Raw genomic sequence first — 72,089 nt, forward strand, 5'->3', positions numbered from 1 at the left:
TGTCTGGTTTCTGTGTCTTTGAGCCTATCTCAAACCAGCGAGGATATGTTGGTGCAGAAGCAGCCTCCTTCTTGGAGGAAGGCACAAACCCCGTCTTCAGCAGTCACAGCTAGCTGTAGAATACTACAGCAACCAAAGGATCCAGCTGGTCCTGGAGGACGTTAAGCTGACCCGAGACTTCTCTAAGGCTTTTGAGCCTTGGTGAGACAGAAATTGATGATGTAGAAAGGCTGTAGTCCAGTTGCTTTGTTTTATGTTCCAAAAACAACATCCAGAGGGGCAAAAAGAGAGATGAGTTGGATAGAGTTGGATTCCCCAAATTATAGACTATTAAAAGATGCTGTAGGAAACTCACATCAGGATTGAAACATTTTACAACCACTAGCAGTTTTTAATTTTTTGTGGCACTATAAAGACATAAAAACAGAAAAATACACAAATGTACAGTTTGGTGCATTTTTAATTTTAATTTTTTATATATTGATGTTTTGCTGTATATATGTGCACTACACACATGCCAGGAGGCCAGAGAAGGCATCGGATCCCCTGGGACCAGAGTTACAGATGGCTGTGAGCCGCCTTATAGATCCAGGGGATCGAACCTGGGTCTTCCGGAAAAGCAGCCGGTGCTCTTAACTGCTAAGCCATCGTCCCAACGCTATATTTTTCTTTAAAATGTTTTTGGATTTTAATTTTATTTCGTGTGTAGGAGTGTTTTGTCTGCTTGTATAACTATGCATCAGGTGCCTGCCCAGTGCCCATGGGGGTCAGATGGGCATCAGAGCCCCTAGAATTGGAGTTAAGGGTAGTTGTATGCCACCATGTGGGTCCTGGGAATTGGACACAGGCCCTATCAAAAAGCAACAAGTGCTCTTAGCCATCAAGCCATCTCTCCAGCCCCCCAGCCTGTATTTTTTAATAAAATGGATGCATCAATGTCACAAGCATCTGTGGTGAACAACAGAAACATTACCACCTAACACCTGCCCTGAGGCATGCCCCATGCTAGGTGACATCTGAAATGAGATGACAAGGACTCCCAGAGCACACTTAAGTCAAGAATGGCATCTAGACAGAAGACAGACCCTGAAGGCGACGACATCCTACATAGATGAAGCATCTCCTGCAAAGCCTGACTGACTTACCAAACTCTGCGCTCTAAACAAGGAGTTTTGTGTCTGCCCTCTCTCATTCAGGATTTTGCCTGTAGCTGTAAATCTTTCAATGTCATCGTTACGCTCCTGCTGTGAGCATCTTCCCACACCTTATTTACCATCCTTTCCATGATATTTTTCCCAGGAGAGCTGCACCGTATGTTTTAGCAAAAGATTACATTTGGCATGCCAAGATGTTTGCCCAGTGGTTTTGAAGATAAATCAGCAAACTAGAGCCATAGTCCTCAAATGTGAGTGTGTGCTGAAAGCCAGTGGAAGGCATGCTAGAACAGAGATTTTTATACTCACCCCAAGACTGCTTGGTTCAGCGGGTCTGTATGGGCTTGAGAACCTTCATTTCTAACAAGTTCCCTGAGTACCATCGAAACTGCTTGTTCAGTGGCCACAGTTTTTTCCTTCTTTGGGTGCTTATCAGTGTTTATTAATGTATAAAATGGTAGGTTTTATTATATTTTCACACATATAATGAAAGCATATTGATCATATTTATCTCCCATACGGCCCATGGTTATCTTTTTATTCTCTGATCTCCTTCCTGCCTTCCTGTTCCCTAATAATCTCCCTTCCACCTTCATGTCATTGTTCTAGTTTATATTCTACAAGAGAAGAATCGTGCAATATTAGTCCTTCTGCATCTGTTTTCACACACACAAGCCACATGTTCTCTATTGTTCATTCATTGGTGGGCGTGCAGACTTGACTTCAAGGCTTGGGCATTGTGAATAAATACAGTAACAATGAGCGTGCACACTTCTCTGAGACTGGCTGAACTAGAAAGATTTACAAAGCACTGCTTCTGAAGAGCTAACGACTACTGAAGTATGCTGGCCGTCATGCATGGCCCCCGAGGGCCTCCAGCAGCCTTCAGTGCCCAAATGCGGTCTCAAAAGCTCTGCATATCTTAAGATCTCTTAAAGGGGGACGGAGCTTTTCAGGGCAGAGATTTCCAGTCTTGAGCTTGGGGAGCTCAGAGATGTGTAGATTTCCTGTTCAGAGACTGATGGCTTTTCATGCTCAGATATTAGTGGGGTTTTGTGGGAAGCTTGGGGAGGTTGGGAAGCTTGGAGGGTCTTCTTCACCTACTTTTTCCTGCATCATACTCATGGGTTGGAATGAGAAGACCTTCCAGGCTGCAGGTGGCTTTGGCTGAGGCGCCATCTCTGTGGAGCTGCTTGGGGAGACTGGAGAGGAGATGCCGCCACTGTGGACAGCTCCTGCAGTGGCATTCCACTACTGCCGAGGGGTGAGGAGGCATCGTTGTCCTGACAGGTGCCTCCATTCTGACGGCTCCTGAGGTGGCACCCCACAGCGGAGCAGGCTGGGGCGGGAGGGAGGGGTCGCAGCTTTGATAGCTCCCATGGTGCACAGCTCAGAGACTGCACACACAATCTCTCCTCCAGCAATCCCTGTCTGCTTTGTAGTTAGCATCGGTGGAGGTGGCCAGCAGGAGGACATCCAGGTTCCAGTTACACCCTCATCTTAGCCTTGACTGTGTTCTAAAGTTCTGTATACAGTTAAGGTTGCAAAGAGGAATGGGAGAAGGGAGTTACGACTAAGCATGTTTGAGTGTTCATAATGTGGCATTGTCCAGACTGTCAGCTTGAATGACCTTCCTGTTTCCCTCCTTAAAATGAAGGCACTTTGGAAACTTGTAGGCTTAGATTTTTTCACCAAATCTACTTTATTTAGGGTTCTTAAGCACCTTTACCTCCCTTCCAACCCCACCACATCCTTAGGTAGGAGGTTAGGTACAGAAAAGGGCTGTAGCCATCTTTTATACGCTTCCTGCTGATCAGGGTGGATGGGTTGTTAGGGGAATGCCGGACTCAGTCGACAGGATACCAGCAACCCAGTCCAAAGGGCAACAACAAGCAGCAACCTGAAGCAGCAAAAGCCAAAGACTCAGCTGGATTGCCCGGAGAAGTTCCCTCAACCCAAAGATCAGCGCAGCGATGTGGATCCGAAAATCGATGTCTCACTGTGCATGGGCCTCTCTATATGTCCTCTCCTCAGAGTCCACCCACAGATGTCCTCAGCTGGCCAAAGTCACGCCCCTCACACATGAAGGATCACCAAAGCATCACGTGCCCTCTCACAAGCCAGTCTGAGCAAAACACCACATGCCCAGCTTGCAACAAAACATCACATGACAAAACTCGGTCTTCAAAAAAACCAGAAGTTTCCACTTCAGAAACTGGCGATCTCGGTTTCCCCACTTGACTTTGAGAAAGCCACTTATCTGGCCCCCTCTAAACTCAGTGTTCAAGAAAGTAAAAAAAGTGTTGGCTCCATGTTGGAAAGTGGTCACTCCCACCACCCTAATTTATCTCAAGACATAAAATTGCCAAGAGAGAACATTTGGATGCTATCATCTAACTATTGCCACATAGTTTGTATGGAAATTCTAACTTTTTGAAATGCCAGGAAAAGTAAATCAAGCCAAAGCAAAAATGTTTATGATAAGAAAAACCTGGCAAAGGTTTTTGGGTTTTATCCCATAAATAATGAGGCATTATGATTTTGGAAGGAACTGTGGCTCCTTTCTAAAGTACAAGCATGATTGAAGTCTTTGTTTTTGCTGAGGCTTTTGCACACTAACAGTTGAGACATTTGTGAATTGTCTGAGCAGAACTTGAATGTTCCAGAACCCTCAGAGAGCTGTCTGAGTAATACTTCAAATGTGAAAACATCCAGCACCCACACTTGTAAGGGATCCGTCGTTCAAGTAATAACAGAGAGCTCTTCCAAACGCCTCTGACTTGGGTTTAGAGCTGACCACAGAAATCAATGTGTACAAGAGAAGAAGCAAGCTTTAGCCAGGGCACTTGCTCAACAGCCCATTCTAAATGTTTAGTGGTTGCTAAGCAACCAGGCCCTTAGATATAGCGCTATTGCTTTTGGGAAGCGTTTTTAGTATGGTGGTTACTGAGAACATGTTGAAGTCAGACCACTCCAGCACAGCTGTCTGCTGCTGCATGGTCTTGGGAACATCATTTGCTGCCCGAACCTCAATGTCACACCATATCCTTCAAAGAACTTTTCTGAGCATGAACTGAAATGTTTAGCACAGAGGTTATCACACAATAGGCAAAAAAAATAAGCTATTCTTAAGGACCCCCATCCAAATTCATGTTTAGAGCTGGTTACAGAGACACACACCTGTAATCCTAGCACTCAGGTCACTGAAGCAATAGAATTGCCAGTTTGGGGTTAGCGTGTGTGCTACGGGGGAGGGAGAGAGGAAGAAAGGGATGGAGGGAGAGTCGTGCACCCTCAGTGCAATGGTGTCAGATGGAGGGCCTCTAAAGATAGCATCAGGCCTTTATGTGGTGGGTGGGGGATCTGAACTCAGGTCTTCCCACTTGCACAGCAAACACTTTACTGGCTGAGCCATCTTTTCAGCCCTACGTATGTACCTGTCAATAGCATTCATAAGTGGAAAACAGTTAAGACACTAAATATATAGTCCATATTTAAATGATGTATTTCCCAAATATCACCAACTTATATCCTTAAACTTTTTTTTTTTTTAATCTGGAAACATCATTCACCCAGTGCATTTGATCCTGGAACTCGCTCTGCTGACCAGGCTGGCTTCTGCCTCCCAAATGCTGGCATTAAAGGTGTGCACCACCACCATCCGGCTGCCTTTGTGTCTCTATAATCTTCTCTCATCCACAATAATTCTCCCACCACTTCTTGTCTTGTGGCACAAAGTACACATGAGGATCAGGGGCAGCCTCTGGGATTGGTTCTTACGGACCCATAGGATGGCAAAGCAGAGATAAAAAAAAAAAAAAAAAAAAGAACCTTTGTGCATTGGACATGCCTTCTTGAAACCCTAAATGTGTGTATAATGTGAGTGAGGCCAGATTCTGACCTGCTGGGGGATGAGTTCACATGAACCCTCCCTGTTACCTCTACAGCTGGAAAAATAACAGGCGTGTAACAAAGCCATCCCAGACTCTGCCCACACCCAACTCACACATTGATCTGAGGAGTCTGAGCCAGTGCAGCCAAGATCCCCCAAACCCTCTCACATAAGCTCACTAGGTCAATTCACTCATAGACTGATGAAGAGTAATGGGTAGTGTTGTAAGAGATTATTGACATTTACTATGGGTTGTAAGAAGTTATTAATATTTACTATTGGTTTATCTTCTAGTAATGCTGCTGTTAATCCTCAGCAGCTGTATAACCAAATCACCACACAGAGACTGGGTTTTTAGTTAACCTAGAACACAATGCTGGGCAATATTTACTCTCTCCTAAACCTCCAAGCCCTCGGTTTCCTAACATTTAGATTTCCCACATTATACTTGCTTTTTGTGAAATCTTAGGTCTGGTTCATGCTCCACATCCTCCAAACTCTCTCCTCCAGCTCTCCTCTCCCAGCTCTCTCCTCACCTCTTCTCCTCCCACTCCTTTCCTGCTCTCTAGCTCCTCCCCTCTTTCCTGTCCTCTGGCTCCTCCCATTGCACAACATAGTATCTAGTTGCTTTATTTGTGTCCTGTTTATACAAGAGTTGAGACAGGATGCTTATAATGAATATCACAATGCAATATCCGGATTGAAACCAGAGAGTTGGGGGTGGGGAAATCAGCATTTGAATTAACAAGGGTAAGGCGTATACATTTTAAAAGAACATTATACCAACAGGGTAGTTACCCTTTGAAAACACTAAGTTTGGGGACAATTTGTTATGCATCAAAATCTAACCAATAGGAACTATTCTACCTCACTAAATTTCATCCACAATGTGAACTGTTGCCTGGTTTGCTTGTTTTTAATTACAGATTATATAACCTTAGTCAAGACAAAATATATACTTAGCCCTTTTCAGCATTGACAAAAACCCCTATGGTTTTAATTTATTTCAGAAAATTACATTCAATCAAATTGAGGACCAATGTTTTATGAATTTCTATACACATAGCTCCTTTCTCACACGCTGGAATTGCGAAGCTGAAGAATTGCTCGGAGCATTCTAATGTGCTTTAGTTGGGTTGTTTACATGGACATGATGTTCAATACCAACACCAGTTCTCAGTGATCAGCCCAACCTCAAAGAACAGCTTTGTTTTTAAAAGTTTAAAGTAGTAAGAAAATCCACAAGGCGGGTTCTCGGACTTTTCTGCGGTTTAGAACCATCTGGAGCTTTTAAAAACTCCCGAACCTAGGCCCCGCTCCAGACCTCTAAGTTCGAACCTGTGAGCTTAATCCCTGGTATCATTTTCTCCATTTACAGCGAAGCCAAAGCCCAACGGGCACTGTGTGCTGGCTCACGGCTGCACCAGGGGATAGAATAGCTTTGTTTCCCTGGTCACCGAGAGAAACTAAATGCAGCGTGTGGCTTCCTCACTGATCTATATGGTGCAGCAAGTGTCCTCATTCACCCCCAATTTCTACTCGTAACAACTTTATGTCCTACGGAGGGCAATGCAAAATGATTTGACGACTGAGCGTCACAATTCCCCAATGATGTTGAAAGTCTTTCTTTCTTTCTTTCTTTCTTTCTTTCTTTCTTTTTTCTTTCTTTCTTTTTCTTTCTTTTCTTCTTTCTTCTTCTCTGTCATGTCTTTTCTTTTATATGTGTGTTTTTTTTAAATCCTGGACTCTTACCAACACCCCAAAAGTTTCCAGCTTAATCAGAGACATAAATAACATCATTTTCTCAGGAGCGCAGTCCACTCAGGCCTCCCCACTTCCAGCCGGACTGGAAGCACTTTTAAACCCCTTTGCTCAGATTGCTCTTGGCTTGCTGTCCTGAGTTCCCCAGCCCCCTTAGGCCCTTAGTTTTATAGCTTATCAAAGAGATTCCTAACTGCACACAAAATCATTGCCTCTACGATGACCTTCCATGAGGGTCTTTGTTCTCTATGGGTTTTTATATGCATTTAACAACCTGGCCCCACAAATCACCAGTAGCTTCTCTAACCAAAGGTCTTCCAAAGGAGACAAACTATTTTTCTTTCTAGATTTAAGTCTTCCCAAGATACCACCAAATAGTTGCCTAAATCACATCACATACACACACCAAAGAAACCAGTAATTTCTGAGGAAAAGAAAAAAAGAGGTTAACACCTTGAAGTTGGAAGTGGCTAGAAGAATTCAGAGTTCTCACCGCAGAGGAGACGTCAAGCATCCGTGCCCAGCTTGGCTCAGGCCACTGCTAAGGAGGCACATCCAATTTGAGCCTTGGATGAATGAAGCTGGAATCATTTCCTGTCAGAAAATAGATAACAAAATATGAAACAGAAAACCCACCCAATGTCTCCAAAAACATCCTAAGGTCAGTTACAAACATTTACCTCCAGCTGTAAGAGGAGAAAATGCCTTGTCACCCCTACCAGAGTGATAATTGAGATTTGTGCCCAGCTATGCATGAAGTGCTGGAAAGAGCAGTCGGGGGAGCTGGGTCAAAGGAGCTCTGGGAAGGAAGAGAAGCCAGGGGCAACAAAGGTCCATCAGGCGAGCTGCAGGGAAAGATGGGACGCAGGGGGCCTGGAGTATCCTCTCCTCCAGAGAGGGGAGACCCGAGGTGTTGCAGAAATGCAGAGGGAGTTTTATGTCTCACTCGGGAACGAAGCCGACAATTGCAAACAGATTTCAGAAAAGCCTCAGACCGGTTTATGGAGAGGGGTTCACGCCGAGTTCAAAGGGGAAAACTGTGATGGCCTTTTTAAGCAGACATACCCCTGCCAGCCAGACTATTTCCAAGTGCCTAAAGTGAAAACTCCACGAGGAAAAGCTCTTCCGTCCTGTGGGCTGTCTGCATGTGCGCATGGAGGGAAATGAGAGCGAGCAAGAGAAGCCGGAGCTGTGCCCTGGCTTGGGGTTACACCTAACTGGAAGGAGGACACTTTACCAAATATCGCACACGCTCACTGTGGGCCGGTGGCCGTCAGGGCAGATGCTTGGCCCAGGCTGGGCCAGTTAAAATCTTTTTCTCTCCGAGGCATGAAGCAGGGGTGGGGGCCGCGGGGAAGGGGGAACCCAAAAGGGGAAGAGGGACATGAACAAACCAGGCGGAGCCCCCAACGGAGCGACCCCACAGCTGCACTGAAGCCTTCTCGCTGTGGGTCCGCCCTCTGGAGCCCTGGCCTGGGAATCTGAGACACAGCTGGCAGTGTCCAGAGGCCCTTCTGATTGTCTGGATCAAGCGAGTTTCTCGGGGCTGCGCCCAGGGATGCGGCCTCTGCTCTCAGGGGGTGAGGGGGTGCCCAGAGGAAGCATGCTGGCGGTTCAGAGGAAGACTTCAGGTCCCAGTACCCACATCAGGCCGCTGGAACTCCCGCTCTGGGGAAAACAGGCTTTTCCGGCCTCTGCAGCCACCCGCCCTCTGCACACACCCACACACAGGTACACGCACATATACACAACTTAAAATGCTTTCTTTAAAAAGTTGCTCCCAGGAGCCTTTTAGGTGGGTCCTCCAAGTGTTGTCCTGGTCAGCCAGCATGTCTTCCCCTCAGGTTCCTTCATGACGGGGACTCCAGACATGAGGGAGTTATCAGCAAGCCCTCCAATTAATTCGATCAAGCGGCTTTTCCGGCCTGGCGGATCAGCTCTAGCCTAATGTGTGCAAAACGACACTGGGTTCCACCCTCGGCCCACAGAGCAATGCAAGGAAGAAAGCACTTGGACAAAGCCCTTTTATTGGCTTAGTTCATACCCCAATTAGCTTTTCCAAAGCATTGAGTGTGTCAAAACAAAGTGATGTTTTTTTCTATGTTGTCAAATAGCTGTACAAATTCTAGTTCACACGTGTGTGCCCGGGTCCTTTGTTACACAGGTAATCTATGTGTACTACGCCAACTTCAAAATATACACACTTAAGATTCCTCCGTGATGCCAGCACCTGGGGATCATTGCTCCAACACATGGTAATTTCTACTTCTGGCTTTTTTATTCACACGTCCAAAAAAAATCTGGATGTTAACCAGGTTTCTGCAACAAGAATTGCCGTCTTGCCGAGCGTGCCACTCATGTTAATAACAGTATTTAAAGTGAGGCTAAACGCACTAAGGAGGAAATCATAACTCGGGTAACAGACTTGAGTGACTGTCGCCACTAGGGAGACATTGCTGTGGCCCTGGTGGTGAGGGTATGACATTTCAGCCTAGTCACCTATGACCCCTGGTAACTTTCTTTTCCTTCAGGCAAAAAAGAGAAAGAAAGGAAGGAAAGGAAAGGAAGGAAGGAAGGAAGGAAGGAAGGAAGGAAGGAAGGAAGGAAGGGAAAGAAAGAGAAGAAAGAAGGAAAGGAAGGAAGGAAGGAAGGAAGGAAGGAAGGAAGGAAGAAAGAAAGAAAGAAAGAAAGAAAGAAAGAAAGAAAGAAAGAAAGAAAGAAAGAAAGAAAGAAAGAAAGAAAGAAAAAGAAAAAGAAGACAGGATTAGTCCTTTGCCTGGAAACCCACCAAATGGCCTCAGACAGATCAGTGTTAACCACCCTGGGAAGTAAACAGGAAAGGCCCACTTCAGAACCCTGAGCAACTCACCCGCAAACGCAAATGGAATTCACTGGCCTTAAATAGCACGAAGTTCCTGTTTGGGAGCCAGCTTTGTAGGTTACAAAGCAAAAAGGCTTTATATAAATGGACGCACCATAGGAAAAGCTACTACAAGGGGGACTTTTGCCGTTGGGGGTTGGGAAGGCTAGCACAGGGGGTACCACACGAGTGAATTAAGACATCGCTTGGCGGTCTGCCTTACCACGCGCCCGGAAACGGGACCAGCTGACTGAGGACTGGAGGCTCTGAAGCCTGGGGCAAAATAAGTCTCTGCTCTTGTAAGTTCTTTCTGTTCGGTGCTTTTTCCAACACGGAAATGAACACCTGGTGTTCATTTGTGCTTTGTGCTTTCTCTAAGCAGAAGATTCTGATCTGTAGTTGCCGCTTTGGGACTTGACTGACACCTTCGAAGGTCTCAGTCGAGGGCTCGATTTCGCCCTCTGCTGGCAGAACCGGAAACTCCTGTTCTGTGCTGTGAGTTTCCCAGAGAGCCTGAGCGCCGATTACCTCTTTATCTGATTACCCGCTTTATCTCTTTCTCCATCTTATCCTTCCGTTCTGCACAGCTCTTCCTATGATAAGCTCCCTAGCAAGCACAGTGCACCCAAATCTTTGTTTCCAGCTGTGGTAAGTAAGCCAAGCAAAGGCTGGGTTTCACTTTGGGAAAGCAAACCAAGTTCATATTCTTTTAATACTCAAGTTTACACAGTGCCTTAAGCCAGCCACCGTGGAAATGGCTTGCACGCCCACCTAAAATGAGCCCAACTATCCTTATTCTCGATTCACTGGCATTTGCACACAGCTAAGAAAGCCCAGGCAAAAGGAGTCACCCCTCGGGATCCAAATTATGGAGAGGGGGTAGGGAAGGAGTTCAGGGCGGCCACATGTCTACATTATGTGAATTTTTCCTCAAGTGTGTGCACAACCCCAGAACTCAAGTGACGTGTGGCGTGTCTGCACCCTTTCCTGAGCTCGGGGAAGGATGACGTGAGCACTAGGTCTTTCTCGGAGGAGGAAGAGCCAGAGATACAGAGGCACAAAGCAAACCAAAGCTGAAGTGTCTCTTTATAAGAAAGAAATCCTTCCCAAAGTCAGTCAATGGGACTGGAAAGTATTTGATGTTTTTCTGTAGCTGGAACACTGTCCTTTCATCCCAGCAGAAATAGAGAGAGAGGAGGAGAGAGGGAGAGATAGATTTCATTAGCTAAGAGGGGGGGAGGGAGAGGGAGAGAGAAATTGCATTAGCTAAGCTCTGCTACAGAGTCCAGCTTTTCTCTTCTCTTCTCTTCTCTTCTCTTCTCTTCTCTTCTCTTCTCTTCTCTTCTCTTCTCTTCTCTTCTCTTCTCTTCTCTTCTCTTTTCTTTTTCAAGTACTGGACACCAAACCAGAGTCTTGTCCATACTAGGAAAGTGTTCTGCCACTGAGCTGCATGCCTAGTCCTTTGGGTTTTGTTTGCTTGTTTGGTTGGTTGGTTTTACTTTGGGTTTTTTAACAGACTCTCACTATGTGACACAGGCTGGACTTGAACTCCTTATCCTCTGACCTCAACCTCCCAGAGTGCTGGGATTACAGGTGAGCCAGCCTATGCCCGGCTGGAACTCAGCTTTGAGTCTGGCGACCAGCTCCATCCTTCAAGGATTCCACTCACTCATACCACCCCTCTCTACTACCGCCTCCCCGGCGGCTTCAAAACTTCTGAAACACTTTCAATGGCAACCCCAAATTCTGATCAAAAATCCTCTAGGGCTTTCACACACGTGTGGGAAGTATGGCTAGTGGCCATAATATCTGACACTCTCCACTTCAAGGCAGATGAAGCCAGAGAGACAGCCTGAGTTCTGCCTAGTCAGGCGGCCCAGCAGTGTCTTAGCCAGCTACTCCCTGGAAAAGCAGTTGTGTGGTGTCAAAGGTGGAAGCAAGGGCACCTTTCCAACTACAGTAATTCACGGAGCTAAGTTACATTTCATTTCAACAGCCTGGCAGAGTTTACCTACCAATGTGTCTGTAGTCAGTAACAACAGCACGTTCTTAATCTGATTTCTAGCTATTCCACAAGACAGAAAAATCATGTGAAGAGATTTTTTTTCTTTTTAGAACAGAGCCATTTCCTCCCATACTTTGAAAGATGGAAGAAGCGCCATGTTTTCAGGACTGAGGGCAGGAAGCATTGCTGAGAATCTTGTTCTGGAACCCTGCAACAGGCATGTCCCTCAGTCTCGTGTGGGGCCCTGACTTCTGCCCAGCGGACTGCTTCATGGAGCCCTGCAGAGCTTTCTGTGACAGGATCTACCACAAAGCCTCGTGCTAATGCCTTTTATGCGTTATGGAACTTCTAAGGATTTGTCATGCAATACCTTTGCTCATGCCACAAATGATGATATGTGTACTTGTTCACTGGTGAATGGTAATATTTACGTCATTCCGTACCACAGCACTACAAGAACAAGAAATTGGAAATAACTTAATTTGTAGTTTTACAAACATTTTGAGCCTGTTAAACCAAATGCCAGCAATGTGGGTTTTAAAAGATAACAACAGTGTATCCCCGCAATAGACTGTGTTACAGCAGAAAGATGAAGAAGCCGTATATGTACATGTATATGGATGTGTGTGTATGTGTGTGTGTGTGAGAGAGAGAGAGAGAGAGAGAAGAGAGAGAGAGATGGACATGTCATGTCATGGAGGAGTAAATGAAAACACACTATTATATTTGCAAAAGAAAAAAAAAGTAGAAAAAAGTAAAAATACCCCTAGGCAAAGAAGCCAAAACCATACAATGGAAAAAAGAAAACATCTTCAACAAACAGTGCTGGTCTAACTGCATGTCCACATGTAGAAAAAAATGCAAATAGATTCATATCTATCACCCTGCACAATACTCAAACCCAAGTGGATCAAAGACCTTAACATAAAAACAGAAACAGTAAATTTATTAGAAGAGAAAGTGGAGAAGAGCTTTGAACTCATTGGCACAGAAGACACCAATAGAACACTAATAGCTCAGGCTCTAAGATCAACAATTAATAAATGGGACCTCATGAAACTGAAAAGCTTCTGTAAGGCAAAAGACGCTGTCAGTAGAACAAAATGGCTGCCTACAGATTGGGGAAAGATCTTCACCAACCCTACATCTGACAATGGGCTAATATGTAAGATATATAAAGAACTCAAGAAGTTAAACACCAATAAACCAAATAACCCAATTATAAATGGGGTACATAGCTAAACAGAGAATTCTCAACAGAGGAATATCAAATGGCAGACAAGCACTTAAAGAAATGCTCACATCCTTAGTCATCAGGGAAATGTAAATCAATGGACTCTGAGATTCCATTTTACACTGGTCCAAATGTCTAAGACCAAAAACTCAAGTGACCTTGACAGGGTAGGATATGAGGGTGACTCTAGCTGAGACTCCTAGTAACAGAGGTCATGGAGACGGAAGAGGCCCCTCTAACCAGACAGGACTCCTAGTGGAAAGGGGAACACCAACCCACCCACAAAAACTTCATCCCAAAATTTACCCTGCCTATAAGATGGGCAGGGACAAAAATAAAACAGAGATTGAGGGAATGTCCGACCAATGCCTGACCCAATCTGACACTCAGCCCCTGACACGATTAATGATGGTCTGCTATACTTACAGACAGGAGCCTAGCATAGCTGTCCTCTGAGTTTCTCTACCCAGCAGCTGATGGAAACACAGGCAGAGATGCACAACCATTGGATGGAGTGCAGGGAGCCTTGTGGAAGAGTGGGGTAAGGACAGAAGGACCCAGAGAGGACAGGAGCTCCACAAGAAGACCAACATAACAAACTAACCAGGGCCCGGCGGGGGGGGGGAGGAATGGACTATGGAGACTGAAATACCAACCAAGAATCATACAAACACGGACCTAGGCCCCTACACAGCTGTAGCCAATGGGCAGCTTGGTCTTCGTGTGGGTTCCCTAGTAAGGGGAATGGGGGCTGGGGCTGGCTCTGCCATGGACTTTGTTGCCTGCTTTTCAATCACTTTCCCCTGGAAGGGCTGCCTTGCCAGGCCACAGGGGAAGAGCATGCGCTCAGTCCTGATGCGACTTGATACGATGGAGTGGGGAGCTCCCCTTCTCTGAGGAGTAAAGAAGGGGGGATAGGGAAACAGGGAGAAAGGGTGAGACTGAGAGGATAGGAGGGAGGAGGCTATGACTGGGATGCATATTGAATAAACAAAAATTAAAATTGAAAAAGAAAGAAAATACTAGAAGAATGTAAAGATCCCCCTGAGGAAAACGGGGGCGCACAAGGCAGAGGGGGAGGAACGAGAGTGCCCCTCTACAAGGTATCCTTTTATGTGCTTGAATTTTTTAATTGTGTGAGTTTACTATTGGCTTTAAAAACTGTCCTGAAGCATGACAGTTCATAAGGGCATTGGTATCACAACCAAGGAAGCTGTGTGTTCCAATTCCTCGTAACTGTAACTTTGTAGTGGAATCCTTACCTCTACCATCATTTCCAGGGGATGCGGGGGAGGGAAACCTTGTTCCAGAAAAGAATCACTTTCAAGAAGGTTAGTAACGTAAGGGGCTGGCTGCAGAGTTGATGTGCTCACGAGCCCTATCCTGCCAGAACTGCCTCCATCATAGCGGCCTATGGCCGTGTCTCTGAGAGACTGCCTGAATTGATGATGGCTGTGGGAGGGCCCACTCCAACTCCCTGGGTAATAATGGAGTGCCTTCCGGGGAAATGCTTTGTGGTGATAGTGAGGAGTCGCTATGGTTCACGTCCTAGGACTTCTTGTGTTTGAAATTTCGTCCTCTGTGGTGATAAGAGCTGACGGGACCTTTAAGAAGTGGAACCTTTTGTGAGGTGGAACATGCCATTGAAGAGATAAACAGGATTTCTCTGGGACCTCAGTCTTGCTCTGGCTTCTTGTCTTGTCATGTGACCTCTGCCTCTCACACAAGAGCTCCCATCATGACGTGAACTTCCAAATCTGTACCTGAAAATGAACACTCTTTTCCTTTAAAGTACCTGTCTCGGGTATTTTGTTATAGTCAAGAAAACTGACTGAGGGGGACAGGCCATTCCAGGTATGTTCTCAGAATGTTACAAGTGCTGAGTTTTTATTACTTATGTCCCTCAAGTAGATTCAAACACACAGCCTCCTGGCCCCAAATTAAAAGTCTCCTTTTCTCATCTCATCTATCCATTTTCTCCAAACCCATTTCAGCTACAGAGACCTCTCTCTACTCAGGGATATGCATTGAGGTCAGCCTGCAAATGTTTCACATTCCTTTTTGCCTTTCTGTCCCCTTAGAACCATACTACAGAGCTCAGCTAAGCCTCTCCCACCTAGGAAGACTTCAGAGAGATCATTTTAACCGACAGTTTGAGAAGCTGCTCTGGCAAGAGGAGGCCAGTTAATAATTAGCATCTTATCTGATTAAGGAATCTCCTCTTCCAGACTTGTAAGCTTATGAGCCAAAGTCAGGACACAGAGTTATCTTCAGTTGTATACTGGGAACCCTCCAACCCTCCAACCCCCTATTCATCAAGGATTTATGGTTTCACCCCACCTCCATAGGAATGTCACGTCAAGGCTACTCATCCAGGGGATCTGCCCCCTGGTAGCCTTGTCACCCTTGTGATCAGCCCCACATCCCCCTGTGTGCCTGATCTCACCAGTGGTGTGGCTCTCCACAGCTGACACCTCCTACCCAAGTCCTGAAGCTCTCTCCTGTTCAGCCTTAGGCTTTCTCCAGCACGTGAAGAGTTCCATGGCTCTCCATCCAAAAGAGAAAACTGTCCATCAGTACTGGGACTTGGGGCCGATGGTTCCAGCTGCCCTGTGCTGCCACGGACATCCAGGAGGCAAGCTCTCCATGTCTTTACAGATGATGCGAGCTCCCAATGGCTGCAGCGTCCCTTGCTCGTTAACACAGACTGTATTGGCTCTCTCCCACCCCACATCACTCTCTCTGTACCCCATTCTTAGTTTCCATAAACTGCCTGCACTCAGATTTGTTTGGGGGTCTTTTTGAGGATTCTGAGTTAAGACAACTCCTTCAACACCCCAAAGCACTGTCCTCATTGTCTCCTTGGGGACTCACGCTGGTCCCATGACAATTTTATTATGCTGGGGTCAGGACGTCAAGTTGCTAGGATGTTAACTATGAGTTTCCAGGTCTGTGTGAGTGTGGTCCTCCCCTAAATCTATCTTGTGGAAGGCTGTGCGCATGCCAGAGGGTCCTAAGGGTCTGCTTGTCCCATGTAAGGGCTGAGCTGGTGGACACGGCCCAGGAGGGATGAAGCCTTTAGCTCCAGATGATGAACAAGCACCAACCGTTTGTAAGAATGATATAAAGAACATGTTCAGGTATCTGGCCACAGCGTCAGTCCACTCCTTCCACAAAACCAAAGCAGGACAACAAGGACCTTCCACCAGTCTGGAACTTACGCTGACCAGCCTCAGCGCCAGCCAAGCCACAGCCTCTGCCTGTGAGGAAAGCAGGAAACTGGCTCCTGTCTCCAGCAAGGAAGAGGATAGGAGGGCAGGACAGTGGGTTAGTTCCCCATAAGGTAGGACCAGACAGCACCACAGCAGGCCCACTCCCAAATACGTTTCCAAGTCCTCCATATGGAAAGTTTAAATTGACAGCCTGTTGGTCGTGCCCCGTCTAGAAAACGCTCTCTGCGGCCAATACACAGCTCTTGCTTTAATGGGGTAATTTATAAAGCCTTCTGTTTCTGGGGGAAATAAAACAGCTCCTCAGGAATGGGCAGGTAGGCCGGAAGTTGGACTGGGATTATCTTTGAATAGACAAGGAGTATTACAGGAAAGGTCATGCCAGAGTTTGGACAAGGACCTCAGAATCGAAGCTTGGTGCAGGGCAAGCCAAAGTATGGGGGCCGCCCCTGCACCACCTCTGAGGCAAAACTAGGCTTCAGCCCTGGCTTGCAGAGGGCAAGAATGCTGACACTGGGAACTTGTACACACACCACACACACACACACACACACACACACACACACACACACACACACGCCGGTAGGAACCATAGCTGCTTGCAGAGCACAGTGCTCAGTCTCCGGCTGCTGAGGTCTCTCCAGGTTCAGGAGCTTAGAAAGCCCACGGAGGGACCCAATCGTCGGAGGCTGGCTGTGTCCCAGGGGGCGGAGTCGGGCGCCCGCAGGGGCGGGCCACCAAGGCTTGGGTCCCAGGCTCTGGGACGAGCTGCGGGGAGCAGCGGCAACTCCAGAAAGACGGAGGAGCCTCAGAAGGGCGCGCGGGAGAGCAGGACAGAGCGACACGCGCGCCCCAGCTGGCGCTTGCCAGGGTGTTCCCCGGGCCTGGGCCGCGCCCACCTGCGGCAGCGCGGCGTCCAGGGGCGAGCCCCTGGAAGGCACCGAGGCAGGTGAGTGCCGGGTGGCGGCGGGCGGCCCCTGGGGGTGGGGACCGCGGGGAGCCCGGGAACCGGACGCAGGAAGGCGAGCCGAGGAGGGGTGTGTGCCAGCCGTTCCCGCGCCCCGCGGGCAGCTCGGGTGCCCGGCTCCGCCTCATGGGCTTGACTTCCCGCTGGATTCCCAGCGCCCGCCTGGCGTCCGGGGCTAGTGGGAGACGCGGGGCCCCGCGGGCGGGCTCCCTCTCCCCGCAGCCCGTGGGCTGGTGACCCCGGGGACAGTCTGCGGGGGACCAATAGACGTCCCAGAGGGAGGACACCGGGGTGCAGACTCCGCCGGAACCCCACCTGTCAGGTAGGGTGGAGCGCGCAGCTGACCCCAGCTAGAGTGATGACCTCTGTCCCGCCAGCGCTCCCCCGGCCGCACGAGGCTGGACAGACCTCGCTATCCACTTTGATAGCGTCTTGCTACCCCTAACCGTAGCTCCCACAGGGGCGGGTGTGCTGAGGTGGGAGAGGAGGGCGCTTCGTGGATGGTGAGACTGACCAAGTCAGGTCGGAGTCCGCGGCCACTCCCTGGGGACTAGCATTTTAGAGACTATCCCTCTCCCTCTCCCTCTCCCTCCTGTGTACGTCTCAAGACAGCAAGACTAGAAAGGGGTTCTCAAGCGATGAAGGGCAGCCCTGGACTCTCCGGCCTTCCCCACCCGCCCTTGGGAAGCTGTTAGCAATCCAGTCTGCTCTCAGCTACCACCACCCTAGGAGCCACAGACCTCGACAAGGCTCGGTAACTCCTTCGTCGGGGTTGGCCCATCCCCGAGGGTGGGAATCGGGAAGCCCAGAAATAGGGTCCTGGAGCCAATCCAGAGTAGCAGGACCAACGAGGAGAGAACGGATTTATTCTAGAACAGGCTTCTTAATTTTTCCAGTCCGGAGGGCCTCATTCACCTGAGAATTTCTTCCATGTCCCTGGGTTTATAAGTGTACGAAGTGGGCATATAAGTCAAACATTTACTGATCATAAATCATTAACGTGTTTTAAAGCAACTCTTTGATATGCATATAATTTTATCATTTATTAATGAGTAAAGTAAATTCGCATAGTAATGAGATGGATTGTGTATTTTTATATAAAGAATTAATCTTGGCCGAATATTTGATATAGCATCTTCAACGTTTTTCAGAGTCGAATGATAACTTTGATTTTATAGTCATCAATGCTGAGAATGCCACTTTATATAAACAAATGGCAGCGGTGTTTCAGAATCTGTTGGTAATTCTTTCCTAATTCCAAGCCAAATTTCATGTAATAATTTTTAAAAGTGAAACTCCGGCCAACTGCCCAAACAGCAATTTTTTGAATCTATTTTATGTTATGGGGGAGGGACACCCTCTGAGTCCAGAAGTGGGTATCAGTCCCCCCAGGCCGGAAATTACAGGCCATCGTGAGCAACACAATGTTGGTGCTGAAAGCTGAACCCTGGCTCCGTTTAAGAGAGCCCTCTGCAAGAGCAGCAAGCTCCTGTGACCACCAAGCCTTCTCTCAGGCCTTCAAGTAGAAATCTTTAAATCAAAACATTTTGGCACAATAAAATCCAGGATACACGAATTTGTAGCTGAATGCAATAGTATGTAGCATATAATTCCAACTATTAGGGAGATTGAAGCAAAGCGTCAGGAGTTCAAGCTCAGCCTAAGTGGTATGATGCTGCCTCAGACATAAAACCAACAAAAAGGATAAACCAACCAGATACTTACATACTGAGAAATGGTGACACTAAAACCGTTATGTTTTATGAGAGCAGAAAGCTTTGCTTGTACAGTAATTGGACATGTGCAGTTCATAGCACGTGGGTCTGAAGCGAGGTGTTTCAGGTCCTGTTCATAGGCATTGCTAAGCTAGATAGCGCCCAGGGCAAAGTGTGTGTGTGTGTGTGTGTGTGTGTGTGTGTTCAGAAACAAGGTGACAATGAAGGCTCCCAAAGCAACTTGGTTGAGGGATGCCAGAGGCTTGGATTCATTATGTTTGATTTGGCTTTAATTGATTTTTGGTCATTCTGAAACCACTTACAGTCATTCAGTTTTTTTTGCAACCCCCTCATTCAGTTATGCCAGCCCCCCAGTGTAAGAGACTGGCTTCGAGGGCAGCAGGAAAGCCTCTCCCAGCCACCAAGAGATTCCTCTTCATCCCCGGCCTTGTCCCGCTGTCTAATAAGGGGTTGGGTCAAACCAGCACTGTGTGCTGGGAGAAGGGCAAGGGAGCACATTCTTCTTGGGTTTCTGTGGAGAGTCCAGTTCATTCTGCGGCTAGCAGGCAGAGGGCCTCCCATCTCCTGGTCCCTGGGTGAGTCTAGCTGGGCTGTGCCCAGGGAGCTGTTGGGGAACCCTGCCACATCTGAGGCTCACTGTCCATGGTTGCATCTCCCCCCAGGTCCTGGATGGTATCTGTTCTCCCAAGGAGTCCAGCAGGGAACTACACACGGTGACCCCAGCTGCAAGGGCTGGACTCCAGGCGGGCACACCCCCCTGATTCCATCCCAGCCGCAGGCATCAAAATGGCAGCCCGGCACACAAACACTAGCTTTGCACCCCGGGGACATGTCTCCTTGTTCCCCGCAAACTTCAGTTATGGTGATTATGACCTCCCCCTGGATGAGGATGAGGATGTGACCAAGACACAGACCTTCTTTGCGGCCAGAATCGTCATCGGCGTGGCCCTGGCCGGCATCATGCTCGTCTGCGGCGTTGGCAACTTCGTCTTCATCGCTGCCCTCGCGCGCTACAGGAAGCTGCGCAACCTCACCAACCTCCTCATAGCTAACCTGGCCATCTCTGACTTCCTGGTGGCGATTGTCTGCTGCCCCTTTGAGATGGACTATTACGTGGTACGTCAGCTTTCCTGGGAGCATGGTCACGTGCTGTGTGCCTCCGTCAACTACCTTCGGACCGTCTCCCTCTACGTCTCCACCAATGCTCTGCTGGCCATCGCTATTGACAGGTGAGGTTCACTTCAGCCCTCCCGGGCTGGCATCAACCCACATGTGTTCTGTTCATCAACATTCGAGCAAGCCTGAAGCGTCTGAGTCTCATAGCTCTGGTTTCTGCTTAAAATATAGGTAGTGCATGGCCTCCAACACAGAAGCAAAAACAAAGCAGGAAATCTGGGCAGTAACTACTTAAAATCCATGGAAGAGTTAACTGGAGCAGCTTCCAGTCAAAAGAACGGGTACCAAGTTTTTTGATGTTGCCAGATCCGGATACAAAGCATTCCATTGCTTAGGAAGCCTCCTGTGCCCCTGATGAGTTTCCCTGCCAGTCTTAGTAATCAGTCTGTCATCACAGTGCAGGTCTGTCTGTTCTTTAATCACTTCCTTAGAATCATGCAGCACGTAGCTTCCCTTCTGGTGGCTTTACTGCAGAGCTGATCTGAAAATAAGATAGCAGAGTCTGCTTACAAGAAAGAGGGAAGGACTTGTTTGTTTTTGCTGTTTTGCATGCATCTGCATGCTTATTTACATACATTTGCATGAGACGTCCCAGAAGTCCTTACTCTGCTATAAATTGTACGTAAATTTATAGCATCAGTGAATGAGAAATCTTGTATGTTTCAGTTGTGCACAGTTTCAGGCCGGCATTGTTGCCAGTGGCTGGGTGGGAAAGAGGCCCTCTGACAGTCCACGCTTTGGAGCTGCTCTGAAATGCATTCTGAAGGTGTGCTTCATGACCTTCCCCTTTGTCTCCGTCAGCTCTTCACTCTCCCTTGCTCTGAGTGCTGTTTAGTGCCTCTTAACATACCGGTTGGTTATTTTTCATTTATATTAATAAACAAAACAAAGGTACATGATGCCTCTTCCTTTTTATAGCAAGATACCTGTGGGAAAAGCAGCTCTCAGGCTCTGCAGTCTGGAAACCAGCTGATGAAATGCACACTTGACAGCCACCTGTACAGAATTCCTCAGGAAAATCCCACTCTTTTACTCTGCTCGATCACTTCTTTTAGTGATAGAGTCTAGTTCCTGGGCTCCACCCGCCCAAGTCGCCCAAATGGTGATCCCTTGTGCTGGGAGTTGCAAAATCCTGCCCTTTTATTCACTTTCACCAGTGGCTCTGATGCTGAAAAGAGATCTATTGCTGTCCTTGCCCCCATCCACTTGTAAGCGTTGTGTCTGTGATGACAGTCTTGCTCTGTCTTGTGGTTTGTGGTTCTGGAGCTGCTTGGGAAGCATTCTCCCTGGCACAGACAATAACTTTTCCCAGCACAGCCTCAACACCACGCCAGCCATACCACCACTCCTACCACTCCCCGAGACCCAAGTAGGAAAGTGACCATCATCCTCTACCTTCCTTCCTGTCTGTCACCCACTAATCCTGTCCCTTTGTTTAGCTCTATGTGAGTCCAGTATATGTCCCCCCAGCTTTGCCATGATGGACAGCCCTGATGCTCTGCTAACCTGCCTCCTGTTCCCCAGGAGCATCTAACTGCCTCCTAAAATCCACCTGCATCTGCTCCAAGCATCTGAGCATCAGTCACTGTTGCCAGCTCTTCCTAAGATGTTCCCCTTGCTCATGGGATCTCCAGAAGTCCCAGTGTCACAGGATATAAACCCTGAGTCTAGCACTGTGGGCTGTGCCAGCCTGGCCTTCCAATGCATATTGCGTATGGAGCTATAGATGCCCTCCTCTGTATGTCTCAAGGCAATCATCGTGTCTTTGGTCTTCTGTTGCCACACCAGGATACCTATATCTTAGTCTGCGTTATTCCTCCCAGACCTTCTGACACAGAGATTCATGAGCAGGCGACTGACGTACTGAAGGGAGGAGCAGTAAGGACAGTACTTTGCTAAAGCCCTGCTAAGAAATCCTTGCAGTAGGTGTGGCTCACAGCTCGAAGTTCGGGAGGAGGGAACTGGGGTGTTTATACGCAGCTCTGGCAAGTCATTGCAGAAGGCTTCTCTGAAAATACTGCTCAGGCAGCCACGAGGACTCTGAAAGCCAGAGGAAACCCTCGGACAAATAGACAGAAAGGCGGGTATTGGCATGCTGGAGTACTCACACAGATGCTGAAGGGGCAAAGAGGAGCAAGAGCGTGCATACCACAGTAGTGACAGATAGGGGTATGGGGAGTATAGGCGAGGGTAACTGTAGAGGGGCAGAGGGGAGGAGACGCTGAAGGGGTAAGAGCAGGGGCATACGGAGGAGGTGCTGGCAGCGTCTGCCGTGAAATGCACATTTGACTGCAGTAGGTTTGTGGGCTCTGCTGTCCTCAGGCTGTGTACATAAAAACACAAGCAGTAGAAGATGGAGTTTTTTGAACTCGAGTTTTTTTTTTTTTCCATGCAAAAGCTAGGAATTCTCAAACACTAAGAATAACTAAAGATACACTGATTTGTAAGTGCTAACTTTTCAAGAGAGGCAAGGGTCTCACCTATGTACTCCAGAATGACTTTGAACTGCCTGAGACCACTGGGCACTGGGCTAGACTTAGCTCCTCAGGAAGCTTATGCTCACCTTGACTTGGTAAAGGAACTAGATGGAGAGGAGGCCCCATGGGCAGGAGCAATCTGACAGCACAGGGGAGCCTGTGAGTTCTGCGTAGGTGCTGGGAGTTCTGTGAGGCTCAAACATGTAAAGCCTCATACGGAGCCCTGGTCCTTAGGACAGAGCCCTAATAGATAAATAATATGAGCCCTTCTCCCATCATCAGGCTCTAAAATGATCAGAAAGACAGACAAGACAGCCCCACCTTTCCCTGATAGTGCTATTTTCAAAAGCAGGTCTTTTTACTAGGGCCATGTTGAGTGGTTTTTCAGAGGGCTGTTTATATTAGCCTCAGAGAGAGAACAATTTAAGTTTGCTGTAAGTTAGAAGAGACTTGAGAGCCTCTGCCGTCCCTCCACACAGGTCATTTCCTGAGAGCCTCAAAAAGGAATGCCACCAGCTGGGCCCCAGGTTCACCCAGTGAGAACCCTGTCAGAGTTCTGACCTCCAGACCTGCACTATCACAATGCGTGCTATTTCAAGCTGGGGCATTTATTAGAAAGGCAACAGGAAACCCGGAGGGACTGAAGCACCCACTCAGCCCGGGCCCCTTGCCCACGCACCAGTCTCCCGGTGCACGTTGATTCCCTGTCTTCAAATGTGCCTGCTCTGCTGTGTCGAGTCTCCAGAAGGCCATGGCATGCTGTTTTTGGGAGCTGAGCCCAGACTCCATGCTCAAGCGGAGGAGGTGCTGTTTCCAGTTGTAGAAAGCTGAGGGAATACACCAACCTCAAGAGCACACAAGCAGTACAGTCAAGCAGACAGCTGGCAGCAGAGACTTTGCAGATGTCTCTCTTGCCAAGCGGTGAGTCATGGGAAATGATCAGCAGAAGCAAAGTGCCATAACTCCATCATCCATTATGAATGTTTACTTTCTTGGAAGCTGACACAAATCCTGATAGCTTGTCAATTAAGTCCTTATTAGCTCCACTTCACAGATGCAGAGACTAAGTCTCAGGGGCATAAGTTATTTATTCAAGTGCTAACTCAGAAACGGGCCTGCCTAGTACCCCTTAAGTCCGTGGTCTTTTCTTTCTTACCAACTTGAACTTTGGAATGTCCTTCAGAGTAAGAAAGGTGTCGTGAATGACAAATTATTTGGGTGTAAGAGTTAATGATAGCCAGACATAATAGCACAAACATTTAAGAGGCAGATTATCAGTCTCTGTGTGTGTGTGAGACTAGCCTGATCTACAGTTATGTTCCAGGCTGCCCTGGACCACACCAAACCGTGTCTTTAAAATAAAGAAAGGTGGGGGTGACAACAGAATAAGCAGAGATGTGACCTTCTCTTTGCGTTGGTTATCGGCATGCTGTGCGTGGCAACAGGGCCAGGCTGAGAGTAGTATTAAGTCCTACCTTTGTTTTACAGTCTCTAAAGACTTTGGATTTGGTACAGCGCACAGAATAATAGCTGCCCAACAAACATAACTGCATCCAAATCCTCCAAACCCATGACGGTGCGGTACCAAATGCTGAGAGGGAACGAGGTCAGCTAAGGAACTGTGGTTGCCGATCTTTTATAATAGAGTCTATAAAAGAATAATCTGGGTGGAGCTGACGGATGGCAGAGGTTCTCACCTGAAGGAAGCAGGCAGAGCGCCTTGGTGGGCCAACGTGAGAAAGACTCCACTGGCCATTGCTGGCTCTGATGAAAGAAGAGGTTATGAACCACGACATACAGGCAGTTCTTGAAATGCTGGAAACCCAGACGACAGCAACAAAAACCAAACAAAAGCCGCCCCCCCAACCAGGTTCTGTCCTGAGAACCCCTAAAAAGTACCATCCAAGATTACCCAATGAAAACGAGGTCAGACCTCTAACCTCCAAAACTGCACTATCACAACGTCTGCCGTTTCAAGTATCACGTTTATTAAAAAGGCAACAGGAAACAGTTTGTCCAGTATCACAGGGAGACAGTGGCTGGGATGGACCCAGCTTTCTCAGTATTCAGAAGCTTCAACTATGGAATTTTGCTGGAGAGCCACCAGCAAGCAGAGACAAATGGGACAAAATGACAGAAATACTGCAAGGGACAGAGAGGGGCTTCTAAGTCAAGTCAGGGGTTTGGAAGGGTGATCAAAGAGTCCGGTTAGGAGGAGAAGGCAGGTGAGACAGAATTTTCCACTGGTGGCCTTCTGCCCTTGGTCCACACACATTGCCTGGATGGACTGTTCTTACCTGCCTCGCACGCCTCTTCTCCTCCTCCACCCTTCCCTACCATCCTTCCTGCCCCTGCCCCACAATGCACAGAAATCATTCCAGGACCCACATACCTAAAATATCACTCCGTCTCCGGAAGGAAGGCGGGCAACCCACACAAACGTGGCTCACTGAAAAGCACGGGGGTAAAGATTCAAGGTACCACAGTGAGGTGCCTTGCTATGCACTCCCCAGCTGGGTGTGCAAGCTCTGTATCAGGAGGCTCCATTCCGGTACCTGCCGGCCATGAAGCCGGGCATGGTGCTCATTTCCTAGTAGAGTCCTGACTCCCACCTAATGCCGCTGCCTCCATAACACAGGCTGAGGAGGAGGAGGAGGAGTAGGAAGAGGAGGAGGAAGCCGTGCAGTGCCCACCCCTCGCTCTGAGGTACAGAGCTCTTCTTTACCTTGCATCATGAGGTATTTGAAATAAGAACTTTAAGCGTCCAATGTTCGTAGGTAGGATGGCAAGACTGAAAACTCAAAAGGAATAATGGTCCCCTGAACGGATGAGCATGTGTGTCTACCGAAAAATACTCGCATAGCACATCCTTACCGTGTCTAATGCCCACAGACATCCTGCGGGTCTGTGGGCATTAGACACGGTAAGGTTGTACTCAGAGAAGCAAATCTCAGAGAGAAAGGCGATTCCCAGATCCCTACGCCAGGCGAGGGAGAAAAACCAGGCTAGTTAAACCTATTTCTTGTTTCCATTAAATCCCGACTGTAAATGCCACGTGGGGCTGTTCACCAGCTAACGCCGCTTAAACCTGGGTAGAAGGGACCTGGGGATTCATCCCGGGCCCTGGGCTGGTTCAGAACAACCGTGCGTCCAAGAGTAACCTCACGGCTGGCTTCTCTCTCCCTTCAGATACCTCGCCATTGTCCACCCCTTGAGACCGCGGATGAATTATCAGACCGCCTCCTCCCTGATCGCTCTGGTCTGGATGGTCTCCCTCCTCATCGCCATCCCGTCCGCCTACTTCACCACGGAAACCATCCTCGGCACCGTCAAGAGTCAGGAGAAGATCTTCTGCGGCCAGATCTGGCCGGTGGACCAGCAGCTCTACTACAAATCCTACTTCCTCTTCGTCTTCGGCCTCGAGTTCGTGGGGCCCGTCGTCACCATGACCCTGTGCTACGCCAGGATCTCCCAGGAGCTCTGGTTCAAGGCCGTGCCGGGCTTCCAGACGGAGCAGATACGCAAGCGGCTGCGCTGCCGCCGCAAGACGGTGCTGTTGCTCATGGGCGTCCTCACGGCCTACGTGCTGTGCTGGGCGCCTTTCTACGGCTTCACGGTCGTGAGAGACTTCTTCCCCACCGTGTTTGTGAAGGAGAAGCACTACCTCACCGCCTTCTATGTCGTTGAGTGCATCGCCATGAGCAACAGCGTCATCAACACCGTATGCTTCGTGACAGTCCAGAACAACACCGTGAAGTACTTCAAGAAGATGCTGCTGCTGCACTGGCGGCCCTCTCTCCACGGGAGCAAGTCCAGCGCCGACCTCGACCTCAGAACCAGCGGGCCTGCCACCGAAGAGGTGGACTGTATCAGGCTGAAGTAGCCTGCCCGTGGAAATTATTCAGGCATCACACCCCACCAACCACTCGTGAGCTGCCTGGGAAGAGGCCGCTGTGCTTATTCTCTCCTGCCCTAATGTATCCGGATGCTTCTATGCCATAACAGACAGCACCGCCGATATCTGTGGAACACCCTAACAGACTAGACACAAATGCAGCAAGCGGTGTGGCCTGAATGCCTTCTGTCCGCAAACCCCACCAAGAGATTATTCAAGGACCCCAGCTGACATTTGCGGATTACCTGCTTTGTGCAGAAACAGTTGCCAGAAAAACGGTAGAAGCTATTTGGAGTTATTAAGCTCTATCTATCTACCTGTCTGTCTGTCTATCTATCCATCCATTCCATCCATCTAGGTCACTAGAAAGAGATCACAAATGATTAGTCAGAATCGTGCCCTGTATTCTTTCATTCTGTATCTGATGAGCACAGAACTGTCAAAGGCAATAGAATAAAGCCATTAGACACAGTAGAAATGTAAGGACGACTCCATCAATGTGGAGCCCGCCCGCGGCTTCATAGGAAGACAGTCCATACAGCATCCTTACTGTCCCCATTCCAGCTCTCTCCTTAGAGATTCTGTACTTATCTACAAATGGTGTCATTTCAAAGGAGAAAAGAAAGTCTTTACCACTGATGTGTCAATCTCCTCAGCCTGTGGGATGAAGATGGGAAATCCTGAGACAAGAAATGCATCCAGTTCCTGACACTTCAACGCTGAGGATTTCAGGGCTGTGAGATCACAGAAGAGGAGGACACAGAAAGAGCAGAGGCTGCCCTTGGTAATGAATATAATCTGGCCATTTGCCGTGGTTTGGATGATTTTTCTAGAACAATAAAAGCAGCTCTACTTGAAATCCAAGGCCGTGGGTAAAAGCCCCCACTCCAGGGCTCATCTCTGTGTGCCCCACTTTCATGAAATGGGACTAATGAAAACAGATCATTAGGAAAGCCTACCGAACTCATGGTGTGTGGATGTGATTTTCAGCTCTACCCTGGTTAAGAGTGTGATACTGAAGAGCTCATTAGAGGGCCTTTAGAATCCCCTTCACCCTGGCTTGTTATGTATGGAGGAACAGCTCCACATTTTCATCCCTGCTCATCGGACCAGAGACCACTGAACTTATTTTAACATAGCACATCTGTCATGGGTCATAAAGGCCTCCCTGTTCCAGGATGTAATAAAAAAAAGATACAGTCAGTGTCCCAACTCTCAGCATCCCTGTGGTCTTAGACAGTCCTCCCAGCATAACGTTGGTGACCCCAGAACTGAATCCATTAGTATTATATCTACTGAACCAGGCTGACCTGGCTGTCTAGGTGTGTGTCTCCTTCCTCTTTCATGGCCCCATATGCATCTCCCTTAAACTGCACAGTTACTAAGGAAGACCTCCCTCAACCCAGGAGGACCACTATTCTGTCCAGGGCATAGAGTGCTATGCTTCCCTGATAAGCCTCTCCAGTAGACCCTGTCTTCTTTGGGCGTCAACAGAATTTACCTCCCCCTTATATCCAAACATATCATCCTCCTCTCATTTAGATTTAACTTGAAAGCAATCCTGTAAATATCAATGCGTGTTTGTATATACTCCAGTGAATAAAGTGTATGTTGTTATCCTATGGAATAATCAGCATAATTAACATACATAATTATAATCACAGTGTACCAAGCATTCGCTGCTAATGTTTTATATCATGTTTATCTGTTTAGATGTAAATGCAGTAATAGCTGTCCCTAAGAAGTTCAACCCTGAAATGAGGGAACTTCCAAAGGTGTTCTTAAAGCAGGCCATACCACTGTCTTACATGTCCTTCTTATTTGTAAATGATTTCCAAAATGCAGACTTTTTTCACATGGAGAATGTTTATGCCTCCAGTCAGAGCTAAGGGAACAAGTGAATTGCATTGTGTTCCCTCCCCTCCAGACTAGTTAAAGGCAAGCTTACAATACTTCTAACATGTATAAGTACATATGTATGCCTACAATTTCATATTGGAAGTTAATTTCATTTAGTAAAGTCAGATTCATTTTTTTTTCTTGGCCACAATATGAGAAAAGATATTTACACAATGAAGCTGTTACAGATGTTTGTTAAGCTTCCAACATTTAAAATAAGTTACTTCTAAAATTGGAGAAGCCAAAAAATGCTTCATGCCCTCAGGTGTGACAAAGTTTCAGACTTCACAAGGAAGGATGTGACATGTGGGAGATAACCAGAAATTTTAACACGAGTTCTGTTTCTACTCAAAAATGGTGGCTCCAAAACACATCCTCTGTATCCAATCATATACTCCCTTGTCCTCAGACAAACACACACAAACATACACACACACACGCACACGCACACACATACACATCAGTAGGACACCAGACCAGGAAACACCTTGAGAACGTAAAATTCCGTTCCTTTCTTTGGTGGTTTGGGATTCCAAAGAAGAAAATGACCTCTAAAGGGTACAGAGTTAATTCTTGCTAGAGCTAACGCCTTGCCCCAGAAATTTAACTCTGAGCCAATGAGCAGCTTTCAGAGACTATGCACACCTGCGTCTGGAGGACCCGGCAAACCTTGGTGGCAGGTTCCAGAATATGTAGAACCTTAACTCCCTAGGTTCTTTTTCTTGTTCTTTAAGAGAAGGTTAGTTCCCCGTCCTGGATTAAGCCTTGTGGTGTAGGCTTTAGATCAAGAGACAAAGTGTTGGTTGTCCATGGAGCTTCCTTGTAGATAGCTGTTGGGAGCTCATGGCACCCAACTCTATCCAAAAGATGTTTAAGGAATAAAATCCAGTTCTAGTAAATAAGCATTTACCTAAAAGGTTTCCCATAGTGCATTTTAATTAATACTTATTTTAACATATCTTCCTTTTCTAGGTAGAGCTGAGAATATTAAGTATGTGTATCCTCATGGGTTGTTATGCTAACTATGCATGCAATGATCTCGTTATTGTAGAACCGCATGACTGTGAATTTGTTTACAAACTAAAATTTATTTGTAATCCTCAAATTGGTGCTCATGATGCTTTTATAGTGATTTGTATGGTCACAAAACGGTGACTTTTGACTGATCCCGTGTACATGTCCAGGAGGGGCTGAACAAGCCAAGACTCGGCCTTCTTATTTCAGCTGCAAACAAGTATTTGGAGCAGGACAGGAGGGACGTTTCCGTTCCACAGCGCAGGATCTCCACCTGTGCTTCACACTGTGGGAACGGGCCTGCATATGCACGCAGATAACAGTGTGTGTTCTGAGCTAACCTTTAGCCCAGGTGTGATCTAAATGGTGGCTTGGGGGAAATGTGAGGCCCATTCACCAAGACACCCCCTTCTCCACTCCCCCTTCAATCCTCATCCCTTGGCTCCATAAAAGAACTAGAGGAGGAGACAAGGAGAGAGCCACCATACCTAGGATCCCAGAGACCAGGCTGCCACCTGACCAGAGGCGCAACACCAAATACAAAATGATTTGGTCACCATAAAATCACGCTAACTAGGGTGGACCAAGACAGACAGACCCTCTGGCTTCTCAGATGCTGACTCTCTGGATACAACACAGGCTATAGATTGTGTTCCTGTCTCTACTCACTGGTTTCTGGGGTGGCTCCAGTATCCCATCACGCATGCTTTCAAAGTCTGTTTTGCTTGTGTCTTGCTTTTGAGAGCTTTTTCTTGTTTGTCTTGTATTTATAGGGGCCCCAAATGGTGCTTATGTGACATATCTTTTACATAGAAATAGATAATTTACTTGTGGAAGTGTTAGGGGAAGGATAGAAGGACCCGGAGGGAACAAGAACTCCACAAAAAGACCAACAGAGTCAATTAACCTAGGCCCATGAGGGCTCACAGAGACTGAAGTACCCACCAAAGAGCACGCATGGTCTGTACCAACAGATATGTAAGCGCTGGGCAGCTTGGTCTTCATGTGGGTCCCCTGGCAAGTGGAGCAGGGGCTGTCTCTGACACGGACCCTGTTACCTGCTTTTGAATCACATCCCCATAGTGGGGCTGCTTTGCCTGACCACAGTGGAAGAGGATGAGCTTAGTCATGCTGAGACTTGATATGCCAGCGTAGGGGTGCTTAGTATGGGGGGTCCTCTTTTATGAGAAGGGGAAGGGGGAGATGGGAAGAGAGAGGAAGGGTGGAACCAGGAGGAGAGGAAAGAGGGGGCTGCATTCGGGATATAAAGTGAATAATTAAATAAACTTAATCTTAAAAAAGAAAATATATATGTTAGAGAGTTGTAGTGGCCTTGGCCATGAACTCAATGTCAAAGAGTCAAGTGTGTGTTAAATAAAGCAGCTTTATGATGAAAGCATGGATGCACTTAAAAGGTTATATGATGACCAGTGACAAAATGTGACCAGTGGCCTCAGTGGTGACCGAGCTTTCCGTGTGAGAAACGGGTCCGTATTTTCTAATTCTTTTACATGTATAATATTTTCTAATTCTGTTTAATCACTTTACTGGACATTTTTGTAAAGAATGAGGACTCAGTCCTGTCTCTTGAGTTCAAACCTTGTTTATCACAACACATTACTTGGGATACTGGCTAAATGAAACCTAAAGGTCTAGGATTTTAATTAGACAAACTGTCATTTCTTGCAGCATCCCTGCCCCACCTCTTTCCAAGACTGCCTTTGGTGCAAATTAAAATTTTTGAAGAGGGAGCCCTGTAACGGAAATGCACACACTTGCCCAAGCCATGGCCCACACTTTCTGCAGACCACAAGTCTTAGGAAAAAGCTTACTTCCCATTAAAAATCTGGGAACTACAGGCCACAGCTCTAGTGCTGTTACAGAGAACACACACACTTCCTCATCCCATGGTGGGAAGAAGGACAGCTCTGGTAAATACTTTACCTGAGTGTTTATGAGGCATTTCAAGAGCAAGATGATGATCTTTGCAAAGGCACGGTGAGGGACTGCTAATAGGAAATGCTATTTCTTTTCTGTTCTTTTTGTTGTTTTGTTTTATTGTTCCGTTTATTTTTTATTTTTGAGACAGAGTCTTTCTATGTAGCTCTGACTGTCCTAGGTCCTTGTAGGTAGGCCAGGTTGGCTTCTAACTCACAGAGATCCACCTGCCTCCTGAGTGCTGAGATTAAAGGCGTGCGCCACCAGTTGGCTGGGAATGCTATTTCTCCCAACAGATCCAGGAACCAACATGTAGAAGACCGGGACAAAAGAGAATCCCATCAACACAAATGAAGTTTAGCTCCCCTAGGAGGAGATGTGGTCTCAAAGATCGTGGTGCCAATTATGAAGGAAAACCTTATTCTGTCTCTGTGTGTTTCAGCTGTCTCTGACAATTACACTGTTCTTGATACTGTTCTTGAATAGAGGGATATGGCAGTCAAATGGCATTCCACCCAATTCAACGTCCCTTCCTGAGGAATATAAAGGAGGAAGAGGCTTGCGTGAAAATACACAGATACACAGACCTGGGGGAAATGTACTTGACTGGGCTGTGGAGTTGAGAATGGCAGAAGCCACCTCTTACCTGCTGGCGCCACCTTAAAAAAAAAAATGTATACCTTCCTACTTACCCATACTGTACGCACTGAAAGGGACAAGACATGGCAGGTAAAGACGCTGGGGCCTGTCCCACTCCAGCCCACTAACAAACACTGGAGATGGGCAGTAATGTCCAGGGAATGGAGAGAACTGTGTCCAGGCACCCCTAGATCACCAGCAGCAAGGGAACACAGAATTGAGCTGGGAGCCACAACACCTTGGTTCCTGGTGCTATCACAGGCGTAAAGTACTTTAAAAGAAGCTATTGGGTCCAGTGGCCAAGAGGCTGGCCCGTCGCCTGTCTGGACAAAGTGGAAGACCTGGTGGGCCGACCAACTCAGCTTTCCCCCAGGCTCAGATCTAGAGCTTTGAGTTGGTGCACCCCAACATCTACCCCATCTATGAACTGCTAGAGTGCATGAAGGGGCCGGTCCTGCAGAGTCAAGGCTGCAGGATCTCCATGACACAGGGCAACAACAGGATGTCTGAGAGGAATCCCGTGAGGATCCCATATTGATGGTGTAGCAGAAGCCAGAGGCCTTGAACCAGCCGAATGACTCATGAGTATTTGCAAGGAAAGCTTTTCCGGCAAAAGGATCCACTGTGACACGCTGTGACATTGCAGCTTCCACAGAAAGATTTTTTTCCTTTTTTCATTCTTATTTTTTTGTTTTCCTTTTGTGGGGGCTACAAGGGCAGATATAAAGGAACAGGGCTCTGAGTAGGATTGAAGTGTATGATGTGAAATTCACAATCAAAAAGCAAAAAAAAAAAAAAAAAAAAAGGAATATTCAAACACACATTCTTTTCAATATCCCATGGACCATTCTTGAAAAGAAATCACATATTGAGACATAAAGCAAGTCTTCACAAATACAGAGAAATTGAAATATCTTTTTGTATTCTGACTACAATAAATAGAGCTGGAAATCAACAACAGGAGAATCTACAAAAAATACACAAAAATCATGAAGGTTAAGCAACACACTACTGAATGATGAATGAGTCGCTGAAGAAATTAAGAAAAATTGAAAAATTCCTAGAACTGAATGAAAATGAAACACAATATATCAAAATGTATGATTGTACAATTGAGGAAGTCCTAAGAGGGGAGTTTATAGCTCTAAGGACCCATATTAAAAAATCATACAGGCAAGGTATAGTGACACATGCCTATAGTTCCATCACTCCTAAGGCAGAGGCAGGTGGACCTCTGTGAGTTTAAGGCCAGCCTAGTCTATAAAACAAGTTTCAGGACAGTCAGCACTAAACAGTGCGTCCCTGACTCAATACAAAATGGAAAGAAAAAAGAAAAGCAGAGAAAACAACAACAAAAACCCTAATAAAGTACTTAATGAAGGTTTTGAAAAAACAGGAACAAACCAGACCCAAATTATTTATTCAGGCAGCAATAAATAATTAGGAATGGGAAGAAGTAATGAAACACAAACAGACAAAAGAAAAACAATATAAAGACTCAGTGAAACAAAGAATTTGTTCTTTGATAGAACAAATAAGATTAGCAAACTCCTAAAGAAATTAACAAAAATTTAAAAAGAGCTAAATTAATAAAATTAGAAAGGGGGAAACATTTCAATAGGTAAGAATAAAATTTAGAAAATTGTAAAAATATGCTTTTAAAACATGTATTTCTCTGACTCATAAAATTTTAAAGAAATGGATGAATTTCTTGATTCATCTGGTCTACCAAAGTTAAACCAAGATGAGATCAATATTTTAAATAGAACTGCAACAAGGAAGAGAAACAGTAATTTTAAAACATTACTTCAAAGCCCCGTTGGACTCAGTGGAGAACATTTTGAGATCTTCAAAGAATTCAGTCAAAGTTTCTCAGGTTAGTCCATTAAGTATAAAAGCACACTTCTATTACCAAATCAATATTACTCTACAACCAAAACTAGATAGGATACAACAGAAAAAAAAAAAAACTATAGATGAATATGCCCAATGAACATATATACAGACATTCTTAACAAAATACTTGTAAGCTGAATACAGAAACACATTAAAAAAAGATCATTCACCATCATCAAGTTTGCTTTAGTCCAGGGATTCAAGGACGGTTCAGCATTGGGAAAGAGAAAAATATAACACATCAGATAAATGGACACAAAGCAAAACATCATGTGGTCATCTCTAGAACTGCAGGATGGGCCACTGACAAAATACAACATCTCTCCTTTATAAAAGCTCTGGAGAGAATAGGGATAAAGGAAATATATTTGAGATGTTATTTTGAGAATAATAACAGCTATATACAACAAACCTATAAACCTATAGTCAACACCAAAATAAATGGACTAATCGTGAAGTGTTCCATTAAAGTCAGGACCAAAACTAGGGTGTCTGATCTCTCTGCTCCTGTTCACAGGGCAAAAAGTCTTATCTAAAGTAACAAAAAATAAATAAAAATGAGTAAATAAAAGAAATGTAAGTAGAAAGTGAAGATATCAAAGTACCTCTATTTGCACATATTCTAAAAAGTGATGCTTAAGACATAACCAGAAAATTTCTGACACTTTCGACAAAGTGGGGGAATACAAAATTAATACATGTAAATCAGTAGCATTTCTATATACCAATGACAGATATACTATAAAAGTCAGAAATAATATCCTACACAGTCGAAAAAATAAATCTTGGAATAAATAAATAATAAAATATCGGAGACAAGAAAGATCTTTAAAATGAAAAAAAAACAAAACAAAACAAAAAAACAAACCTTAAAACACTGAAGAAAGAAATCAAGGAAGACAGGAAGAAAATGGAAAACTTCCCTCACTCATGGATTAGAACTAATGTTGTAAAAGTGACCATCTTACCAAAAACAATCTACAGACTCAGTAAAATCCCACTGAAAGTCTCTGTGCTATTGTTTACAGAAATAGAAAGAATAATCTTAAAATTCACACGGAAACACCGAAGACCTGAGTAGTCGAGAAAGAGCAGTGCTGAAGGCATCACCATGCCTGATTTCCCTTTGTACTGCAGAAGCAGTAACAAAAACAGCATGGCACTGTCACACAACAGGCGTGCAGATCAATGGCACAGAACAGAAAATCCAGACATAAGTCCTGGTAACTATAGGGACCGGATTTGTTACAAAGATGTCAAAAGTAGACAATGGGATAAAAACATCTTCAACAAACAGTGCTGGAAGAGCTCAATGTGCATGTAGAAGAATGAAACCAGGGCCCTTTCTCTGTCACCCCACACGAAAAGCAGCTCCAAAATGAATCGAGCGCCTCAAGACAAGACATGAAACTCTGAAACTGTTAATTTTATTAATTTGCTACATTGTCATTTACTAAATATACTACATGATATTGTGGGAGTGTCCTGTGCAAGCTTTAATACTATACAAGTATGGGTGGGGCTGAAGGGATAGATTAGTGGTTAAGAGCACTTGCTGCTCTTCCAGAAAACCCAAGGTCAGTACTTAGCACCCACATTGGACCTCACAGTGGCCCGTATCTCCTCTCCAGGGAACCCAACACTCTGCATCTGCAGAGAACGGCACATCCTTGTCCACAGCTGCGCTAGTCACAATAACTAGGAAGTAGAAACATCCCAGATGTCCACCAGCTGAGGAACGGATGATGAAAATAGGGCATATTTATACAATTCAATTCTGTTCAGCACGAAGATAAAAGGAAATTCTGAACTTTTCATGAAATCGGGCGGAATTGGAAAATATTATAGTAAGATAACCTAGAACCATGAGGAGGAACACTTTGTGTGGCCTCGTGTGTGGACCCAGATGTTTAGATTTCTGTATTTAAGTAGGAGAGTCCACAAGGGCCATGAAGCAAACAGAGGAGCCATTAGAGGTGGGGAGAAACGTCTAAAGGGGGTGGACGGTAAACACATCTAACATGACCAGAAGGGGAGTAGGGAATGACGGTAGGATGTGTAGCCAGGACAGACAAGTAACTCAGAGACCCACCTGCCTGACTCCTGAGTGCTGGGATTAAATGTGTACACCACCACAAATCCACTTTCTTCCGCCTCCTGAGTGTTGGCGTACTTTTTAAAAACTTTTTAATTTACATTTCTTTTATTTTTTTTCTCCATACTCTACCCCAACCCCTTCCATCATCCCAACATGAGGTAGGAGAGAGAGAAAGGGTTAGTGGGCGAGGGGGCGCAGTTCTTTCTTAGCTGCTTCCTGCTGGTCAGGGTCGTCAGGCTCCTTGGAGCCAGTCCAGTCCTTGTTTCAGGAAATGTCCGACTTCTTGTGTAGCAACAGCAACCAGGAGCAGCAAAGGGGAAGCAGCAGCAGCCTTCTTCCTCTTCACACTCCCTGGGCTCTGGCATTTATTCTCTCTCCAGAGTCCTCAGATTTAAACTATCTGTAGCTGGCAAAGAGCTCCTCTCAGCGCCCATATGAGGCAAACAGTCTGCTATTGTGGACCATCTAAATCAGTCCCACATCCCATACCTGGGTCCAAAGCGACACCTGAGTGTTTATAGCCACACCTGAGTGCTTGGATTAAAGGCATTCCACCACCTCTGGAATGACATGCTCTTTTAAAGGAGCATTAGTGGAGCTACTCCATGTGAGTGGACAACTCTGCTCATGTAAGTCAAGTTACTAAACCAAAATCTCAGGCTGACGTGCACGATTCGTGCCTCTGAGCTTTTGGCCAAGGATGTGCCAGAGGTTCCCGACACGATGCAAGCTATTGCCACATCTCAGAACTAGACAGCTAGACTTCTTGCTGCAGGCAATAAGTTTGAGCACAAGACAAGGAGAAATTGGGCTGTAACTGAGCTGGAAGCTTCCTCTTTGCTGACTAGTGCCCAAAGTGCCAGAAAGAATTGTGTGGGTGGTTCGGAGAGAAAAGTTATCAGCAATCTCACCCAGATGTGGCCCCTGTGTGCTGTAAGACTGAACTGCCTGGCAAAGCACGCCCACCAGCAGATCCATTGCATGAATGTTCCAGGAACAACCAATTGCTTCTTGGTTGCATTTCAAGCCTGCTGCACAGGAAGAAAACATGGCTGGTACTGTAGACCTGATCAAAAGGCTATAGCTGACCATAGTGAGATCACAGGTCCCATGGGGGAATCTACTACTTGTGTTTTTGTTTACAAAATATAATAAATATTTATGTTTAAGGCCATAGATTAGTGCTGCTCTCAGCCTTGGTTGGAAAGTCTATTTTTGGCAGTTGGCAATCGTCAAAGTAGGGATTCACAACTGGTCAAAGTTTGGAGAAGAGACTATGAGTGCTTGTCCCTAAACAGGACACACACGTATGCCACCCCTTGTGAAACTCAGGGAACACCTAGAGAAGGGGTGGAAGTGTGTGGGAGGCAGAGGATGAGGAGGAAGTACTGTGAAAGTGCTGTCTTCTGGGTATAAATAACACGGCCTTTACAGTCATGAACACATAGCAGCCATTCCTGCGTGCACAACAAAGGAAGGAAAGAAGGCAAGTAGGAAGGAAGGTAAGGTGGAAAGAAGGAAGAAAGGAAGAAAAGGAAAGATGTAAGGAAGGAAGGCAAATAAAGAAAAAACTGAAGGAAGGAAGGAGAGAAGGAAGGAAGGAAAGAAATATGAGGTAGGAGGCCAGTAACTGGGAGGGGAGTTGGTAGGAATGGAAACAGATGGGAGGAGAGTGAAGGTTGAGTGTGACTACAGTACTTGGTAAACAACATGAAACTCAAATGATTGCAGTAAATTATATATGTGTTGGCCACTTCTACTCTTCTGAGAGCTCTTCCGTTCGCAGGCCCATTCACTGACCGGCAGCTCTGTTTTCATTTTGGTGTTTAACTTTTGCAGGCCTGGAATATTGCGGATATTAACCCCTCTTCTGAAGCCTGGCAGCTGGCAAAGGTTTTTCCCAGTCTGTAGGGTTTTTATACATCTGATTGATTGACTGTTTCCTTTTCATGTGGAAGTTTATTAATTTTGTATAATCCTATTTGCTGATTCTCAGTGCTATTTCCTGTGCTTGGTACTATTCGTGTCTATTCAGAAAGTGCTTAGTCTATGCAATGGTCGGTCCCCGCTGTTGGCTTCCTACCAGAAGTAGATAGTATGACGCTATTGCAGAAGACTGATGGAAGAATGGCAAGTCTGCTATGGAGTAACCAGTGTCTTCTGGTTGCATTTGTTATGGGTAACCAATGTCTTCCTTCCACAAGAAGGAAGTCATGCCTGGTGCCATAGATCTACTCAGTAGGGTGTCTCAGAGACCCTAGCGTGGAAACTACTGCTGTTTCACTAAATAAGAATGATATACCCATGAAACTGCCTTCTAAATAACTTTTTTATACCTGCGGATTATTGCTGCTGTCGCCTTTGGCCAGAGAAGCCTCTGTTAGCGGTCATCAGCTGTGAGTGCAAAGACTCCATAGCTGATCCAAGTAGAGAGCATGTGACTGCTGAATACTCAGCAATAAAGGGGACATTTATATGCCGCCCACCCCAAGGCTCCGGGAACATCACAGAAGAAGAGCAGAAAGAATAGAAGAGCCAGAGGAAGGCAAGGAATGTTTGGAACACCGATTTTGGGGAATGCCTCTTGCACTCTTCTATTTACTTATTTATTTATTTATTTATGCACTTTACATCCTGCTTGTAGCCCCATCCCTCCTCCCCTCCCAGACTCACCCTTTCTCCCTTCTTCCTCCCCTGTCACCTATTCCTCAAAAAAGGGGAGCTCCCTTTCCCATCCACCCTAGCTCATCAAGTTGGATCAGGACTGAGCCTGTCCTCTTCCCCTGTGGCCTGGCAAGGCAGTCCCACCAGGGGAAAGTGATCCAAAAGCTGGCAAGTGAGTCTGTGTCCAATCCAGTCCGCGCTTCCCTTACTAGAGGACCACATGAAGCCTAAGATGCCCATCTATGACACCTATTGCAGTCTTTAACTCAACAGCTGTGATTCTCGGCACAAGATCTGCAGATCTGTATCCTGTCATGAACACGGAGGGGCTACCGGGGCCCCGACCCTCCCAGAATATCTCTACATGGTTATAGGTGGTAATGGTTGGTATGGGAGAGAAAAAGACATTTTCTTCAGTGGCGTAGCTGCTGTTAAGGGTCCATGCTCCTGTGGGCAAGCCTGATGAAGTGTGTTCAGTCATCAGTCAGTCAATGCACAAGTGGGGCTGGTGGGGAAGAGGAGGGGCATCAGGAAGCATGGGAGGGGAACAAGTGAGGCTAACGAGGAGTGACTATGATGGAAATATATTATACGCTCTCATAATGGAGCCCAATATTCTGCAAAATTAATATATGCTAATAAAAACAGCTGAGAAAAAGAAACTTGTGAGGTGCCTTTTTTTTTTGGCAGCTTCAGTGTTTCTGGTTCTAAATTGAGGTCTTTAGTCCATTTTGAACTCATGGTTGAAAAGCCTTTTCCCAGCATAAGGTTTTTTTTTTTTTTTTAATTCTTTATTAATTACACTTTACTCTTTACTCACTTTGTATCCCCCCTATGGTTCTCTCCCTCCTCCCGTCCCAATCCCTCCCTTCCTCCACCCTCTGCATGCATGTCCCTCCCCAAGTCCACTGATAGGGGAGGTCTTCCTCCCCTTCCTTCTGATCCTAGTCAATTAGGTCTCATCAGGAGTGGCTGCACTGTCTTCTTCTGTGGCCTGGTAAGGCTGCTTCCCCCTCCGGGGGAGGTGATCAAAGAGCAGGCCAATCAGTTCATGTCAGAGACAGTCCCTGTTCCCATTACTATGGAACCCACTTGGATACTGAACTGCCATGGGCTACATCTGTGCAGGGGTCTTAGGTTATCTCCACACATGGTCCTTGGTTAGAGTATGAGTCTCGGGAAAGACCCCTGTGCTCAGATTTTTTGGTTCTGTCCAGCATAAGTGTTTTACATGTTTGGATTTACGGTTTGCTTTCGTCTGTGACTACACAGGTTGATGTAACCACTTCCACGTCTGAACGTGTTATTCACGTAATCTGAACCCGTGTTCTTGGGACATACCCTCTCAAATTTGGTTCAGATTAAATTGCTCTATTCCCTTTGAAATGAGGGCTGTTTTTGCCAACAGTTTTAGGGTCTGAAGTGTGGCCCTGAGGCTGCTCCACTTGCACAGAGTGATACCATGTCAGCGTGGGTCCTTTCTGCTCAACTGTGTTGTCACCTCAGATAGAAGTCACTGAGCGTTTTCTGGGGCTGCTTTATTTCGATGTGGTCAATAGTTTGATTTGGTTTATTTTGAGTTATTGGAAACTCCCTCTGTGTGTGTGTGTGTGTGTGTGTGTGTGTGTGTGTGTGTGCATACGTGTGTTGCATGCATACTTATTTGCTAGCATTTGGCTTTTCTCTCCCGCAACTCCTTTAACATCTAACTCTGCGTTTCTGTCTGGGTCCTTTCCTGCTTACTGTAAGTTTATTCCTTTAGCCTAGAAATGCTGTGAGTGTGAGAGCCTGATCATAAGTATGCTGAAGAGGCATCTGTGTCCTCCAGCCCAACAGGGTGGGGAGTCCAACAGGGTGGGGATGTCAGAGGGGACTTCCCAGGGTGTGCAATGGCCTCATGGGAAAGCCTGAGACAGCATACTTAGACTACAAGGAATCTTATTGGCTCAGTCAGCTAGATACTCAGAGGAGGTTGTTGCCTGGTATCAAAAACTGCTCACGTTCTTGCAAACATGCAGGATAAACCAGAGCTGAAGTGAGAGGAATTGCCCTGGAGATCAGAGTTGAGGAGGCCTGCTGTCATACGCAGCACCTGAATCGGATCCAAGCAAACTCCTCCAGCTGACAAAAGGAGGCTGCAACTTCCAGGAAAAAAGAAAAAGACACTAAATGGGAAACAGAATAACAGGTAAGAAGGATATCTTTGGGAAACAGACCACCATTTGGTACTCCAGCTCACATTATGTTTGATAATTATGACAATTTAACTTGCAGATGTCTTTAAATGAGCAATATTCCCAAATTGGTTTTGTTTTATATTTCACACACCAAACTGAAATCCCAGGCAATGGATCATAATGGGAAGCCTACTTTAGTTGAAAACTGTAAGCATCTAAGAAAAGAAGAAAATAAAATTGTTAATTTACTTTAAAAAGAAAATGAAGAGTTTTGAAAACTGGAGGAAAGAGAGGGGTGAGAGAGATTGAGTTTAAGGAACAGGAAATGAATAAGAATTTTTTTATAGGTGTGTCAGAGCTAAAATAGGTAATTCTTGGGACTAGCTCTTCAGCTCAACACTCCTCTCTGCTTCGCTGATCTTTGTATCATTCTCTCCCTCTGTTCTCTTCTCCAGTAACCTCTAAGAAGAACATATTTCTGTACCAATTACTTCTTACAGCATTTTGGGCCCTACTTACTACAAAACAGGATTTTCTGACTTTTATTAGGACTTCACTTGTTCTGATTAGCTCCTAAAACAAGAACAACATCAGAGTTTAGCCAATGTCTCTGTGAGAAGCTTTGTCCTTAGGTCTCTCACTGGACCCTGTTAAAGCTTAAAGACAGAGACACTTGGTTGAGGCCTTCGTCTTACTGAGGCTGGACTCTGATTAGTGGAATCTTTAATTCTTTAGTTTGTTTTCATCAGAATTGTTGATTCCACATATTCATTGTGCCATGTTGTCTGTTAGTCTGTTAGCCCATGACTATGATTTTATGTTCCTATTTGAAGCTATAATACAGAGGTTTTTACTTAACTACAAATGAGAAATTTATAACTTTGACCACCTTAGCAGGTCATCTTTATTTTGTCATAATTATTTTGATGAAATATTAACGTAAGAGTTATTTCACCTTGGTATGTCAGTGTACATGTGTGTTATTGTGAGATATATGTCTGTGGTATGCTTACGTAGTAATGCCTCCCATTCTTGAGTGGTTTACTAAAACTGGCTTATAAGTAAGAATGCATATAAAGTTAATTCAGTTCCTTTTTGTTCAGAATGTAAAACGAATTTGAGGAAAAAGTTCTCAGCTCCACCAAAAGACTAGGTTTGGCTACCTGTCTCCATACACCAACCAAAAAGACAATAAATGGCAAGAGTAAATAAATAAATAAATTTGGCTGATGTGGCCATATCAGGAAGAGCAGATAAGGGGGCCCAGGGACCCACATCTGTCCTCAGAGTGTGACGTAACTTTAAATTTAAAAGGGGAGCTAAGAAAATGGGTAAGCGATACATACAGTTTATTAAGCAGCTGTGGTCGGGGTGTGGTCTGTTGGTCACGTTCTGAGTCTTGGTTCTGCGTGATAATCTAGAGAAGTCCTCATTGCTTGAGAGGGCAGGCTCCTCTTAGGGCAATGGCTGCTGCCCAGGGGGTGGCCGTGATGCTCTTTCAGATAATGGCTCTGCTATGGAAGACGGCATCTTTATTTGCTTCCCGTTGCTGTGATAAATACCATCACCAAAAGCAACTGAGGTAAGAAAGGGTTTATATCATCCTACACATCAGCGCTCATCTTCAAGGAAAGCCAAGGCAGGGACTCGAGGTAAAAGCTGACGCAAAAACCACAAGGGAGTGCTGCTTATGGGCTTGCTCCTGGGGCTTGCTCAGCTACCTTTCTTCTACAGCCCAGACCCCTGCATAAGGGTGACACCATCTACCGTGGATGGGCCTTCCTCCATCAATTAGCAAGCCTATCTGATGGACGCAACTTCTCAATTGATATTCCTTCTTCTCAGGTATGTCTACCTTCGGGTCAAGTTGACAGAAACTAACCAGCAAAGGTGGTCTGTCCTGGGAGGCCTTGCCATTCCTGGAATCCAAAGTGACTTCAGGTTTGGAACAATAGTTTACCACTTGCCTTTATCTTTGAACCGGAGGAAATATTTTGGGTAAACATTGCTTAAATAACAAACACACCTATAGAAAATCAAGCAGGCACTTGGCCCTAAGCAATGGAGACAGGAAAGGAGGCTGAGTTGACAAACTTCTTTTTTTCAATTTATAATTGTTTTTATTTTTTAATTTTTTATTTATTATAATTTATTCACTTCGTATCTCAGCTATAGCCCCCTCCTCCCTCGTTCTCTCCCAATCCCACCCTCCCTCTTCTCCTCCCTGCCCCTTCCCCAGTCCACTGATGGGGGGGTCAGCTTAATCCTGCCCTTTGTTGGCTTGTGGGCGGGCCCAATCAGAAGTTGGTGCTTTTTAGACAGGGCAGCTATGTCTTTAATGACTAGCTAACTTAAATTTGATAGTAAGAGAGAATGGAAAGGTCTCTGGGACAGTTGACATATTCTGCATATGTTTCAAACACAATTTCCTGGGTTTCCATTGGAAAACAAAGAGTTATTAAGTATTTATAAAATGTATTAAGACCGAAAGAACCTTCAGGTAAGAAAGACATAAAAAGATGTAAGTATGAAAATACATTTTGGTAAAATGAAAATGAGAAAGATTTTGCATAGGGAAATATAGTTTGGATCTAGAAAATGAAGGATTGTCTCCCAAATTGACATATGAAGATGCTGTGAACAGGGAACCTTGTATCTGAGCCTACCACCAAGCTGCTATGGCACCTGCATGCCAGTTCAATCAGTCATGCTCTTTACCTTGGCTTACAGCTCTTCCTCTTAGCAAAAGCTAGTTCCAGGGTTCACACCTAACCATCCATGTTCCCTTACTGAAGGAACACGCCAGATACTCTGGCATCAAACTCAAACCTTGGAAAGTTGTTCGGATTATCCAAGTGGTGTCTCTGGAACTTTGCCAGATAATCCTATATGAATGAGTCAATGGGATTCTACTCCTCTTTTAAACTGTCAGGTAGGTGTGGATTTGCCTGACTTCTTTTACGAAGCGTCCAGGTGTTTGTTCCTTACGCAGGAGTCTGATGTAAAGAAACAGCTAATCAGTTGCCCCGCCCTCTGCAGAGCTCTGGTCACGGTCCAGCAGTTGTGTGGTTGCATTTAACTTCATGTTAACTCTATACTTAACCTTTCATTCTGTTATCCTTGGTGTAGTTTCTTTCCTGCTGTCTCTTAATGCTCCTCAGAGGTTGTACAGTTATAACCTCCTGACTTATGTTCTGGATCTTTGCCATCTGTTAAGTTTGATTGCGGCCCTCGCATGGTCCCTCACAAAGCAAGGCTCACTATCTGCTCGTGACTGACCTCTCTGCCGCACACCTGACCTATGAAACAATGCAAAAGCACACTTTTAGGCAATACATTTTTTTTTCCTAATCTTCTGCTCCCTCCCAAATCAAAGCCAAAGATTCTTGTTAATCACGGGGGATTTTATTTTGGTATTTTTTATCAGATACTGTTTTTCTTCCAAAGGAGATTGCTACTGAGAGTTTATCATGTTCAGGTGGGCTTTCCCTCATGACTAATGAAAGCTCCCTTATTACTCTTTCACCTTATTACTGACACTGCATCCAGAGAACCGTTACCCAAGATGTGTCCGCACATCCTTTAACAAGCCATCTGCGTACTTTCTGTATTTTCCCAACCTCCAGCATGGCTGCCTATGTAAAGTCCACATGCTTACCCACCAAGGACAGCTTTTTGATTTTGCTTCCTGCTAGTCTTGGAATTACTTTTGTTCTATCAGAATGAGAAAACCATTAACATGGTCTTGTATAGGTTTGTACCATTTTCTCTTAAGTGGGACAACCCAGAAAAGATTTTATATGGATTATGAAATTTTGGTCTAAATCATGCTTTCAATGACTTTAAAAACAAAACAATGAGGGTTAAGGGCAGAGCTCAGTTGTAGAACATTTGCTAGCATGTATAAGATACTCAATTCTCAGCACTACAAAATGAAAATTTCATAAAATTAAACCCAATGAGAAAGCATAAATCCTGGGTCCTTTCCTCATTTTGTTTTGTTTTTTGTTTTTGTTTGTTTGTTGGTTTGTTTAGATATTGCCTAGACTAGCTATGAACTTATAATCTCTCTGCCACCATGCCTGGCTTAATTTTGACTTTTAAAAACTAGCTCCTGAACAAATATAATTAGATTCTCATTGTTTTTGCTTTAAATTTATAATTACTGGAAATGGAGAATATCAGCCTACATTTTCTTCTACCCTTCTTTTTAAAATTTATTTTGTTAGTATTTTATGTGTATAAGTGTTTTGCCTGAATGCACCACATTCGTGCCTGATGCCTAGAGAGGTGAGAAAGAGCTTTGGGTCATTGGGAATGGAGTTACAGACAGTTGTAAGCCACCCTGTGGGTGCTGAGACTTGAACCCAGGTCCTCTGAAAGAGCAGCAAGTTCCCTTAACCATTGAGCCATCTTTCCAGCCTGCTTTTAGGCTTCTTGACTTGTCACATAACTATCTGTGACTTCTTTACTGAGACCTTTCAATAAACATTGGTTTACTGGGAGTGTGTAATGAATCAATACTCTTGGAGGCATGTAGAAACCACAGACGGGCTGTTGGATGCCACAGGCACCCCCTCTGTGTTGGAAGCACCCTCGCCCATAGGGCCTCATGCACAGGCCTAGTCAGGATGTCAGTTTCTGTTGAACCAGTCAATAGTAGAACTAATAGAAATGAAATAACATCAGGCATCCTCCTTTTGTTTTGGCCTGGGCTGGGTCAGCATAGGCTGTTCTAAAGGTTATGACCATTAGCCTAGCCCCTCCCACAGGCCACCCATCACTCTCCAACCCCACAACCAGTAGCCAGTCAGAGCAGGCCTGTGAATGACAGCCCAGCCCCTCCCCAGAGCCACATTAGCAAGATTTCACTCTCTCCCTCAACTTTTGCTTGTCTGCCTGCACACTGTATTTGTTCTTAACCCAGCACATTCTCAGGCATCCCAGCTAGGTATGAGGCTAATGAAGCTGGCCTTCAGTCTGACAGGCATTTGTAAGCTGCATCACACTGCCATTTGAGCAATGCTGTCCCCAGTCCCCACCCAGAGCCAGAGAATCTGAAGTCTCTGGGTACTCATTACCATGGCTGTGCACTCAAATCAGAACCTCAGTATTACACAGTATATTTCTGGCTAGCTCGTATTTTAGGAAAATTCTATAACAATTCATGATGTCAAAGTTTACATGGTTCATTAGAGTGGACTTTGAGCCATAGCAGGGGCCTTGCACTTGGTGAATGAATAATTCCTCTGGACTTCTAGGAAGAAGATAAGTTTTGTGCTAGCTGCTTAGGAAGAAATCTACTTGGGATCTCACTGAGAGACTGAAAGGCAGACTTGTAGCTGAGTGTCATCACTGGAAGGACGAAGGAGCAAAAGATGGAACACCAGCAAGATTTGTTTTCTTGTTCTTTCAAATACCTGGAAGAATCCTGTTTTTAAAGCCACAGTTATTAAGAAAACCTCAAAACTATGGATTTATGTCCATTTTCACTAGCTTGAATCTTGCCTTGTGTGAATATGCTTTGTTGAATTAAGTAAAGATTGTAGCCAGGAGTTGGGGTGCACACTTTGAACCCTAGCACTCCAGAGACAGAAGCAGGCCTATGTCTGTGAGTTTGAGGCCAGTCTCGTCTACATAATCAGTTCCAAAGTAGCTGGGGCTCCACAGTGAAGAGACTCAGGAAAAACAAAATAAAACAAAACAGGAAAGACTGTATTATATTGACTCACATGAGTCCACAAAGAAAGCTTTGTGCAGTTGTGTGTTTGGCCCTGGAAATGGTTCTAAGTGAGATAACCATGTGGGCTCTGAACCAGAGGAAGGATGAAGGGTCTAATGCAAATGTGGGACCCACAAAGGGTGATCAAATGGTGGACATGTGGATTGCGGAGGGGCCAGGCCTGGGCCTCTGGTTTCTTTCTGTAGCAGAAATGTCAGAAGCAGCTTAGCAATAACCAATAAACAAAACAAATCATTTAGCGCTCAGGAAGAGCAGGAGGAGATGCAGAAAGCAAAACCAAGAAGGAGCCATCCACACCACAGAGCAGAGATGTCTGGGTGCCTCCAAGAGCCCGGATTGTTGAGTTCTCCTGGACCTCCATGAGCTTGGCTAAGGTTTATGCAACACTTAACAGTGTAGACCTTCATGATTCAGAACCCTGTTATGCTTGTCATTCTGAACCAAATGTGTGACAAAAAGTCCAGATGGACAAACAGATTTGTGCACACAGAACTGAGACCAGACTGTGAAAGTGTTTCCTCTTCTGAGTAAAAGTGAAATGAGACCAGGTATGCCCTTACCTTAAGGTTAGGCTAAGCCACAGAGGCTGATCTGTAGAAGGGGCTTATATTCATTCCACAGGACTGACATCACAAAGGACCACCAACAGGTGCCTTAAAATAACAGAATAATATTCAGAGTTTGGAGCTCTAAGTATGAAACTGAGGTTCCACAGGGCCACACACTCTGAAAGCTTCAGGGAGAGTATATCCTGTTTCTCCTAGCTTTCCATCTCTACAGACAATCCTTTTGTTCCTTAATTATACACACATCACACTGCTCTCTGCAACGGCGTTGGGAAATATGAAAGCAAATGCTTCCTAATAGCAGTTTACCCTGAAACTGGATGATGGCTGGAGCATGATGGCAACTCCCCAAATCGCTACAGATTTCTGCTGTGTTGTGGAGAGAGAAGATAAATTGCTTTGATTTTGTCATCCTCTCACAAAAAGTTGGCAGTGACTTGTGTTTTGGTGTAAAAGCGTGAGTACTCATGAAACCATTAGATGCCTGGCGCTGTGTGAGAACTTGTGGGACCATTATCTGGGGAGGGCAGCAATGCTGTGGTTCATCGGGACGAGCTGAGCTAAACAGTTCCCTGAATTGTAGGGCAAGGAACAAGATCCTCCCTGGAACGGGGGAGGGGGGCTGCTCACTGCAGGGACAGAGGATCAGGCAAGGACCGAAGTCTCAGGCCCACTGACCCAGTAGTGATCCCTTTGACCACCACTGCTTGCTGAAGTGACTGGCACGCACCACGGAGCCACTGAGCCGCTTCTGGGGTGGGAGAAAAGGCAGCTCAGAAAGGGAGAAGTCTTGCTTCAGACCCTCTGTATCAGCACAGATGGAAATCAGAAGAAAGAGCAGGTTGATGTTTTTGACCTACCTTTCTATTCGTAAAGGATGTAGCTGGAGGAGCATGGTGGTGCATGCCTTCAATCCCAGCATGTGGGAGCGGGAACAAGGAGGATTGCAGGTTCAAAGCTGCCCTGGGAATATAGAGCTAATTCTAGACTGCCTTTGAGACTTTGTCTCTAAACAAAATGAAGCAAAAGAATGTCGAGACTGAAGTAAAATAGTGTGAAAACACAAATAGCATCCTCCCCCAACTGCCACATCATCCCAAACCTATTATGAATATAGTCATGTCTACTCTCCCCATAGGTGACATACGTGATTTTTATATGAACTGCATATATGTGTAATGCTGAGTGAAAGCTACTCACTATTGCATTTATATTTTACATCCATCTGTCTGTATAATTTATTGGCAGGCTGTATGTGTAGGTCAGTGGCTGGACCCTGCCTAGCAGACGCAAGGCCCTGGGTTTCATCCTCAGCAATCTCTCAAAGAAAGAGATGGGACAGCTGTACATTCTGCTTTGCAGTCTCTTGTGAGCACTTTCCTTACAAGACTGTTTTGGTGGTTCAAATGAGATTGGTCCCATCTTAGCCACTGTCCCACTGCTAAGCCAACTCATAGAAGAAAACTTTTATAGGGGCTTGCTTGCAGCTTCCGTGAGTCAGTCCGTTATCAAGGTGGTGAGAACAGTGATAGGCCCCCTTAAGTTTCGTGTGGAAGCTTGTGTAAGAAAGCTGTAAGTTACTGTGAACTATGACGGGACAGAAAACAGAATGATCTTCTCTTAAGGTGGCCTTCAAGAAAGAACTGTGTAGACTGTAAGCGAATGCGCTTGAAAACAAGGACCAGAAGGGAATGCCCTGGCATGTCCACATTACATCTGTGGAAAAAATATTCTCGGCTCTCTTCACACGACCAAAACACCAAGTGGATTCCCTCACTCTGCTTGTATTGGCTTCAGCTAACTGTAAGCACCACGTCGTGTTTCACTTACTCGATAATAAAAATGAAAAGTGCTTTATGTGCACCACCCCTGAGCGCACACACGTGGAGTCGTCTGGTTACCCTGGGCAGGTCTTTGTCATCGCTATTGATCCAGGGAGACTTAGCTCCCTGGTCAAAACAGATTAACAAATTCACATGATTGGATGCTTGGTTCCCAGTGAGTCTGGGAAGGATTAGGTGTGGCTTTGCTGGAGTTGGTGTGTCACCGGTCCTGGGCTTTTAGGTTTCAAAAGCCCACACCAGGCCCAAATCTCACTCTCTCTACCTACTGCCTGTAGATCAGGGTGTAAGTTTTTAGCTACTGTTCCAGCCCCATGTCTGTATGCCTGCCACCATGCTCCCCACCATGATATTCATAGATGAACCATTTGAAACCAGTTGTAAGTAAGTCCCCAATTAAATGCCTTCCCTTGTAAGTTGCCTTGGTCATGGTGTTTCTTCCTAGCAATAGTACGGTTACTAAGGCAAGGTTGTTCTTTGGAATATGACAGTAAAGGCTCTGATGCCACTCCTTGACTATCTACCTGTATCCCAGGAGTATCTAGTCACTTTTACCTGACTAGAATGCAATCAGCCAAGTTTGTTTTGAGTTAGTCTGAGGTAACTGGGTGGAGATGAGAACTGGTGTCCTTGACTGCTTTCAGATGCTGTGATTCACACCTTAACTAAAGCAACGTGGGGAGAAAAGGGTATATTTGCCCTCCTCTTCTACCTCACAGTCACGGGAAGTCAAGGCAGGAACCTGGAGGCAGGACCTGAAGCATAAAGGAACTCTGCTTACAGGCTTGCTTCCATGGCTTGTTCAGTTTGCATTTTTAAGCAACCCTGGCCCACATGGCCAGGGGTGGCACTGACTGAAGTGGGCTTGGCCCTCCCACATCAATCATCAATCAAGAAAATATCCCACAGGCTAATCTGATGGAGGGAATTTTCTCAACTGGCTTTCCTTCCTTCTAGATGACTCTAGCTTGTATCAAGTTGACAAAAAACAAAAACCGCTAACTCCCACAAATGGGAGAAAGAGAAGCCTGTCTGATCTGTGCTCAGCCCCACAGAGGGGCTAACAGTCCCCAAGCTAATTAGAGATGCTTAGCAGAACACAGTGAGAGAGCAGCTCATTACAGCTCTCCAGGCTCCAAAGAACACAACGCTTCATGGGAATGTAGAATGTTTGCACATGTATTTGCAAACTCAAAGAGCCCCCTGTCAGGCAATTCAACATTTTCAGGCAATCAACCTTGCTTGCATTGTCAAGGAAATAGAGGCTAACATTTGTATGTAGAAGAGTCAAGACAAATTATAAGTTCAAGTGTGTACTTGAGTTGGCTGGCAACTTGAAGCTATATGCCAACTTTTTTAAGAAAGTCATATCAAATGCCTTATTTTACATGTTTATCATTACATTTATTTATTTCATGTGTGCTTACCTGTGCATGCTCACAGTGTAATACATGTGTGGAGTTCAGAAAACAACTTTTGGACTTCAGCTCTCTCCTTTCACCAGCTGGGCCCTAGGGATTGAACTCAGGTCATCAGACCTGAGTCATCTCACCAACCCAATATACCAATTTCTAGAATAATGAGATCCACAGTCCTTATCCCATTTCCTTATACCAAGGAAATGCCCATGAAGAAAGAATACTAAAGAATATCATTTGCCTATATTTCCTAGATCACTATTTACATGGCCAACAAGAGTGTGCCTACCCTGAATGAAGAGCACTTGCCAGTAGCGGCTCTTGTGCCTAAGGAGTCTGATATGACAAGGAAAATATATTCTATTTATCTGCTTGCAGTTTAAGAAACATTCAAACTCATATAAGCGACGCACAGATGACATACATCTATTATTTTGCTTATTAAGCATCTTAACAAAAGACAGGAGAAGGTGACACTCCCCATGGGAAGAGCCTGGGGACAAGTAAATCGTTCTGCGTGGTAGTTTTGGTCTAGAATAGGGAAGTGGAAGAAAGGGGCCGTAGCAGTGGGGTGGAAGGAAGCATCTGTAAGAGGACATGCCTAACAAGAAGGGGTGAGAATAGGCTATGCTGTGCCATGATGTCCTCTGACCACATGAGCCATTAGCATCATCTTCATAGCACCTGTGACTATGGTCATTCACCCTTCCACATAAACCTCTTGGTATTTCCTCACAGGAGGAAGGAGTAGAAGGAGTCATTAAACCCTCAGCTGAGGTTTCAGATACTCTCACCCGTGCCTTCCTGTCAGCTGAATATGATTCTATTGTGTGGTCTTGGGCGGTTGACAGAATGTATCTAGTAGATTAACCAAGGAGGTAGGGCTTCATTTATGCAGGAACGGGGAAACTGTCATCAGGAGGGTGTGAGACTTTTCAGTGATGTGGCTATTCAGGGGGTCACCCATACAAGAGTAACCCATCACCCAAATTCCTACAAATAAAGCCAATATGCTCATTAGTTCACCATGCTAGACTTGGGTGGGGTGGCTGGTTTTGGTGTTCTCTCTGGGAGGGGTAGACAAGGGTTCATTTCTCCCCAGAAAAGGTTGATACAACATGCCTCTACTGTAATCTATCCCAGAGAGGCATTGACTTCAGCCAGAAAATGCATGAGGTCTTCAGTGGGTTCCTGGGTAGGAGAAGGCAGAGGACTGAAGAGTAGCCTAAGACAGAGATTTGCATATAAGCAAATTATCAGAGATTCTAGGCAGCACCAGGGAGAGGTAGTTGAGTTATCTAGGACGACAGGAAATATTACAAAACATGACAGCACTCAGGGAAATCGGGGCCCATCTTGCTGGAGAACTCTGGGAGATGGTATGTGTGGAAGTTTGAATATAAAATGTCCCACATGGGCTCATGTGGTCCCCAGCCTACGGTGCTGTTGGAAGGACTATGGAACCTTTAAGAGCTGGGGGTGTTTTGTTACAGCAATATAACTAAGATGAATGTATGCCTGTGTGAGAGTGTCAGATCACGAAGTTACTGACAGTTGCAAGCTGCCATGTGGGTGCTGGGATTTGAACCTGGGTCCTATGGAAAAGTGGTCAGTGTTCTTAACCTCTAAGCCATCTCTCCAGCTCCCACAATGTTTTTGTTTCATTAGCACACAAAGAGTTTGGCATTTTCGTAAGTAACTATTTTGTTTTTATTCATCTCACTCTCCCAGTGCCCTTCCCCTTATTTATGAACTTAACACGTCCCTGGCTGAAAGCCAGTTCCTGGCATATTTCCTAGCACTTCCAGCCTGCCCCATCACTGGTTGAAAAAACAAGGGAGAAAGATGCAGGCATTTTCCATAGGATGCAAATGACATGTCCTGGAACACTGAAGTAGAATTAAGGGGCTGGTCACTATTCCCAGCAGCTGAAACCGGGACTCCCCAGAGGGCATCACTGGCCTGGCTTTGATGTAATCTGCTGAAGATAGACTTTTTTTTTTTAATCAAAGATTCAGAAAACTAAATTCAGAATTTAGAAAACTTTGATCATTTGGTTCAAATCCACTATCTTATTGAAAACTTTGGCCCACAGGGTTCAAAGGAGTCTGTGTACACACAGCAGACAAGGAAGAGAGACCACGGTGCAAGATAAAGCACCCGACCCTTCATACACCTGGAAATCCAGGAGAGAAGTATCTCCGTGGCCTGTTGGCACAGTTGCAGATCATTTCATAAAGGTGCCAGCTCGTCACAAGCACATATGTACATGGTATGTACTATGGTCCAAGCACCTAGCAGACAGATTCCCCTTCCAGAATCTTACCTTCTCAAGATACAGACATCAAACCAAAAGCAAAGAAAAATGTGTGAGTGACAAAGGCTAAGGAAAAAAGCTGGAGAGAGGAAAAGGTAACAGAGGGAGTTCCAGTGTGGGCACCGCTAAATGGGTAGCCTGAAGAGAACAGCAGAGCTCAAAGGAGAAGAGGGAACCAGGTGCACACTTAAGGGCATGTGTGGTCGGTGTTTGCCACTTTGTGGGTTCCTTTTTCTACCACCCTTCTCTATCTCCCCAACACTAGGCAGGAGAGAACAAAGATGAGAGGAAAAGGGGGGCGTTGATATCATTAAACGGCTTTCTGCTGATTAGGGGTATCAAGTTCCTTGGGGCAAGTTTGATCTTCACCGTCAGGATATTCAATTTCTTCTACTTGTCTCTTTGCACACGACCACATGACAAACAGCAACCAACCACAACAATAGCAACCAGCAACCAGCAGCAGCAGCAGAAGCTGCAGCACCTCTCAAAGCTCTCGAATTTATAAACCCTCTCAAAAGTCCCCAGAACTCCAAATGTCATACACTTTCAGAAACTATCTGCAGCTGGCAAAATCACGCCCATGCCGGAGCATGGGACAAATCATAGTCAGCTGCTGTGAACAATCTAAAGCAGCCCCATATCCCAGACCTGGGATTAAAACAACATATTCCCATAACATTTCTGTGTTTTTTTGGTTTTTTTTTATTTAAATTTTTTGTTCACAATTTATTCATTATATATCCCAATTGAAGCTCCCTCCCCCACCTCCCCAAGTCCCACTTTTCCTCCCTCTTCCCCCATCCCCTCCCTCTAGTCCACTGAAAGGGGGTGTTCTCCTCTGCCATCTGACCCTAGCTTGTTAAGTCTCATCAGGACTGCCTGGATCCTTTTCCTCTGTGGCCTGGCAAGGCTGCATCATCAGGAGCAAGTGACCAAGGCACAGTCAATCGAGTTTACATATCTGTGTTTTTAAAAGGAACCAAAATTCTCACTACAGGCACACATGCAAGAGAACAACAGTGCATGCAAATGAACAGAGCATGCAAGAGAATGAAGAGTTTAAGTTAGCCTGAGTGACTCCATTTTGAAATGAGGAGCCTTCTTGACAGGAGCTGAACTCAGGTACCAGGAAACATTATAAAATGTGCACTTGGCAGAAAACAAAGTTAACTCTCCTAGCAACAACCTCCAAGAAATATCACAGAATAAATACTTGATTAAAAAAATTGAGACAATCTCCCTGGCAATAATCAATGAGAACCAGTTGGGAAAATTCTTCCTAACATTCCAGATGTAGTTTGGAAGAATGGCAATTGTGTTTATGTAGAGGGTCACCTCGCCCCTATGGCTTTTACCCAATCCTGTGACATCAATACATGAACCCCCCTGCTTGCTGTCATGGAAACCCCCTGCTTTCGGTTTTTCCCTTTAAAAACCCTGCTCATGGGGCTAGAGAGATGGTTCAGTGGTTAAGAGCACCGTATGCTCTTCCTAATGGGTCCTAATGGATCCGGGTTCAATTCCCAGCACCCACATGGCAGCTCACAACTGTCTGTAACCCGAATTCCAGGGGAGCTGACACCTTCACACTAATGCACATAAAATAAAAAAATAAAAACCCTGCTCACTTAGGGCTCGGGGTCCCACTTCCCTACTGCTGCGTGAGTGAGCCTTGGGTCCTGAGTTCAATTGCTCTCGTAATAAAGCTCTCTTGCCTTTGCAGTGAGTTGTCTCCTGCTGGTCTCTGAGGGTCCCATGATCCTGCTCGCGCAAGTGAACAACACATGGAAGAGGGCGCGCAGGAGGCCAGTGTGGTCTCCTCTGAGCAAGGGAAGGACACAAGAAGAATGAAACCAGACCGTGTAAGTAGAGTAAGGACTCCAGCTTTGGCTGGAGGGCTCAAGCAGGAGTGTTAGCAGCACCGGGGTTTGGGGATTTCCAGGTTCTTGGCATCATATTTAAAGCACTAAAATAAAGACACGTAGATGTAGCAAGAAAAGTATTCAGAGCAAAGATATAGCACACACAGGTTAGTGTTTACTACGAGAGAGTGGTGGGCCCCACGAGTGAGAGAGAGCACTAACTGGCCCTGGTTGTTGTTTGGCGCCTTCTCTCACTGGGTTCAGGAGAAGAAGAATTTAGCTGCTAGTGCTGTAGCACGTATGGCTCTTCAATCTTTTTAAGACTTTACTATTTTTACTTTAGCACATGAGTGTTGTGCTGACATGCTAAGTTCACTGCCTGCAGAGGCCAAAAGGGGGCCAGGAGCTGGAGTTATGATGCAGCCACAGTGCTGGGAACTCGGATCCTACAGAAGAGCAGCAAGTGCTCTTAACCACTGAGCTCTCTCTGCAGCCCTGCGTGTCAGTTCTCTGTCTTACTTGGCAGATTAAGTTATCCAGCCTTTATTCTACTGTGCATGTTCCTTCCCATAATGCACCATTAATCATATGCACATCCAGTTATGCATAGGCAAGAAAAGGTAAATAGGGGGATCGCCCTAAAGGTTCACCTAGAGGACAGTTCGCCTTACTGTGCATTAATCCAAAGCCAGTCTGGCCTGGATTGACCCCATTCCCCTTGTTCTCAGATATACTGGAAATGTCTAAATAGAAAATGTCCAATTAAAAAGAATCAATTTGGCCCGGCAGTGGTGGCACGCACCTTTAATCCCAGCACTCAGAAGGCAGAGACAAGGGCATCTCTAAGTTCAAGGCCAGCCTGGTCTACAGAGTGAGTTCCAGGGCAGCCAGGGTTACACAGAGAAACCCCATCTTGAAAAACAAACAAAAAAATTAAGTTTATTGTTATTTTATGTCTGTGAGTATTGTGCCTGCATGTATGTATGAGTACTTTATGTGTGCCCAGTGCCCTCAGAGGTTAGAAGAGGGCACCTGGTCCATTGGAACCTGAGGTACAGACAGTGGTAAACCTCCACACAGATGCCAGAAATCAAACCTAGGTCCTCTACAAGAGCCACACGTTCTGTTAACCACTGAGCCAACTCCCCAGCTTCGTAGACCTCTAACAAGGCACTAATTTCGTTGGCCAAGGAGGGATGTATGTGTATAGTGCATTTAAGTGAGGCTCTCGGGCCGTCGGGCATATTTCTCAAAGAAAGGTATGTACAGAGCCCAAACCAAGCAGAGTTCCAGACTGCTAAACCGTTCCCTTGTCTGTCCTGGAGGTGGGACAAGATCTGAGTGGCTGCTTTACTCTGGTAGATCAAGATAAGGCTAAAACCAGTGAGCTGGATAGGTCCATGCCTGATCCAGGGGTGTGATGACAGGGTGGTAGCAAGAGATGGATGGGAAATGAGTTGTTTATGCTCTAAACTGCAAGTAAAGTGTCTGTGTGTGTGTGTGCACGTGTGTGCCACAAGTGACTTTTGTGTTTTGTTTTGTTTTAAGACAGAGGCTCATTGTATAGCTCTGGCTAGCCTACAACTCACTTTGTAGACTAGAATAACCTTAAACTCACAGAGACTTACCTACCTTTGCCCCATGAGTACTGGGATTAAAGGTGTGCACCGCCATGCCCTGCCCAAGAGTTATTTGACAGATTCGTACCACAACCTGAATGGCAAGAGAAGGGCCTGGCATCAGCACTGCCAGGGTAGAGTGTGAACCGAGACAGGCAGGCAGGGAGTGGTGTCCAGTCAGCCAGACATTTTTCTCGTGGTTCCCTTTCACAGGGAACAGAGACCTGTGTTGAACCTTCACTGTTGTTGCCTGTATCCAGCCATTCCAGTACGATGTCCAAAGCTAGAGTTGGCAACTTCCGCATCAGACCATGTGAAGCTGACTAACTCAAACCGTGATGGTTGGACACTGAATCTTGGGGGCTCTGAAGCTGGGGTTGCCTCATTTCCACTCAGCTCTGATGCTGGTTAATAGTGCCATTTTCTAAGAGCCACCTGCTCTACGTCTTGGTGCCCTTTTGTAGCATAGAAGTGATGTTTTCTAGCACTACTGTAAACTTGCTTAACCAAAAAAATGACTGCTTCAGTTTTCCACGTAGCCCTTTTTGCGCTAATAGTTACATGTCCTCAAAAAGACCAATGTGTATTTGGAAACTGGGTGTTAGTTTTTAGAACAAATTGTGACTCCAAATGCTAATGCGGTGTCTTTAATAGCCCAACAATTGTCCTAACAACATGGTGCCATTATAAATCATTCTTTTCTAAAGCCACACTTCCTTTTCAGCATTTAACACGTGGCAACCTGTGAGTCCGTCAGCAAACCCTTCAGACTTGGCTTCCTGCAGAAGAAAGGCTTAGCGAACGGACTGGGCTGCATTCCCACCCCCTCATCACCAGCCTCAGGCACCGGGTATAACACAAGATCCGCACCCCAGTTCTCAGGTCCATATGAGCCAGACACCCTTCCGTGAAAGGCTTATGCCCACAGTCCCACAACAGCTCTCCCACTCCTGTGAATTACGGAAATTCTTCCGCTGTTCATAAGTTATGAGGACCTCAAGCCATGAAAATGCCACAGGCAACAATGTCAGCCATTGTGCCAAGCCTTGAACTATAGTCTGCCTGCTCTGTGGGCATTTCTCCCAGCCTGACAGCCTGTCATGGTGCCAGAAAGCCACTGTAGTAACAGTCAGCGGCATGGCCAACCCCCTTGGAGCTAACCATCCCTGTGCTGTGCTGGCTTCCAGCGGTAAGCGCTTGTGATGAAGTGCCCGAGAACCACCCCTGGCCCCATGGATGCTCTTAGCAGGAAGTGCAGTGGGGAGGGTATGCTGGGAGATTTACTGTCTCCAGACGCTCTCCTCAGCCAAGAACAGATGCAGATTGGAAGAAGGGCTTCAGCCTCTGTGGTGGCAACTCTGAGGGCTCCCTATAGCCCCACAAATGGCTGCAAGCTCTCGATGCTGCCAGCAAAACCCAGCGTCCACTCCCCTCTGTCCCTGCTTCCCCTGTGGTGTCTCCCAAGCATTCCTTCACAAAAACGGCCTGCACTCCCAGCCTCCTCCAGTCAGCCAGCGCTTACTGGGTGAGGTTGGTGGAATCTGCCTTTAGAGCTTTTCGTTATTGTTGTTTTTTGTTTGTTTGTGTTTGTTTGCCTCTTCAGCCTCCAGTGTAGAGAGGGAGTGGCTTTCACAGAGGGATCTAAACTATACAAATTCTACTCTGCAAGCAGAGTGAAACTTACCATTACTTCTGCCAACCTAATTACGCTCACACTCATCGAACAGCAGAAGAGAAACGTTACAGGAAAACACAGCAAAGCAATCAACCCCAGCCAGCCTCCTCACATCCAGATAACAAGTCTCCGCTGGAAGAAGCTCTGATCTCCAACGTGAGGAAACAAAAGGGAGAAGCAAGCATCCCCCCCACCAACATTGTCACAGCCTTCACCCAGCTGTGCTCCCATCCCACCCAGACCATCCCCATCTGCACGACAGCCGTAGACAAAGTGCAAGACCCTGTGAGGAGAGAGCGGTGCCCTGTCCACCTGTCAGAGGCCAGGGAACAGCCTAACCCATCTAAGGATGGAGTCACAAAGGCTATTGGTATACTTTAGAGCAATGGTTCTCAACCTTCCAAAGGCTGTGACCCTTTAATACAGCTCTTCGTGTTGTGGTGACCTCAACCATAAATTTATTTTCATTGCTACTTCATAACTGTAATTTTGCTACTGTTATGAATCATACAAAATGTCTTCTGATGGTCATAGCCCTGTGAAAGGGTTGTTTGACCCTCAGAGGGGTCACCACCCACAGGTTGAGAACCACTGCTTTGGAGGGCTATGCTTGAGGCCAGCCTAGTAATCTCTGCAAGAGACGAGGCTGAGAGAAAAGGTCTTTTTCCATAATCACTGAAGAATGCACCCAAGAACATAAGTGCTTCTCGTGTGGCCCTGACTCTAAAATGCTTTCTGAACTTGCCAGGAGTGTCACGTCTGCCTCTGAATCTCTGCCCGTGAATTCTCAGGCCCCTGCCCAGAAGTCCTGTGATCTCTCCCCTCAAGATTGCATTCACAGCTCCTATGTGACATTTTAGCAGAGCCTCTGTCGCTCTGAGGTTGCTCAAACAGTAGAGACAGGAAGCCTGAGGACCGAGTTCCACAGAGCAGCCGAGGGTGGGGATTGTCAAGTTCTTTCCAAGGTCTCCTCACCAGGCAGAGTGGTAAGACCCTATTTTGCTTTTTAGTTTTCGGGTCAGCTTATCCATTTCCCATAGACACTCAATTTTAGTTTTAAAAACTTTTCTGTTAAAAATGCTATTGCAAATTTGCTATGGAGTGCATTGAATCTGCAAAAAGCTTTGGTGCTGTGTACTTGTTTTTTTCAAGACTTACTATTTTTATGCTGCATTCTGCCTGCATGTGTGTCTGCAGGCTAGAAGAAGGCACTAGATATCACTATAAGTGGTTAGGAGCCACCATGTTGTTGCTAGGACTTGAACTCAGTACCTTTGGAAGAAAAGCCTTTAACCCATGAGCCATCTCTCCAGCCCTGCAAAAAGCTCTGGTGCAGAGCTGCCTTCTAATCCATGAACATGGGACATCTTACTGTTTAATCTTCTGCACTTTCACCAATAGTTGTTGTTTTCAGTGTACAAGTCTCTCACCTTCCTGAATAAATTTAGTCCTAAATATTTTTATGCTGTTGCAAATAGGACATTTTTCTAGATTCTTTTTTGACAGTTCACTTTTGTTACACAAAGATACAATTGGGTTCAGAATGCCCAGGGCTACACAGACAAACCCTGTCTTCAAAAATCTATACAATTGTGTATAATTGAGTTTTGCTGTTGTTTTGGACCATGAATATGCTTAAGCAACTTTTATACGTTGATTCACAATCCTAATATCTTGCAGAACTTTCGGTTTTGCTGGAGTTCTAGTGTATTCCTTGGAGTCATGTATGTACAGCTCATGTCATCCACAAACTGAGATACTCTCACCTGAAACTTTCAGTCTGGGCGCCTTCCTTGTATTTGTCTTTCTTGCATAGTGTAGAATAGAAGTTTGAACAGACATTCTAATCCGGTTCCTAATCTCAGAAAGCAGGAAGTCACTGTTAGCTGTTATCAATGTGAGAAAGTTTCCCTTTCGTCCTCTTTTTTTTTTTTTTTTTTTTTTTTTTTTCTGTACGAATTATAATGATATCCTCTTATTCCTGACTTCAGCTATTTAAGTACTTGCAGTGGCTAAACTTGGTTTTCAACTTAACTGAATCTGGCATCAATTAAAACCCATCCAGTGCTGGGCAGTGGTAGTGCATACCTTTAATCCCAGCACTTGGGAGGCAGAGGCAGATGGTTCTCTGAGTTTGAGATCAGCCTGGTCTGCAGAGTGAGTTCTAGGACAGCCAGGGCTACACAGTGAAACCCTCAAAAAAAAAAAATAAAATAAACAAAACAGAACAAAAGCAAAAACTCAACCTACACTGCGAGGTATTTTCTTAACCAGATTATTACAGCTGGAAAGCACACCTTAACTGTGAGTGGCCTGCTCTGGCGAGAGTCCAGATAAAGGACATGGAATAAGGAGACTGCTTTTCTCCGCTTGCCCTCACTCCCACTGGCGAGTTCATCTATCCTGCTGCTACCATGTTCCTTAACCAATATCAGAACCAACTTATCAATCCTAGACTGAAGACCAGCAGCATTCCAGGAGTCCCCCAGGCCTTCAGCAGCAGCTTGGGGCTGCTGAGACATCCTTCCTCACAGATGTAAACAGCCATTACTGGACTGCACAGACCACATCCGTAAACCACCGGAATCAACCCTTCTACCAGCTCCCTTTCCTGCAGAGAACCTCTGCTTCTTTCTCGCTTGGTTCTAGAGACAAGCTTATCGATATAGTTGACCTTTTCAGAGAACTGAACTTTCAGTTTTATTAATTTTTCCATTGTCTCTCTTTTCCTCTTTAATGTTTGTTGTCTATTTAATAAAAGCTTGCTCTGCTCATTGTTTTCATTTTCACTCATCTCAAAGTATTTTCTAACTCCCCCTGTGATTTTTTTGTTTGTATTTCACACTCCACGAAGTGGCTGTAGCATGCACAGTTTTTTATCCTATGCCTCGAGGTGACTCTACAGAAGACAGCATTTTGGTTTGTTCTGCTTGGAGCCATCATCCTGACCTCCCTTTGCAGGGACATGGCATTGAAGAGATGCTGCCGTGAGGCATAGCTACCAACAATCCTCAATCACACAGCTCTAGAAAAATCCAGTCATACTCTGACTTTCAAACAGTGCTCAGCCACATTATAATTATGTCAGTCAGACAGAACTTTAACTAACCTCAGGCTCCAAATAATTTGAGAAACAGTGTGACAGTAAAGTAAGAAGCAATTCGTTGTTCCTGGCAGGCAAGATGGCTCAGTAGGCAAAGGCACTGGCCACCAAGCCTGACAACTTTGGTTCAATCCACATGGGAAAGAAACCAATTTTGCAAGTTGTCTCTAGGAAAGAAAGAACTATTGCCATTGCTTTTAGGTTGTTTGTTTGTTTGTTTGTTTGTTTGTTTGTTGACAGGGTCTCAACCTTAACCCACGCTGGCTTCAAATTCATGGCAATCGTCTTCTTTCTCAGGCCTCGGGCACTGAGATTACAGGCCTGAGCTACCACACCTAGCTGATAAGTGACATTCAATTGGAGGGCTAGGCAAGAAGACTGACTGTCTCAGGACCCTGAACAATTAAATCCTCTGACAATGTCATAATGAAACAGGCAGGGTTGGGGTGTCCAGAAACGCTATAGGGAATAAACAGACTGGTGCTAATAAAATCTTAGTCACAAAATCTGTTTCACTGTGGAGCGCTTTCAAGACATTACCGAAGCTACGAATAAACCTTCCCACATAGTACTGTAATGGGATACGATTACCGTTATTTTACCAGTACAGATCTTCATGTATGCTGGGCAAACCTTCTGCTAAGCCACACCCCAGCCTAGGAGGCCTATTTAAACATCTGTCTTTCTGATTAATAAGGGCCAAGGGATGACTTGTTTGTCTCTGGTTATTATTTTCCTAAGTGAAAGAACAGTTCCAGGCCACTGACTCCTGTCACTGCCTGAGGAGCAAGGCTCCTTACACCTACTCCACAGTATAAAAGAAAGGGAGGGGAGAGGAGCAGACAAGCCATCTCTGGACTCAATAAACACTTAAGCTAGAATTCCATACAGCAGCTTCTCCATTCCCCTAAATGCCTCTGGCTGTGTTCTCAGAAGCCTCTACCCTCCTTTCCCCCACAGGACTTAGATTCCTGATCATCACTGACTGAAATTCCCCAATATGTTGATGACAGGACTAGCTGATGACACATAGGAGAACATGCTTCTTCCTCCCACTCGGATTCTCGCTGCTCCATTACTTCACTGGTGAGTGTTGAAACTTGACAGAGCCTAGAATCACCTGGAAGACGGCCTCTGAACAGGCCTCGGGGGGCTTTCTTGATTGTGCTAGCTGAGTGAGAAGGCTCGCCCGTGGGACCGGCACTGTTCCCAGATGGAGCACTGGACTGTGCAAGTGGAGGAAGGGAGCTGAGCAGAAGCCTGCGTCCATCCCTCTGTCCCTCACTGCGGTTGAGGCTGGTCAGCTGCTTTAAGCTCCTGCACCTTTCACTCCCTACCAGGGTGGACTACATCCTCGTCCTTCAAGGCGGACTAAGTCCCTTCTCTCTTAGGTGGCTTTCGTCTGAGTATTTCATCACAGCACCTGTGTTACCAGTGGTTGAAATCAGGTGTTTCCATACTCGTGGTCTCCTACTTAATGAACTGAAACAAAAGCCCATGCAGATTTGCGAAAATATCAAGGAACTTTATTTAAGGTAAGGCAACTGCGAGATAAAACTGCACTGCCAGGGAGCACCAGGCCACATGAGGGAAGATACTCAGGGTGTCGGTTATTGTGTGAGGCCACTTTTTATAGGGGTCAAGAGGAGTTTGCTTACTAAGGAGCACACAGGAGGACGGTTCTCTGTCTTGTCAGGTCAGGTCACATGTTCACTCCTCCACCACATGTCCCTCCCCATAAAGCATCTGATTTTAGTCAGATTGCGGTGGTTTGAATGGGCTTCGGTCCCACAGACGCGTGTGTTTGCATGCTCGGCCCACAGGGAATGACACTGTTGGTAAGTGTGGTCTCATGGGAGGAGGTGGGCCTTGGAGGAAGTGTGGTACTGTGGAGGCGGGCTTTGAAGTCTTACATATGCTCAAGCTATACACAGTGATACAGTCTCCTCCTGCTGCCTGCAGATCAAGATGTAGAACTCCCAGCTCCTTCTCCGCACCATGTCAGCCTGCACGCTGCCACGCTTCCCGCCATGATGATAATGTAAACCTCTGACACTGTAAGTCAGCAACAACTAAATGCTTCCCTTTATAAGAGCTGCCTTGGACTGGAGAGATGGCTCAGAGGTTAAGAGATCTGGCAGTTCTTCCAAAGGTGCTGAGTTCAGTTCCCAGCAGCCAGTGACCTTCTTGACCACGTTTGAAACAGGGGCCCAGTGTCCTCGTGCCTTAGGAAGAAAGGGAGCCTGGGTAGTCACTGAGGCCAGTTGGATGGCCTTGGCCAGCATTTGGTATTTTTGTTTGTGGGCTTTGTCATCTCTCTGATGGTACACCTTAAAGGCCAGCACTAAGACTTCTGCCTATGGAGTCAGAGGTCCTCTTTCCAAGCATTTAAGCTTAGCCCTGATGTTGGGGTAACTCTGGGAGAAAAAAATACGGCATCAAGAGTTGCCTACCCTCTGTACTTTCAGGGTCTAGATTAGTATGTTTTAAGAGGGCCTTTGTAAGGCGCTCTAGGAATTGAGACAGGATTTCATTCTTGTCCTTGAATAAGCTCCTGGAGCTTCTCATAATTAACTGGCTTGAGGGCAGCTTGCAGAGACCAGCCAGGAGGCAGGTCTTGAACGGATCTCTAGCTAAAATGTCTTGCAGGGTATTATAATCCCATTGTGGATCCTGGTGGGGCACCGCATCAGCCCCAACCAGGTGTGCTGTGTTTGTTTGGTGAACCTCATCTGCGTGCATTCTAGCCTGTTCCCAAACTTGCTTGCACTCAGGTAATAGGTTGTTGGTAAGAATCATATTCATATATATATATATATATATATATATATATATATATATATAATGGAAGGTAAGACTATAAGATTGAATGAGATACTAAAATTCTTAAGCCAAAGATGAAGAGGAGGAAGTAGAGGAGGAAGGAGAAGCTGGAGGTTGAGAAGAAGCTCAAGGCTGAGAGCGGCAAGGCAGAAGTTCATCCGCAGGGTCAAAGGTAGAGAAATCTTGAGGTTGAGACTTTATAGCTAGAAGAAGTTGGATAGGAGAACAGGAAGAACGGAGAGAAGGTTTAGAGTGGAGGACACAGAATGCTTAAACATAAGATATCTCCTTCCATTTACCAGATGGCTGACAGTAATTAAAAAGATCCCATAAAATATTGGGATTTAATATGCCATTAATTGGCCAATTTGAACCATTATCTATGTAGGCCAAGTTTTATTACAGAGGCATATGAGCTTAGAGGCCTTTAATTCAGGCTCCATGCATAGGGTTTTTAAATTTTTCAAAAGACATCCAAGTGGAGATGCTGGAGGAACGGACGCATGTGCAGTTCCCATTGGGAGGGTAGGAGTCAGTGACCTGCCAGAGGCATCCCAAAGGCAAGGTTTGGCTCAGTAGACTAGTATGATACTACCTGATCCAACAACTCATCAGCATTGGCCAGAGGTCAAGGGCACAGCTGCTGGTAGAAAACAGTTTACCTAGCACCAGGATTTTTGTAGATGAGCAAGAGGAGTAGGTGAAACCATGCCAGGAAAAGAAAAAAAATCTCACCCAAGGGAAAAAGGAAGCCCTAAATGGAGGTCAGCCATTTAGGTTGACCTAAAAGGGTCAACTGTGGCCAGTTAAGGCCGTGGTTGGGGGTTCCTCCATCTCAAAAAGTACTAGGAAGTTGCCAGACACTCAATGGTCAGTCTTCACCTGTCAAGAGAGACGTTTATGCTGACCAATGAGGGGAAGTTACCAATCCAGCCAGTGTTGCATATAGGAGGTAGCAATCCAGTTGTTGGAAAGTGGGTCTTGGGCAGATTTGAAATGAAATAAGTTTCCAGCAGCTCCAGTGGGGTGCTGGCCCCAAAAGCAACTACCACAAGGCATGGCTGCTGAAAGAATCTATTCCCAGCCAATGCACCAATGTTAGGATTATGCAGAGGAGTTACACAGCGGGTTCACAAATCAGGCTACATGACTGGTTCCACGTGGGAGGTTTTATTAAGGGAAGAGGAGGGGGTCACAGAGACCATCTCTGGGCAGGGTAGGAGAAAGAGAAAGAGTACAGGTTGTACAAGTTCTTTTATAAGGTGACCCAGAGCATGTGCAGGTGGTTTCAGGTGGTCCACAGGTGGTCCATAGGTGGCCTCACAGATGCCTGGTGTCCAGTTTGTCAGGTCCCTTGGGGCTGGCCTTAAAGATGCCTGCCTATGGATCCCAACAATGGCAGCACATAATAGACCCACAGAAAGTCTTTGCTTAGGCAAAGGTCCTACAACACAGAGTGGCTGTGGACTGTAATGGCCCAGTATTACAAAGGCTAGGTTGAAAGAGCCTCAACCCTGGATATGTCAATCATGAGCAGGAGTTAGCTACCTCCCCACTCTCAACCTGGCAACATAAAGTCGGCTCCCCCACTATCAACCCTAATAAGAATTTACTACCTGACACATATCAAGCTTCACTCCTTGTTTGACTGTATAATCCCCCTCTTCTTTATGGCTGCTGAGCATGCAGATGAAGCATCTTCCAACACTCCTGCCCTGGCCAATGGTGCACTGCCACACAAACCTTGCCCCAGAGACTGTGGCCACCTCCTCAGGGGCATAAATACCCCTCTCTCCCCCAATAGACAGAACCAGTTCTCTGAAGCTGTTCCGAGATGTATTCTTTGCCAGTGCACTCATGGCTGATGAAGATTTTGCCCTGCACCCACCTGCACTCAGCCAAGCTTCCTTCCGTCCAGTCCAGCTTGGTGTGCAATGGGCTACCCTGAGGGGGAATGAAAACACAGGCGGCAAGTGGCCACTATGAAGAGCTCTGTGTGCTGCCACTGTGGAAACAGACTGAGTCTAGACTAGGACTAACTCGCTGCTCACAACAGGGCTATCTCAAAGGAGAACAGGGCAGGCTAACATCAGTGTCGGGGTGCACCGTTGTAACCCCATACTTAGGAGGCTAAAGCAAGAAGACGGTGCATTCGAGCCACACTGGGCAACACAGAAGGCGTGACTCGGTGGGTGGGAGAGAAGGAGGTGAAGAGCTGAGACAAGAAACGAAGCAAAGGCCAAGTTCTCCACACAGACCAAAGGAGCGGAAGGGAAATGCCCAGTGCTCTGCTGGCCGTGGTGGCTTTGGCTTTCGGGTATTTGAGACAGTCTCACTCTGTATCCCAGGCTGCCTGGAACTCAGAGCGCTCCTCCTGTCCCAGCTTCCTATGATTACAGGAATGAGCCACTGCCCACAGCTGGCTAAGTTTGTGAAACTGACTACTGCTAGTGTTTACGAAAACTTACCATGTGCCAGAAGTTAGATAAGCTTTGTATAAGCAGAAGTTTATTTAATCCTCATAACCTCATGGAGTGGTGCTATGCCTTGAATGTCCCGCCAGCAGGCTCGTATTCTGAGTACCCGCTCCCTCCCTGGTGGTACTATTTGGCAAGGTTAGTTAAATCTTGGTCTTCCCATGCAGACCACGGGAATAGACCTTTGAGGGTTCTGTCCCACACCTACTTCTGGTCCTATTCTCTGCCACCCGGCCTGACAAGACATGAAAGGCTGCTGCCTCCTGTCTTGTTACTTCAGAACGCAATGGCTCCAATGCAGCTTTCATGTCCTCCCCACCAGGGCTGTGTCCCTCCTTCAAGCTATGGAGCCAAATGACCCTCCCCTCCCTTACACCGCTTTTGCCAGACATTTGGTCACAGCAACAGGAAATGTAACGATACAGGCGGGCACTGCAATGCTCATTATCCAGTGGTTCTCAACCTATGAGTCAAGACCCCCCCCCTTGGGTCCTGGACAGTGGATACCCTGTATATCGGATGCTTACATCACAACACATAACAGTAGCAAGATTTCAGTTATGAAGCAGCAATGAAGTAGTTTTATGGTTGGGAGTCACCACACGAGGAACTGTACAAAAGGGTGGCTGCATTAGGAAGGTTGAGAACCACTGTTCCTCACCCCAGTGAGGTAATGTGGCTAATGAAGGTAGGCACTGCATTGCTCATTATCCCGGGAGGAAACTGAAGCACCGCCAGACAGCATCCCCAGCTGAAAGAGAAGGACAAACCAGTCCACCTCTCCAGGTGTGTCAGGACGTCCGTGGAGGGAGGTCCAGCCCCGGCTGGGAATCTAGACAACACGTCAGGAAATAATTGAGCCAACGCCCCAATGTGATTTTAGTTCTAGCCGCTCCTAGGGTGCCTGAGCTAGGGCACCTCTGGCAGTTATAACCTGCCCCTCTTTGTTCCCAAGCAGACACTTTCCTTCTCGGTGCAAACAGCTACAAAGTCCATCCCTGGTTCCCCTGGAATATTGATGCCAAAAAGAAACTCATTTATCAGACAGCAGTGATAACATTACAAATAGACGCTCTGGCCAATGACTATTAGATGCTAGGAACTGGACAAGAGCTTTGCATATTTTCCCAACAACTTCATAAAGAGCAGGGCCAGTGGCTGAGCAGTTTCATGGAGGCAGAAGGAAAGCCAGTGAAGGTTGGGCCAGGAACCGTGTCTGAGCTGCAGCACTTGAGCTTGGTTCCTGATTCACCACTGCCCTCTACTGGGCCTGTGACAGCACTGCCTGGCTGCGATGCATTTTTTTTTTTTAATTTGGTTGGTTGGAGTTTGTTGTTGTTGTTATTGTTGAAAAAAATGAGATACATCATTTCCCCCTTCCCTTTCCTGACTCTAAACCCTCCCACATACCTCTCTTCCTCTATTTCAAATTCATGGCCTCTTTTTTCATTAATTGTTGTTACATTCATACATGTATATAGGTACTGCATTTTACTCGGGCCTCTCAAACTACAGAGGCCAGGAGCAGCATTCCATCAAATGGGAGATGGAGCAGGCAGAGAGGGAGAGGGGAGGGCATTTCTTGTTCTCCAACCTACTACAGAACCCCTCAAAATTGCACTAGATAAGAATACACACATTATAAGAAATGAGAGTATAGCTCGGTGCTAGAGGGCCTGCCAAGCACCCAGACTCTTCTCCCTTACAAATAATCAAGATTAAAGCTGGTCATTTCTCAGGAACTCTTCTGTAGAGCCAGGACTCTATACAAAATAAAATGACAATTTCCTTATTACTATTAAAAAACTCATCCACGTCACTAGCCAAATACAACAGTGTAACACTGCCTTTTCATTCATTGACAACCGCTGGATAAAACAGCAGGGTCTGGGTCTTTTTATTTGGTTTTCTGGATATATTCTTCCTCTGTAATAATCAGATACCCTTTTAGGTAGGTAGGTAGGTAGATAGATAGATAGATAGATAGATGATAGGTAGATGTTAGTCAAGTAAGTATGTAGGTAGGCAAATAGACAGATGATAGATAAATAGATGATAGATAGATGTTAGGTATACAGATAGATGATAGTAAGTAGGTAGGTAGATGACTAGATGATAGGTAGGTAAGTAAATAGATAATAGACAGACAGACAGACAGATAGTGTGGTGCTCTGAATGAGAATGCCCACCATGCCTTCAAATTTTAGAATATTTGGTCCCCAGGTGGCGGTGCTGCTTGGTTAGGTTTAGAAGGTGTGGCCTTGCTGGAGGAAGTCACTGGGGTGGGCTGTATGGTTTCAAAGCCACATGCCCTCCCCTATTCCCTCTCTCTGCTCTGTGCTTGTGAGCCATTGGCTTCTGCTCCGGCTGCCAGGCCTCCCTCCTGCGACCTTCACTCCATCCTGGACTCTCATCCCTCTGGAAGTGTGAGCCCAAATAAACTCCTTTTCTATAAGATGCTTTCACTGTGGTGTTTTAGCACAACAGACAGAAAAGTGACTAATACATAGACAAGTAGGTAGGTAGGTAGGTAGGTAGACACAGACGACAGACAGCTTGTTCTGAACAAAGGTCAACACTTAGAAGCTAGCATCCAGGCACGTTGAAGCCCATGCGGAAATCCCTCCCTTTGCCACTGTGAAAGCTCTGCAGCTGTGACGCGAGCAGTCCCTTTTCCTGACAGATGTTCCTGTTTTGTCTATTTCTATTTCAACAACCAAGAAAAAAACTGATATTTAAACAAGATCCTTGCTATCAACAAAATACAATCATCCCAGCCTCAAACCTCTGAAATCAGTGGTAAACAAGCTACTATATATTTTTTAATGTAGAAACCAACACCTTCTGTGGAAGTGTCTCAGTGCTTAGTGTGTGCCATTTGAAGACACCCTGCCTTAAGCTTAGTAGGACCAACTTGCCCAGTTTGTGACTTTAAAGAAACCTCTATGATTAAAAAGTTTTAGGACTGCTCAGAAGTATGAACGGTCACAGTGTTGGGGGGGGGGATGGTGGCAGCTTTCCAGGAAAAGACCCACACACCCAATTTCTCTCTCTGGGCAGTGCTGGGAGAGACCCCAAACCAGGCTCTGGTGCAGCCCAGCAGTACAGCAGAAAGAATCCAAAAGGAGAATTGTTCCTACAGCAAAGTGGGTGTTTAGAGAAGGGGTCTCCTGTACAGCCAGGGAGAGCCTCAGACTTACGGTCCTCTGCCCCTCCCTCCCAGGAGCCTCCTTACAAGCAAGCGCCACACCGGGCCTTAATGCTCTTTATCTGCCCTCGTCTGCTTTCATATATGCTTGTACCAAGATGACCTGCTCTCTGGGCCATCTCCACGTCCCCCCCCCCCCATCCACAGTCCACAGCCCCGTGCATCCTTTTGTTGTGTTTTTTCTTCTGCAGCATCAGGCTTTTACTGCTGTCTTCCACTTTCTTCACTGAGTGGATTTTGCAGAATGGATCAAAGAAGGGCTTAATGTGTTAAGATGTGAGAAGGAACTGTCTAAAGCAGGTGAGCACTGGAGAACTGTGTATTTTTTCTGACTTTGAGTAGGGCTGGAATTGATTTAATTAATATGAAGAAAGTGCCTGGTTTTCACCAATATTAATCTATGTAAAATGTTCTTTTTATTGAAAATACTTTTTTTTTTTTTTCCAGCGAGGCCAGGTAGCGCATGCCTTTAGTCCCAGAACTCAGGGAGACAAAGACAGGCAGATTGTTGTGAGTTTGAGGCCAACCTGGTCTACAAAGGGACTCTAGGATAGCCAGGGCTACACAGAGAAACCATGTTGTTTTTTTTTTTTTGGGGGGGGGACATGAAAAAACTTTTTTTCATACATCCTTCCAAATCCACACCTCTCCCCACCTCTCTCTCCATTCTCTCTGCCTCTCTCTCAAGATCTGTCTCTCTCTCAAGAAAACGGACAAATAAAACAAACAAACCAGAATAAGACAAAACAAGAAACATGATAAACACATTCATTTGCTGACACATATACACAGACTACCAAATACACAAACATGCACATATATAGACACCAACAAACACACAATACTCAAAAGCACAGATACACACACACTATACACATACACAGACACACTCAAAACCAGACACACACAAAAATGAACAAACATACACAGAAACACAGATACAGACATACACATGGACACAGACATACACCATAAAAACACCAATCTTAAACTGCTAAAATAAAACTTTAGAAAAATAACTAGGGCAGACCTTAGAACCCTGAGAAAAGTGTTTACCAACTGGCTCGTTGGCTATTCGGAATCTGGAAACTGGTTTTTTTTCTTTAATAGCAACAAGAGCGGTGCAGTAAAAGGAAGGTTCTAGAAGATGCAGCACTTTTACTTTAATGAGAACCTGCTGTTTCTGTATTTTATTGCTTGCAATAAAACCATTTTTTTTTCCTTCAAAAGCAGTCTTACGAGTAGTCCAATTTAGTCTTAAGCTTACAAGTCAGCAGCCACAGCCTGCCAACTGCTAGGATTATATGTGTGTACCCTGCTTACCCCAGAAAACTTCTAGCTGCTAAAACTAAAACTTCTAAATTCATGTTATTCCACTCTGAAGGACACATCAGGATAACATGAAAGTTGAATAAGTCAGTAAAGGGACACCATGCTCACAGTTTCAAATGGCTCAGAAAAAAACACGTGAAGAGTGAGAAAACGTAAGCAAACGTGGCAAAATGTTAGCATCTGGGTGATTGGTTGGAGGCTGTAGGTGTTCTTTACACTATTCTTACAATTGTCCTAGAAGCCACAACTAACCTAACACAGGGCTCACAGCCACCCCTAAAGGACCAGCCACACTCCCTTGTAACGTGGCATCCGTGGAGACTGTCACCCATGGCGCTCCCTGCTTGGCATCTCTTCATGGTGACTGCCACCGTAGGCAGGGAGTGAAGGGACCCTTTAAGAGACAGGAGGACAGAGCTGCCGCTTAGCAATCAGCTCTGCAGATCCTCAGGGCACACAGGATCCCTGCACAGTCCCTCCAATGACACCCACAACAGCAACTACAGGCAGTGGTGGGGAACCCCAAAAGAATAAACATAAACGCAGGCACTGGCCAGCACAGCAGTAGGGGGACTTGGGGAGCAGTCTGTCTTATGAAAAATAAAGGTGAGAAACTTGGGACAGGAAGACCAGGAGGCTAAAGGACAGACGGGAGACAGGTGGGAAACGTTACAGACACTTGCTCTGCAAAGGAAAATCAAGTCTGAGGTACAAGAAGGACTGGTCACAGGTACCAGAGGTGCACATCACCAGAGGTGCACCATGGGACACCAGAAGGGTCATTTCAGAGTGTTCTGGGGATGGTCCAGCAGAGCGTAGCAGCCACGCTGGAGGAGGTCAGAGGACGTACTTTTACTCATCCACTGCTGCACATCAGAACCACAGGGGAGCTTAAAAAGAAATGATGCTCAAGTCTGATTCTCAGCGTTTCTGATTTAACCAGTCTCGGCTGCCTGGGTACTGGGACTTTCTGAAACTCCTTGGTATTTTCCACATAGAGTCAGGGTTTGAGAATCTCCAGCTTCAAACACAAGCAGCCTTGAAGGTACTGAGAATCTAAGAGCAATGTGGACTGTGTGGTCAAGACCAGCGTGCACTCTTGCAGCAGAAAGAGTGGTCTCCTGGTCATACGAAGATGGAATTTACCCCGAAACTCCTGTCTCATTATATGCTTTGACACACACACCCCCAAACTGTCACAGATCTCTTGCTACAATTCAGAACGTTTTCCGAGTTTGGGTTGATTGAGAACTTGGCAATGAATGTCCTTTGATAACTAAAGGGAGGCAGTGGCTTTGTGACTTAGAATGCCATGGCTGAGTCTTTTCTCTAAAAACCCCTTTCTCTGGTTCCCTCACCCCAGCTGCTCTGAATCATCAAATGTGGAACT

The 72,089-nt window shown here is 45.9% G+C and overlaps 1 protein-coding gene across 2 annotated transcripts; it reads left to right on the forward strand.

Moving 5' to 3' along the window:
• The first annotated feature begins 16,856 nt into the window (after positions 1 to 16,856).
• Prokr2 (prokineticin receptor 2) lies at positions 16,857 to 29,391 on the forward strand. Of its 2 annotated transcripts, none has more exons than XM_021651499.2 (3): positions 16,857 to 17,085; positions 19,502 to 20,068; positions 25,682 to 29,391. In XM_021651499.2, the coding sequence occupies exons 2-3, from the start codon at positions 19,626 to 19,628 to the stop codon at positions 26,373 to 26,375; spliced, it is 1,137 nt and encodes a 378-aa protein (XP_021507174.1). In that variant the 5' UTR covers positions 16,857 to 17,085; positions 19,502 to 19,625; the 3' UTR covers positions 26,376 to 29,391. The 2 variants fall into 2 exon arrangements, with proteins under 2 accessions (XP_021507174.1, XP_060227466.1); XM_060371483.1 differs by lacking the exon at positions 16,857 to 17,085 and adding an exon at positions 17,296 to 17,425.
• Positions 29,392 to 72,089: the final 42,698 nt, after the last annotated feature.

This window comes from Meriones unguiculatus, chromosome 18 (assembly GCF_030254825.1).
Source record: "Meriones unguiculatus strain TT.TT164.6M chromosome 18, Bangor_MerUng_6.1, whole genome shotgun sequence".
NCBI classification, from domain to species: Eukaryota; Metazoa; Chordata; class Mammalia; order Rodentia; family Muridae; genus Meriones; species Meriones unguiculatus.

Bases quoted from the DNA above. Each gene is read 5' to 3' on its own strand.
- Prokr2 (XM_021651499.2), top strand. From the start codon at position 19,626: ATGGCAGCCCGGCACACAAACACTAGCTTTGCACCCCGGGGACATGTC. The intron at 20,069-25,681 runs GTGAGGTTCACT...CTCTCCCTTCAG, and splicing joins CTGGCCATCGCTATTGACAG to ATACCTCGCCATTGTCCACC.